Source organism: Molossus molossus, unplaced genomic scaffold (assembly GCF_014108415.1).
Source record: "Molossus molossus isolate mMolMol1 unplaced genomic scaffold, mMolMol1.p scaffold_m16_p_18, whole genome shotgun sequence".
Lineage (NCBI taxonomy): Eukaryota > Metazoa > Chordata > Mammalia > Chiroptera > Molossidae > Molossus > Molossus molossus.
In genome coordinates, this window is record NW_023425353.1 from 47,694,914 (window position 1) to 47,767,002 (window position 72,089).

Sequence of the window (72,089 nt, forward strand, 5' to 3'; positions counted from 1 at the left end):
ATGTAAAATTGTATAAATAACTATAGATAGTCTCATAATTTACCCTTTCACTTAATTATGCAGAATATCACCATTCTGTTATAGCATACTTTCTAGCGGTTGCAAATAATTTTAACATGTCGCTGGATCAACTTTGTTTAAGCAATTACTTGCTACTTTTGGACATCAGATTGTTTTTGATAATTTTTTTGGGGGGGTACTTTTGTATAAACACATTACTCTTTATAGTTTTTGAGGTATAATTTTTGTCTTAAAGTACATTCCTAAAAGTGCAAATGCTGGTAGAGACATGTTAAAAATTTTTGTTACTGCTGACTAATTATGGTATAGAAAATGCATAACATTCTATACACTTACTTGCAATATTTAAGAAAGCATATTTCACAATATCTTTCACAAGCCTGGTTATTGGAAAAAAGGTAGAAAACTTGTAGTTGGATAGACAAATAGTGAAGTTACTAATAAGGATGGATATTTGTTCACATATTTATTTGCCAAATGCAATTTTCTTGTCCTTTGCCAGTTTTTGTTGGGGCATTTTTTTCTGACTATGAACTCTTTATTGAGAACAGTAACCTGTCATAAATGTTACAAACGTGATTTCTGGTTTAATTTTATGACTGGCTCATCAATAGCTTTTAATTTGTCTGTTATGTCACATGTCAATTTTTTTCTTCATTGTTTCTTCTTTGTGTTTGGGAATGATTATTTTTATTTTACCTGAGACCCCAGGTAGTAAGCAGGGCAGCATTTTTGGGATACAAATGTAGGTGGGCAGAATAACTTGTGTTTACTTTTTTTTGGTGTCATACTCCGGCTCCAAATAGGTTATTATTTCATCCTCAGTCTTTTATGTAGTATTAAAAACATTCAGTATCCCATGATTTTTTAGTAAGCTATTTAAATGTTCTCTAATGTCTTTTCTAGGAATTTCATGTCCGGTCTCAAAGATGTGGAAAATCATGTGGTGGAGAGAACATACACTTCGGGGTCAGATAGACACCTGAACTGGAATTCTGATTTTTCTAATTACTAATTAGTGATCTTGAGTAAATTACATACTCTTTAGTCACAGTTTCTTTATCTAAAAAATGAGATTGATAATACTTGCCTCATGAGGTCCTCATGATATATTAGGATATATTTTTCCTTTCTCTTTTCCTGTCTTCTTTTCTCTTTTCTTTTCTTTTCTTTTCTTTTCTTTTCTTTTCTTTTCTTTTCTTTTCTTTTCTTTTCTTTTCTTTTCTTTTCTTTTCCTTTCTTCCTCCTCTCCCTTCCTTCTCACCCTTTCCCCTTCCTCTCTCTCTCATTCTATATTTCTGTTGCATTAGCAAATGGGTGATGATACCTGAGATTTATGTTATTCAATAGGTCATACGAGTATCTCAGGCCTTTATCTATTGGAAATTACCTCAATGCAGGCAAGATTATGTTCTTTCAATTTCTTAGAACCACTGAATTCAGATGCCTTGACTTTCCTACCTTTCCCTATACTCACTGACGTCTATCTGCTAGCATTTTATCCCTATCACTTTGGCTTAGGTGTACTTCACATATGAGGGTTTTTTTGAGCATTGCACTTCACATAATTTATAAAAGTTTTAAACACTGAAACTATCACATCATCTGGAGAGATGCTGCTTAGACATTGTCTTTTATCCAGGGCAACTACTGTTTTTCTCTAATCCACATAAATGAAGTAGTATCAGAGCCACTTTCTGGGGCATCTTCTCAACAACCAGATGTCTCCCTCACTGCCTCTTTACCCACAAAGATGGGCCCAGCACCATGACTGTGCTGCATGACCCCTGACCTTGGGCCAGTCACACCAGAGTTAACCAGCTAATGGACATGTCTCCTGGAGCTGAAGAATGGGAACTAATGGATTGTAGCTTTCTCCCATCTGGCCTTTCAGAGGGAAGGGAAGTAGACTGAGAGATGTAAAGTGGCCATCACACACAGTTGTGTGGCTTGAGAAACAACAGAATGGGGGGGGGGGGGAGAAATTGAAATTTAAAGAGAAGCTTCGAGGGCTTTTGAGGCTCTGGTCTGAGTCCCTTGTGGAGGCCAGCTTGCATTTCTGCACTTGGAGTGCGTGAGTTATCACTTCATCATTATGACACAGTCTCATTTGTCTTAATCTAGCTTTAATGAGCTTCCCTCACATGCAGCTGAAGAGACCTTTCTCTTTTCCCTTTTAGCTCAGACATGTTCTATTTGGTGAGCCTGTATTGAAGTCTTCTATTCACTCTCCATATTTTGATTCCAGAAAGTACTCCCAAATGGAATATATCTCCCATTCCCCACAAACTACTCTTTCTATTTACAACGATTCTCCAAAACCAGATAGAGCCACTTGTACACAAGAAAGAACCTGTCCAACTTGGCCTTGCCTCTCCTGCTATTGGCGTAAAGTGGAACAGAACTATTTCTAGACCTATTTTACAAAGAGACGAGGGAAGGAAGGCAACGGAGCTTGAGTTACACTTGGTTCCCTTTGTTTCCTAGGCCCTTGCTTTGCACACATGTGCTTTTCACAGTCGTAGAACTTGTATTTAGATACATTGTCTGATGCCTGCCGAGTCCATGTGCTGTTCTCCCAGAATCCTCAGGCCCTCCCAAAGCATCCTATGACTTTTCCCTCTGACCACAGCTTTTTAAACCAATGAACCCTTGACTCAGTCTGGAGCATTTGGATTTCCTCTCCTGGAGATTTAAATGCTAATCCAGGGATGGTAGTTCATAGTTGGAGTTGGGTGTTAAAGCTAAATGGTCACATTGCATAATATTTCTCAGGCTGAGAGACCAGAAGAGGCTGCCAATGATATCATTACAGTAAGAGTTTATTCAAGGGAACTTACGTATAAGGTGCCCCTTGGCAGCAGCAGGACGCCCTAGATATCCTTCATACCGTGTGGCAAGCACTAGGGTTACACAGGACAGGGCAGGGGATGGGGTACTGGGGCATTATGTGCCCCAGGTAAGGGAAAACCATCATCATGCTTGCCTGTCTACCATGCTTGTCTGGGGCAGGGCAACAGTCTGTTCTAGGGACCAGCACAAACCAGCCAGCTGTGGGGTATGAGGAGGGGCGGATCAGACTGGGTCTGGGGGCATTTTTGTGAGGCAATCTCCGTTCCGCCCCGGATCTAACTGGGTCTGACACTGGTCAAATCAGGGCCCACCCTTTCCTCCACAGACGTAGCGAGCTGGGGCTCTGCAGCGGGGACCACTGGGATCTACCGGGATCTACCAGCGTCTTGAAGCCAGGAATGTCTATGTGCAGAGAAGGAATATTTTATAAAACTGTTCAGAGCGAAGCAGAGATGAGCTATTGTACAATAAAGAATTTGTTTGGTCTTTGTTCCCGGTTCCTGGCACATTGCTTTAAAAACTCTTGGGGATTCTCAAGTAATTGTTGTATTTTTGTTCTTTAGGAGCACCTTAGGTCACCTCTAAATGTATGCTAATGAGATGACTCAAAGTCAACCTGTAAATAGCTCCAGGGTGGGGGCTGGCTACCAGCAAGACCAACTACAGGATTAGAAGGTTGGGAGTTTGAGACAGTCTGACCTCTAGGAAGAAAAGAAGGGCTGGAGATTGAGTTCAATTAATTACATGGCCGATTATTTAATCAGTCATGCTGCATCATGAAACCCCAGTAAACACTTGGGACATTGAAGTCAGTGCAGCTTCCTGATGGGTGAACACATCAGTGTGCCAGGAGGGTGGCATGCCTGATTCCATGGGAAACTCTCTGCTTGGGGGCCTGGCAGACCTTGGCCTTTGCGTCTCTTCCTTTGATTAGTCCTGATATGTATCCTTTACAACAAGCTATAATCATAAGTACAGTGCTCTCCTGAGCTCTGTGAGTCAATTAAAAAAATTGGGGGTTTATGGGGAACACTGAATGTATAGCCAGCCAATCTGAAGTGCAGGAGGCCTGGGGACCCCTGGTGTCTAACATTGAAGTGAGGGTTCTCTCATAAAGGATTGAGCCCTTAATTCATTGGGTCTGTGCTAATTCCAGAGAGTTAGTGCCTGAATTAAATTGCAGTATACAAGTTGGTACCAGAATAAGCTCTAATAAAGCCCGGAGGACCTAGAAGACTAACCTCAAGTCCTGATGTTCCAGTTTCAGCACCTTCTGAGGCTCGACTGTACATCCTGCCCTTGATCTACAGGTATTTACCTAATAGGTATCATGTTTTGCTTGAGGTGGTTAGTGTGAGCTACTATTTCAAACATCTCTTACCAAGAGTTAGCATAGAACTTTGAAGGAATGGGACATGATGTAAGAAACCACTATTCGTTAATTTGTGAACTTTCATTTGCATCTGTGAGAAATTAGTGTTGCTGGTGGGATTCAGGCTTTCCCATGGGATGGCAGGAAAGCATTCCAAGGACCCATGCCCGGGACACTGTGGTGTGGCAAAATTCATTCAGGTGGAAAGAGACCCCTGGGTTTCCAATGTTCCATCCTGTCTGTCCCACCAGAGGAAAAGTCCAACCATATCTTCATCAACTCAAAACAAAGGCCAGTGTCTTGAGTTTCTGTTTTCTATTAAAGCTTGGTCCTTTGGAGCCCCGTGGTCTGCCACAGGCCCTAGGTGGCCTAGACCCACATGGTCACGTTTTCCTGCAGCAAGAAGGCGCACCAACCAGGTAGGTGTGGGAGAGAGAACTCTTTGTTTCCCTGGGGTTTTAATCAGGAGCTTTTACAAAATAACCAACCAACTTCCCAAACTTCCAGGGGCTTCTGATGGGCCCACCCCCTAGCCAGTGATCCTTTTCCTGGGTTAGACTGACAGGCCTCTATGGTCAAGAACCTCCCCCTGTGCCATTTTGATTTCTATTATGCACGAGCTCATCTCGCCCTGCTACCCCCTCCCCACAATCCTGTCCCAGAAGAGGGAAGGGAGGGACGTTAATCCTTGGCAGGGCAATGCTGGGATCCCCTGGAGTGTGTCAGGTAGCTTCCCTTCCTTCGTTAATATCTAGCTAACAATGGTAATGTTAGTTTCTACAACCCCTCCCCAATGGAGATTATTAAGGAAAACGTGATTTTACTACTCTCTGAAATTATACAACTTCAATCTACCATGGCCAGTTAGACTTTACAGCTCTCTCTGTTTTCCCAACTTAGGATTTCACTTTGCAGTTTTAGTAGCTCCTTGTCTCAGTCCAAATTGTCATCAACTCTGAGAATGTGAATGCAGGAAAGGACTCATCTGGTTCACTCCTTTTATTGTCACCAACTAGGTGTCTAAAGAGCAGACGTCTGGCTCAAGACCAGGTTACTTAGTACTGGTAAAATCTGGGTATGAATAATTTCCTGTTTTCTGATTTAACAAAGGTAGTCCCACTTTTCAGTGACAAACCTAAGGATTTAGTAATTTTTCCAGTGGTAGAAATGAATTTGAATGTTGCCATAGTTTAAAATTTCTAAATTTTTCAAAAATGGATGTGCTATGAGTGGACACTGGATGTCACCAGGGAGGCACTTCCCACATGAGGCTGCCTCACTCATATCTGCTTCTGGGGCGTGGCGTTCAGATGAGTCTCAGCCGACTTAAAGAAATGAACCCTTCATCGGATTTGAGTCCTCTCCTCTTCTATGATTTTGCTGGTTTGGGTGAGCTTATTTCTTGATGAATCTTTGCACAAATGCCTTTTCTCTGAGTGTAAAGTCTATTTTATTCTCTCTTCTCTCTGTGGCTACCTTGAAAGAGGAGAGATTAATTGTTTTTTCTTTTTTTTAGGATCAGGTACTGAGGTTTAATTTATATACAGTAAAATTCACCCTTTTAGGTGCACAGTTTTGTAACCCCACGACAGTCAAGTTGTAGGGTATTTCCATCACACCAAAAGGCTCCCTCATGTCTTTTGTAGCCAGTAACCTCTTCTTGCCCCCATTTTCAAATAAACAAAGACAGAGAGTTTATTACCGACATTACTAAAGCAATGTCCGAGGACGGAGTGCAGAAATCAAGAAGTAGCTAAGACAGTCATAATTGTATTTTTAATTTCCTTAATAATTAACATAATTTCTTTGCTTGAAATTCCTGCCCATGGAGGAAGTGTAACATCATTCATGGTATTATCTATTGCTGCATAACAAACTACCCCAACACATATGGCTTAACACAATTTATTATTGTGTCTCACATATTGTTATCTCTTGACTCTATCCTTGCATGTAGGGCAAGCTTGGTTTTTTTTTTAAATTTCTCTCAGGAAACCTTCTTTTTTTCCACCCAGAAGACAAGTTTGCTCGACACTATGCCTTCCACGGGGATAGTCTTTCTCGTTTCTATTTCGTGGGCTAGGTGCCTGGGATGGGTTTCTCGTTCTCTGCCAGGGTCCTCGTTTTAGTATCAGTCTCCCCGTTCTGAACCCTATTCCGGCTAGTCATAGAGCCTATATTTGGGCTTAATACTGGTAATTGTAATAACCCAGTTATTAATAACTGGAAAGAAACAAAGGGAAGACCAAATTTTATAGGCATGCCAATATAGCCACACGCCCAGGAAAGTCTGCGTGAAATAGGGAAGGTATTGCCCGTCAGTCACATCTGGGAACAGATCATGGGCCAGAGTAGGCCCCTGGAAGTGTGGGAAGATTTGAGATACGTTCGTTCCTAAACAAAGTTCTTGCTCTTGTGCCCCTGGGACTCCTGGCTTACAGGGCTCTCACGCTCTTACGTTTGCCCTCATGGCTTACAGCTTATGGCCACGTGGACCCCACACACAATAGACTAATGGACGACCACTCGCCTGATGCTACTCTGGACCCAGCTCTCCTGAGGAACAGAAACTGTGGATACTGGCATTGCTTCTAGCTCTACTGAATCCTCAGCTGCAAATTGTCCAGGACTGGATGAGGGGCAATGGGATCTTGAAAACTGAGGGATATAATTCCACACAAATAAAAGTTACTCGTCCTCCAGTATGAATCTCAGAAAATTATTTTTCTTGAGATACCATAAGGATCCCTCCCCCAGCACCCAGTAGGGAAAGGGATCCCCCATTTCCACTGGTAAATACTCCACCTCCACCAATAACAATATCATTTCAGGCTGCTGGAGTTTCAGGTTGAGCTAACTATTGTCACCCACGTTTGGAACTTTTATGGTTTGTAATGTGAAGGTGGCCATGTCAACTCAGTCTCCCATGCATCTAGCTGGACATGTCCTTCATCATTTTCTTCAATGGATATTATTTTCCAAACGGCTCTTCCTAATTTTTCAAACATCTTACGTTTTTCATATTTATTAGATTGTCAATGTCAAATAATCTGGTATCTTTACTTGCTTTTTATTTGTCTCTGAGGATTGACATACAATTCTAGCCAATTAGTTATCAGTTCAAGATAGATTTAATTTTTTTTAATCTAAATTTCATTTAGAGGCAAAGAGGTTAGGTCTAATATTATGTCCCTTTACCTTACATTTTAGAAATTCTATTTGCTAGAGATTGTCTTTTGATCTTTGCTGTTATTTTTTTTCCTCCCCTCCTGCTTGCCTGTGCTGAGATTGATATCGCCCCAGTAAAATGTATTCCTCAAGGATGATGGCTGAAGTCAGTTTGTGCGTTGTCATTACTTACTCTTCGGCACAGTCTGATTTACAACACTGCATTCTATCGTTGTATCTTATGTGGTGCCTGCAAATGCTTTTAGGATTTCATTATACCAGGGATGGTAGGCTAATTTTTTTTATTTACCTCTTCATGTTCCCATAAGATTGTCATACTGTAGAATAAAACTCAATTCTTTGTTTCATGCCAGCTGTCAGTCGGCAGCCAGGCAAACGACATACTACTGAAAGGGAATGAGAACCATCTGCCGGGAGTCAAGGTCCCTTAGTTAATGGGTAACTCATCACCACAAAGATTTTTAATAGGTAGAAATTACACGTTGCAGTGCAGACAATTCATAGCTCCATTCTGTGTTGCATGTAAAATACGAAGTGAAATTGGCATCTATCTTGAAGAGCCATATTTGGCAAAGGCTGTATGGATGGCATGCGTACTTTAATCAGTGCTAAGACTGACTAAGAGTCAGTACTGTTATTCTAGGACCACTTTCCCCTTTTATACAGAGGGTGCCATGCTTCTCAAACAAAACCCAGGGCACTAACAGGTAGAAGTGTAGTTTTGAGAACAAGAAGAAAACATTGTCAAAAAATTCTAGGTCCTGTGGTCATGGTACCTTTTAAAATGACATGTGTTCTCCCCACTTCCCATCCTGGTTTGGTACATGCTGTTGCTACCAGCTGAGTTCACAGGTTATGTTTTATCTCTAAGGGTAGGTATTTAGCAGATAGATGAGGTTGTGAGTTAAACAAAATAGAAGCTAGGTTATTTCAGAAAAATATAACATCAGAAAGCTAAATTATAGAGAAACTGCTTTATATAAAAACAGAGATGGATTCTACATTTAAAAACCAATTCTAGCCCTGGCTGGTTTGGCTCAGTGGTTATAGCATTGGCCCGAGGACCAAAGGATCTCAGGTTCGATGATCAGTCAAGGGCATGTACCTGGGTTGCAGGTCCGATCCCCAGCTCTGGCTGGGGCCCTGTGGGATGCAACCAGTCAATGTGTCTTTCTCTCACATCCCTTCCATTATATCTAAAAATCAATGGAAAATATCCTGGGTGAGGATTAACATAAAAAACAATTCTAATAGAAACATATCATGATGAAAACAGAGGATTAATTCCAACCTGTTTGCTTCTAGAATCTATACTTCTAATTCTATTGTTAAGTAGCAAAATAGCGAAAGGGAGCAATGCTACGTTGACCTCTGAGCCTCAATTTCTTTTTCAGTAAAATAAAGATAAGAATACCTCATAGAGTTTCTGCAGGGATTAAGTTAGATAATGGATATCAAGCAAAGTACACACAAAAGACATCTATAAATGTTTTCTTTCTTCCTCCTATCATCTAGCCCAGACCTTCATGACAGGTGAATCTGATTCAATATTTAGATTTCAGAGAACTTAGTTGTGATGTTAGAAAAATTATAATTAAACAGACTGAATTTCCAGATATGCCTAAATGTCAATGAAGCCAACATGTAAGCAGAGGTCTATTGGATTGACTAATTCCATAAGCCTTGGATAATTAAGAATTGGCTATAAACTGAGAATTCCTTTGTTCTGCACTGTGTCCCCACATTATAGGGACTGAACAAGTAAAGGACTGGAGGCGAAGTAGCTTGGCACCTGTCAGATTTCAGGAGGAAATGCAACAGCATAACAAGCGTTTCCCCTGTGAGTGCCAATTATCACCAGAGTGTGGATTCTGAATCTAAGGTATTCAGTAATTGCTCAGTCATCTCTAGAGCTCCCTTTCCATCCTGGCTCCCCCCCATCCCCGGTTTTCTTTTTTTTCCCCCTTACTTGAGGATATGCTTAAATTTTTTATTTTTAGAGAGAGGAAGGGGGGCAGGGAGAGAACATCAATGTGAGAGAGAAACATCGGCTGCCTCCTATATGCGCCTCAATGGGGGATCGAACCTGCAACCCGGGTATGTTCTTTGACTGGGAATCAAACCTGCCACCTTTCGGAGTATGGGATGATGCTCCAGCCAACTGAGCCACACCAGCCAGGGCTCCATCCTGGCCTTCTAATGTAGACTGATTCGCATTTTAAATTGTTCCAAATTCTAGTTAAATCTCAGTTACAAGCAATAGGCATTATGTGGACACTGCAAATCAAATTCGGCAGCTATCCCAAATCTTTTTTTAACTTTGCAATTCTTCTTCCACCAAACTTTTAATTGAACATCAAAAGAAGTGGGGTGTGGGGACCTGAATGAATTTCTGAGTCTGCTAAAGGGGGTAATTGTAAATGGTGTGACCCCACTATTACTAGCTATAGATAGAAGTAATTTTCAAAATCACCCTTGCAACTCCAGGTACTGATTCTCCATTGCTACAGAATAAGCTACTTCAAAATATATGGCTTCACACAACAATTTATTATCTCCCATAGTTTAGTGGGTTGACTGGGCTCAGCTTGAGGTCTCTCACGCAGTTGAAGTCGACAGAGGCTGAGGCTGCATTTATGTGAAGGTTCAGTTGAGTTGGAATGTCACAGGGCTGGCAGTTGATGCTGACTGCTGAGAACCTTGCCAGGGGTGGCCTCCCGAGCACCACCCATGGCTTTTCCATGTGACTTAGAGCCCTCAGCAAAGCAGAAATTTGCAGAGGGAGCAGCCCAGGAGCGACCTGCTCAGAGGTCCAGGGAGAAGATGTAAGGCTTATGATTCTGTGCCAGAAGTCCCAGAGTGTCGCTCTGCCACCTTCTACAGGTCAAGCAAGCCACTCAGGTCAAGTCTAGGTAAGATAATGAGACTTTACTTCTTGATTGGAAATGGCAAGTTCACATTGCAGAACAGCGTACTCCGTGGGAGATACTGTGTTGACCCTTTTTGGAAAATACAATCTGCCAAACCCAGTTCATCTACTCCTCCTCCTGTTGCCAACAGAACTCACCTGTATCTGGAATGGTCCTGGCTCCAGCTAGTTTAATTGCTTCCTTCATTTACCTATGACCTCAGAATAATTCATGATAAGTAAAATGCAGAGAGGAAGTTGGAGAGTATCAGTTTCAGATATATGTCCTGTTTATTTCACACATCAGACTCTTGCATTCTTATTCTTGGTGCCAGTGTCTTGATGCATCTGACATCCAGAATTCTATATTTATATCTACCTTGGCCATTGAAATCCCATTGTCTTTCTACCTCTGCTTTGACACTTTGGTGTTTCAAATGCTTCACTTGCCCAGGATCTCTGATATCCAAGACTCTTATCACCTCTGTCTTCAAAGTTGGCTTCCAGACCTTTGGATTATATCTGACAACTAGTAGCTTAAGTTCTGTAGCTTCTGTCTTTACCTCCTGGTTTACAGATAATTCCCTCCAATGTGATAGAAACCTTAATATTCAGCTTTCCTTTCTCAGTCCCACTCCTTCCAAGTCCTCTTCAGACTTTAATTTTATTAACCTAGTCCCATCGGTGTGTACTACCAGGATGGAGATACATTTATGCCTACAAGCTAAAAATTTCCCTTCAACTGAAAACAAAGATTCCTTGCCATAAACCTTCAATGTCTGGGCCTTAAGCTTCCCAGTGTTTTCAGTTTTCAAAACATCCTATATTATTAGGCTAATTTTTTTCCCCTGGATGTTTGCTATTCCTGTACTTCAATGACCCAGGAGATATATTTGCTCTAGTCTCAGTCATTTAGTGTGTTTCGACAAGGATTCAGCGGAAGCTTTTGTTACTCATTTAACATATTGAAGAAAATATTTTTAGGAAGGGAGATAGGGGAAATCACAAGGGTTTGAGTAAGTATTTTAATGGATTGAAAGTAACTCTTGCAAATAGAACATAATTAGATAAATGGTCAGAATCTGTAACCAGTAGTAACTCCTCATGGGTATCCAACTTTCAGATGGGATGATGGTTAAAATCCACTGGTAATTGGAGACTAGATTGTTTCCTCCCTCACGAATTTTTCATTGGTGGTATCTTTTTAAATTTCTTTACCCGTACATTATTTAAAGCCTCTGTTTTGTTTAGATAAAAATTATTGTATACAATATAAAACATATTGTATAGAATGTTTCTTTTCCAGTTTGGAAAAACTGGAAACATTCTCATTTATTAGGTAATGGTTTTATTGACCTCCTTTCAACTCCTAAATTAAATTAGAACATTTTTGCTGATCATCTATCATGGTTTAGGCCACCATAGGTATCTGTGAATGTGTGAGTCAGGGACATCATTAAGATAAATAATCCTTGCCCTCAGTGATTTATAATTTGATAGAAGATACAACATGCTCACTCCAGTAGTCAGGATACAAGCACTGTGTGTGTTTGCTATTGAGAAGTATAATTTTTGTTAGGTACCATTTGAGATGAGCCCTGAGAATTGGGCTGTCATTTATAAGGGGTAAATGGGGAATGAAAAACACCTTTTAAGTGGAAAGAGCCTCTTGAATAAAGGTATAGAGGCAGGTCCACACAGGTGTTTTTAGAGAAATGGTAACTAGATGAATTTTGACAGTATAAATTACATTTAGAAAAATAATGAGCTGTAAGGTTAGAAAAGTAGGTTTGAGCCACTGGGAATGGCTTTGAATGACTTGAGAGTGTCTGTATCATTCCGTTGGCAATAATGGCTACTGGAAATTTTTGTGCCATTTTATGCCCATTGTCTAACGTAAGTTGGTTAGTGTGTTCACAGTACATTTGTGGTAGACGTGTGTTTCAGGAATTCCCAATTAGAGACAGAGAATAGTGACATAATTGGCTTGCTGGAATCTTGTAGTGTTATAATGTGTATGGTTTGACCTTGAAGGATGTTGGGAATCTGGGCTAGTGGGACAGAGTATAAAGTAGGAAAGGAGAAAGCCTAGGTCTAGGTGAACTAGTGTGGAAATAGAGTTGATCTTGAGAGAAGATCAACTGTGTGGCCCACAGCCTGACTTTCAGTGGCCAAAGGACGTGGCCAATGCATGTCTGGTTTGCATTTCTTGGTCCTAGAAAGTCTTAGTTCTAGAAAACTTCTGTCATCAGAAAAAAATGGGTCCTTGGGAAGCATCACCTTTTTTTCTGGAAGGTTTATCCAGTTTGAAATAGGACCCCAGCCAGAGACTGAACACACCGAGAAGTCTCTAACTAGGAGTGAAATTCTCAAAATCTTCTGCCTCCTTATGTATGCAGAGAACCATGGTCCTTCTGCTGTCCTGCTCATGACTAGATGTCTCCACTTGTTCCTTGGACTTGCTTATCTCAATTTTGACTGTGTCATATTTTAAATATTCTTTTAAAATATTTTATTTATCATTGTATGTATATGTTTGAAACACAAAGTCCTTCAAACATAAACATAAGAAGAGCAAACTCATTTAAGAACTAAAATTCTTCTAAACATAGTTTAAGGTAAGCTCACACTTATTTTGAATAGCAGATTTTCAGCCTTTCTTGTTTGTCTTTCTGTGGTAATGGTTGATTAGTCTTATAGCTACTCTTTATTTTTAACTTGGTGTTTGAACTTTGTTTGCCCACATAGTGGGATGTTGAATGGTTCCAGTGTTTAGGCTCAAAAATCATTTAAATGTAGTTCTTGTCTCAAGGAAATTGTTTGTTTTTTCAAGAGAAAAAATTGTGAGATGGTTTCTTTTGTAAATTTAAGGTAGTTTTCAGCTCACCCTTAGAGCCACATACTATTTGCATTAAGTTTTGGTTTTAGATTGCATAATGGGAAATTTGAATATTTGGTTTACAGCACATAAAACAACATATTCATGAGGATTAAATGAAGAAATATGCTAAAACACTTTGTAAATGTTAATGCCTTATGCAAGTGTGAGTTAATTATTATCAGTTACATGCAAATTATTCTGTTTTGATGTATATATAAAGACTGTTAATGGATTTTGTTCTGCAGTTAATTTATGCGTGAAGGTTGTTTCAATAGATTTTTTTCTGTAGAACAAAAGTTGTTTCTAAGACATAGAAAAGTATCTCAATTATCCTGGTCTGCATTTTAATACTATCATTAAAGCTTAATTGACGATTGTTAATGTCTTATTAACCAGCGAGGTATTCATAATTCTCAAATCAATAGTCTTTAGATGGGAGGAGCTGGATATTTCAGCAGTTTTTGCAATAAGAATTAAAATATGTTAGAAATGTGAGGGAACTTGGAGGGTGAGCAGTGATCACACAAACCAGTTTTGCTTTGGTCAGGCCAATCCAATCATTGCTTATTCCCATCAAAATTTAAGCTGCTGAACTAAATTGGGACCCAAGAAATCCAAAGAAAGTATGACCTTGGTCTAAGCACTGTGTTTTTTTAATTAATTGATTTCATTTTTATTTTATTATTTTATTTATAATGCATTAATTAATGTTTGTTACAGATGTTTCTCCTTTTTCCTCATTGACACCCTCCTCCCCACTCCTGCCCCGCCCTTCACAGTATTGTTTTCTGTGTCCATAAGCACTGCGGGGTTTTTTTTTTAAAAACCCAGCATAACTCAGGTAGAGCTTTCTAGAACCTTATTAGAACATTGCTGCTCTTAAAGTCAATGCAGGGGCTCCACCTTGAGTTTTGAACCTGACAGGTACGAGCTGCTTCTGGTACTTCTTTTGCTAAAGCTTTTTGGAAGGGTCTGCAGTAGACTAAATTAATGAAAACATATGCTCCCTAGAGCTCCCATTGCAGAAAGATTGTGGAGTGTGACTAAGGTTTACCTTTTTCTCCTGCTGGACTAGAAGATGGACATTGTTTCTATAAGATGCTGTTGTATTTATGAAGTGTTGGATGATATAAGCCATATAGTAGAGGTTTGTGCTGAGATATAAAGTAGGTTTCAAATTCCTATGTATATCCTTGGGGTCAGATTTGTAGACTTTCTTTGAATGGCTCAATAATGTCCTTTCCTACTTCTTAGGCTTATGGGATTTGGGATGTCTTTCACCAACAAAAAGAATAAAAGTTTTCTGTGACTTGTCCTGTTATTTAAATTCTCTGTTATCACACACTATAATGCCTGTGACAACATAATGCAATGACTATGATGACAATTTTGTATGCTATTTCACAACTCAGAAAGTCTGTTTAATTATATGTGTCCAATATCTCTCAGTTATTAGGACTAATTGGGAGTGGATGGGAAGCAGTGATCTAGAGAATAAACACTAATTAGTTTTTTTATTGTGGTAAAATACACATAACACAAAATCTACCATTTTAACCATTATTGTTTGATCACTTCAGTGCCATTAAATACTTTCATAATGTGCAACCAACTCCACCCTTTATTTCTAGAACTTTTTTATTATCCCCAATAGAAACTCTATATCCATTGAACAGTAACTCCCTATTCCCCTCTACCCTCGGCCCCTGGTAACCTCTATTCTACTTTATGTCTTGATGAATTTAACTATTCTAGGTACCACATTGCTATGGACTAAATGCATCCTCCCCAAATTCTTATGTTGAAGCCCTAATCACAATGTGATGGTAATTGGAGGTGGGGACTTTGGGAGGTAATTAGGTTATGAGGATGGAATCTTCATGAATGGAATTAGTGTTCTTATAAGAAGAGACATGAGAGAGATTATTTCTCTCTCTCTCCACCATGTGACAACAAAGCAAGAGATAAGAAGTCGGCAGTCTACAAACCAGAAAGAGGGTTTTCCCCAGAATCCATTCTGATCTCAGACTTCTCAACGTTTAGAATTAAAAGATAAAAATTTCTCTTGTGTAAGCCACTCAGTCCATGGTATTTTGTTGAAGTAGCCAAAACTGACTAAGACACACATATAAGTGGAATCACACAATATGTGTGATTCTTCTGTGTCTAGCTTACTTCACTTAGCATAATGTTCTCAAAGTGCATCCATATTGTAGCATGTATTGGAATTTCATTTCTTTTTAAAGCTGGGGAATATCCTGTTGTATGTCTATTCCATATTTTCTTTATTTATTCATCTTTTGACAAAGACATTTCCCCCCACCTTTCGGCTGTTGTGAATAATGCTGCAGTGAACATTGTTGTACATATCTCTCTGCTTTCAGTTCTTTTGTGCATACACCTAGAAGTGGGGTCCCTGACCGTATGGAAATTCTATGTTTGACTTTTGGAGAAACTGCCAAGTTGTTTTCCACAGCACCTGTATTGTTTTACATTTCCACCAGCAATGCACAAGGGTTGCATTTATCCACACTTGTTATTTTCCTTGTCCACACTTTGTATTTTCCTAATGGATGTGAAGTGGTATCTTATTGTGGTTTTAATTTATTTCCCTAATATCCAATGATGTTGAATATCTCTTCATGTGCTTATTGGCTGTTTGTATATCTTCTTTGGAGAAATATCTCTTCAAGTGCAAGGTGGACATTTATTTTTATTTTTATTTTTTTATTTTATTTATTTATTTTTTAATCCTCACCTGAGGACATTTTTCCATTTTTTGTTCAGATAGAGCGGGAGGGCGAGAGAGGAAGAGAGAGAGAGAGAGAAACATCGACGTGAAGGGACACATCGAGTGGCTGCCACCCGCACGACCAACCAGGGCCGGGGACAAACTACAACCGAGGTACGTGCCCTTAGCGGGAACCGAACCCGGGTCTCTCTGTACCGCAGGCCGACGCTCCAACCGCTGAGCCAAACCGGCCAGGGCTGTGGACATTTATTTTTAAATAAATTATGAACTTGATTTGGACTGTAAGTTGGTATTCATTTATAGAATTATCTTGCTGAACAAATGATACAATACATGTAGAAATAATATTGAATTAAATAAGTTTAATTTCTTATCAAAAATTGAAAAAAATTTTGTTCGTATTTTAGTTCTGATAGAAGTCTTGATTATCAGCTATGGTTCTGTCTTATTGATAATAGTTTTGAGACAATCAACTTAAATCAGATAGCATCACTACTTGGTACAACTGATTTATTCACTAACACATTTCCTTTCTAGAATCATATCTTTTTTTTCTTTTTTGTACGTGCCCCTTGTGGGAACTGAACCTGGGACTCTCTGGTCCGCAGGCCGACGCTCCAACCGCTGAGCCAAACCAGCCAGGGCGAGAATCATATCTTAAATATGGTAGAGAAAGTTGGCATTCAAAGAATTCTCTATGTAGACATAGCATTACCTACTAATTTTATCTGTTGTAAATTTAGAATTTTATACCTTAATTTTGCTATAAATGAGAGTTTATAGCAAGATTTCCATCTTCGATACAATAACAGCAAATATCAAGAGTCTTTAAAAATGGAATCACTATTTCAGGCACTAATGAGAGCTTCATAAAAGTATAAGGTTTGATTTCAAGTCTCATAAAATACTGATTTGTGGTAATCCTGTGATCAGAGACCATGAAAGAACTTCAGAAGATGATAACAGTGACAAAGCAATTGAAAGCCTATGTCGTAAGCCTTTAGGACATATTGATCCCCCCATGAGAGTCTCTTTGGAACCTGGGAAATGTTCCTTGCTGAGGTTATTGGTAAATACAGAGCCTGGTCTGAGAATAACAAAGATTGTTTAACTCTAAGTAGACAAAACACTGTTTGGTTTGCTGGCAGAATACCATCTCTTAATATCTTTGGCATATATACTGTTTAAAAGAAAATTTGAGCTGCCTCTAGTCAACAATACTGTATCATGCATACACTTAAAGATTTGTTAAGAGGGTAGATCTCATCTTAAGTGTTATTCCCAAATAACACAAAACAAAGCACAAAGAGACACAAGAAAACTTTTGGAAATGATGGAGTTGTCTATTATCTTGACTGTGGGGATGGGTGGGTTCTAGCTGGGCGGCCTGGGACAGGCTTGTTTCCTGTCAAGTAGCTGGATATTTTGCATTTATCTCTCCAGATGCATTTGTTCCTCTTCTCTACTCTGGGATGCTGACCTGTCTGGATTATATCATTGGGCTCCCATGCTTTCTTATTTCTGATTGGGTTTGTTGATGGGACACACCTGCAGGAGAATAAAGAGTAAAGCTAGGTATCTTTCTCCTTGCAGCTCCCTTCGTATGGGGTTGTTGCAAGCTGGTTGGATCCTTCCATCAAAGCTCACAGCTCTTGTCAAGCACCCTCTTCTGGAGTTTTGTCTCTGGTTTCCTATATCTTTTTCCTTCCCCAGCCCTTTAGGCCTAGGGATGGTAATAGCTCTAGAGTATTGTGCTACCCCTTAAATTTATCTGCGTCATGTGCAAGCTTTTGAAAAGTCTCTTTTAAACAATAATTATCTGTTCAAAATATCTGTTGGGATGTTGAAAAATAGGGTGAGTAAATTTAAAGGTGCAAAACTGCAAGTGCAGGCTAATTTTTGGCAAGAAGTAAGCATGACTAATTGCAGCACTGACTAGAGTAGGGGTGGGAGGGTGTTGAGGAAAGACACCATCTTCCCTTGCATCTAGAAGATCCACTGAAACCTGGAAGGGATTTCAAACAATGACACTGGCAATCATTAGAATGCAAGGTGAAGGCTTTCTCTGGATGTCCCAGTTATTATATTCAACAACATGTTTTACAGTATCTGTTGCTAAAGCAACCTATTTCTGATAACAGATGTCCTCTCCTCCAGTATCAAGATGGCACACCTGTAGTTCCAGTGTCTCCCAAAAGGTGGTGGAACATCTAAATTAACCCTTTAGTTATGAGTAAGCATTCTAGAGAGATTTGAGGATCATGATAGGATATGTGTCCTTAGAGAAGAGGCCATTTTCTTATAAACAGGTGAGATGAGGGTTTTAGCTATTTTACTGATATTGTTTGTAATTACTTTAACTATAATACTTCAGTATGGGTTGTGATTTATGTGTATATGTAGATTGACTTTATACCCTGAAGGAGGTTAATTCATATTTGAAGAAACCCTAATTGGAAATCCAGACTTCAGAAATAGTGATCACTTATTGAGTCTGCTCTACAGGGTTTACTGTTTAGCATGAGGGATGGTTGAAATACATTTTCATTGATTAAATGAATGGTTTTAAAGGTATGTGGTTGGCAAAAATGATTGTATAAGCACCCTGTCATTGCAAATATGAGTCAAAATCTGGTGAGTCTATCCACTTAAATTCAGAATAGTTCCCTAGATATAACATTTAGCTAATCTCCACTTCTGACTTCTCTCACATTGAATATGAAGGATTCAATTTTCTATAAGTTTAGAAGATTAGTTGATCCTATTGTGATAATATTATTGCATTTACCTCAGAGTGAAACATTCATTTAAAATACTCGTGGAAATGAAGAAAGGACCAAAAACAACAACAAAAACCCAACAACAGGGATTTCACTGAGCTTACAATGACAACTGTGTATCGGTCAGGATAGCTAAGTTATGCTGCAGTAACAAATAACACCTATAATCTCAGTACCTTACAACAACAAAGGTTTATTTTTTACTCATGCTATATGTTCACTTAAGGTCTTCTTTGTCTTCGTACCACTTGGAGACCCTGTCTGACAGAGCAGCCACTAACTGGAACACTGTTCAGTGTCTTAGAAGAAGGAAAGAGGGAGCTTCCTCTTGAGCAACGCATGTTGGCAAATACAGTGGTACCTTGTGACCAGAAGGCAGATAGTCAACGATACTTGAGTAACTTCAATATGTCTACCACATGTTGCATGGATTTGTTTGTTGCTGTTGTTCTTACTTGTTGACCAGTGTTTGTATGAGTGGAATCTAGCCTGAGACTTACTTTCATTGAAACCTACCACCTGGCAGAGAGGGTGAGGGAAAGGAAACAAGTAGTCTTTCACCTGTCTTTAAGAAATGGAAACTATTGGTATGTATATGCAAAGTATTGAACAATTATTGAACATATAAACTGGCTTAAGTCAAGCAGAATACTAAAAGAAGACATGACTCCTAGTGAGGAAGAGGAACATACTGGCCACAGTCTTTCAGATCATGTCATCTGTAGCTTACATGCTTGTCCATGATGATGAGACACAGGAGCACAAAGGCAATACTCTGAAGACAGTCTATAGATTCCTCAGAATATTCTAGACCTTCTTTCCTGCCTTCTTTTTAGCACACTGTTTATGTTTAGTAAATATTTCAACATCTTGATTATTCTATGAGATCCCATGACACCAAAGACAAACAGTGAAATTCAGACTTTCTCTCACTGGACTATATAAGCAGGTGGTCTCTTTTAAATAATCCCCTTGACTGTTAGGGATTCTGGGAGGCCTATTTGAAAGTTCCTTTCATCTGCAAAGTCATGGAACATTCAGAGAAACATCTAAAAGAGAGTTAATTTTCAGCAAATAATATTCCTGCATTCATAGCCAATTAACTCTAGCCTAGAGCTAAGCATATGATCAGGGGATGAAACATTTTTTTGCAACACAATACCAAAAAGCAATTATAGTTTTTTCTTTCTTTCTTACAACCAGTTATAAGATAGAGGGAAAAGAACTGTTAGTAATTGTAACACTCTGCCCAACTTTCTCCTTAAACCCTAAATCATTCAACAATTTAGCTATGTGGTAACCTAGATAAATCAACTTACATTTTGTTAGGTAAACCAACTATTTAAAATGATAAAGTTAAAATATACTCATCTAGAGAGAGCTTTTCTCAAAGTGTTTTAATTCCATATTGAGTTTTCTAAATGTAAAAGAATTATATTCAGAATTGAAAACATCCAGGCTTACCTGTGTCATGATTGAGTAAAAGACCTTGTTGAATTATAACAATTATTGGCAAAAAGAACTACAGATCTACGTGTTTACCTTGGTCTGAATTTAGAAAGAAAACTGCTTGAGAAATGGAAATGATATAATTTCTACAGTTTTCAAGTTCACACCAATTAATTTAATAATTTTTCTTCTTGAATCTCTAAAGTAAAAGTTTGCCAATTTAAAAACTGAGTGACATCCAAAATACTGCTAATACAAATGCAATATTTTCCATTGTAATTTAACAAACTAAAGGAACCACTTCCTAATCATACCATAAAAACAACTTATAAACTTACATTTAGGGTTAAGTTGACTCCATTAAGAATACATACAATTTTTTTAAATCTTAAAATAAATAGAAATCCTGAGTGAGGTATAAGAACAGAAACAGTAGCCATGAGAGTGCAGGGAGAGTAGTGATTATAGGTTGATTAGTCTGGTCTACCTGGGTATCCTGTTGGTTTTTTCAATCAGCACACCACCCAGTCAAGCCTCCCACAGCTAGGGAATCTTGTACATTTGGGCTTAAGTTTGTTTTTAACTTCCCTTCAACACTCTTCTGGGTTTCTTAGGAGCTTCATACTCCTGACATTTTAATATGCCCCGTCCTTCCTCCTTTTAATAAAACACATCTGTTCTACATTCCACAAGATGGCAATCATTTGAAGAGATTTTGTGTAAACTCTTATAAAACTGCTATATCACCTTTTATGATGGCATTATGCCACGAACAATAAAAATAAACTAAGCCCTCCAAAGGCCTCAACAAGTCAAATTCACTGACCCTCACTTTTATGAAACTATCAATGTTTAACCTTGTCTGGCATATTGGGGAACATTCAATACCGTTGATTAAAAAACAATTTAAAAGTAAATATACCTGGTAAGATAAATTATTCTAATTCTGTTTATGTAATACAGAGGTGGCTATCTAGACATAGAAAGTCATTTTATTTCCACCTGTAGATAGAATGTGTTTCTAGATAATAGTCATGATTAGGGCATTAGAAAAGTATTGAGAAACATCTTATTTACCAAAGATGCTTATTAAGAGTGCAAATTCCAGTATTCTCTCAAATCAATTGGATAAGACTCTCATGGCCCAAGAATCTGCATTATATCATGATTGTTATATATTCTAAAGTTTAAGACCTTCTGCTTAGTGACATGAGGCCTTTGCACCAATGGTTAAACTTAGTTTGGTTAATTAGGTTACCTTTAATAGAGAACACAATCAAATGAAAAAAATGTGGGGAATATGAACATTTTCAGGGATTATGGTATGACTTGCTAGTCTCTTTTTAATTAATACCACTTTTTTTCCAGAATCAAACTCTAATAATTACAGTTTAAATTCTGTTTAAAATACTTCCTGTTTTCAGAGACTTCTATAAGGAAGACGTAACGGCTTTAAAGAACAGGTGAAGGTTAATGAGGATTTGCACCTTTTTATCTTACCTTCATTTCCTTATCTCTTAAACACATCATTAAATCCAAAAATATGTCAATAAATGAGTATTTGTCCTAATGGATACATACATATAAATATGTAGGTGCTTAACAAACCATTCTAGTTTAGGTCTTAGCCATGCCATAAACTGAATGTGTAGACCTAGGCAGGCAGGCTATCATTCAAAATGGGGACTAACCTTGATCTCTATTTTGAAAGTATGGTCCCTTGAGTGAATGTCCCTTAATGGCTGCCAAACATGTGATGGAGAAATGTTATCCCAGGATATGGCACTTTGGAATATTGAACATTTTTAAACTGAGGAAGTTTGAGAAAAAGGCAGAAGCAGGAAGGTTTCTCCAACCTGCCCCCCACGCCCCCTCTTCCACTGAAACGGGAATCTCTCATGTGAGAGGTGCCCTCTCTACACCCAGTGGAAAGAAGCATTCTTATCTTGGAAGACAAAGTGATCCTGAGAAGAATCTTAACAGACAGGCTTCGTTCCCTTTGTTTACTACACTTACCTCAGAGACGTTGACCTATTGTATTTCTCCACGACCGACCTCCCTGATGAAGATGAAATTCTGCCAGTAGATTGTCTTCAAAGTCAAATTGCCATTCTGCCCGGGTCTCCAGCCTGACAGCCTTCCATGTGGATTTTGGACTTGCTAACCTCCACAATTACATGTACTAATTCCTTAAAATCTCTCTTTTTCTCTCTCCGATATCCTATTGGTTCTGTTTCTCTTTCAATATTATTTTGTATTGATTTTAGGTGTACAGCATAGTCGTTAGACAATTGTATACTTTACGAAATGCCAATCCCCTCAATTTTTCTAGTACCTACTGGCACCATACATAGTTATCTCAGTATTATTATTATTATTATTTTGATTTAAAAGAAATTATTAATTTGTTTTTGTTACAGATGTTTCTCATTTTCCCCCCATTGACACCCTCCTCCCCTTCCCCCCGCCTCATCCCCAGCTTTGTTGTCTATGTTCATTGGTCATGCATACATGCATGTAAGTTCTAAGTTCTGTGGTTTATCTCTTCCTGTCCAATGCCCCCTCCTCTGAGGCTTGTCAGTTTGTACCCCACCTCTATGTCTCTGGGTTAATTTTGTTCATCCGTTTGTTTAGTTCATTATATTCTACAAATAAGTGAGATCATGTGATATTTGTCTTTCTCTGCTTGGCTTATTTCGCTTAGCATACTACTCTCCAGGTCCTTCCATGCCATCTCAAAGGATAAGAGATCTTTCTTTCTTCCAGCTGCATAGTATTCTATTGTGTACATGTACCTACTGTATTTCTCCACTCATCTACTGATGGACACTTGGGTTGTTTCCAGATCTTAGCTATTGTAAATAGTGCTGCTATTAACATATGGGGTACATATATTCTTTCTGATTGGTGTTTCAGGTTTCTTGGGGTATATTCCTAGAAGTGGGATTACTGGGTCAAATGGCAGTTCAATTTTTAACTTTTTGATGCAACACCACAGTGTTTTCCACAGTGGCTGCACCAGTTTGCATTCCCACCATCAGTGTACTAGAGTCTCCTTTTTTCCACACCCTCGCCAACACTTGTTGTTTGATGATTTGTTCATGGTGGTCATTCTGACAGGTATTAGGTGATACCTCATAGGTGTTTTAATTTGCATCTTTCTGATGATTAGTGACATTGAGCATTTCTTCATATGTCTCTTGGCCATTTGTATGTCCTTTTTGGAGAGGTGTCTATTTAGGTCTTCAGCCAATTTTTTAATTGGGTTCTTTGTCTTCCTGTGTGAGCACTCTATATATATTGGAAATTAACCCCTTATCTGATGCATCATTGGCGATTATGTTCTCCTATATAGTGGGATCCCTTTCCGTTTCGATGGTTGTTTCTTTTGCTGTGCAGAAGCTTTTTAGTTTGATGTAATCCCATGTGTTCATTTTTTCCTTTGTTTCTGTTGCCTTAGGTGTTGTATCAGTGAACACTCTGCTGTGTAGGATGTCTGAGATTTTGTTGCTTGCATTTTCTTCTAGAATTTTTATGGGTTCACGAGTTACATTTAAGTCTTTTATCCATTTTGAGTTTTTTCTTGTGTATGGTGTAAGTTGGCGTTCTAGCTTCATTTTTTTTTGCAAGTATCTGTCCAATTTTTCCAACAACATTTATTAAAAAGACTGTCTTGACTCCACTGTATGCTCTTGCCACCTTTGTCAAATATTAATTGAGAATATGGTCTTGGGTCCATTTCTGGGTTCTCCATTCTGTTCCACTGGTCTATCTGCCTGTTCTTGTGCCAGTACCAGGCTGTTTTGATTATAGTGGCTTTGTAGTATAACCTGAAATCTGATAATGTGATCCCTCCTACTTTGTTCTTCTTTTTCAAGAATGCTGTGGCTATTCGGGCTCTTGTTTGGTTCCATATAAGCTTTTGGAGTGTTATTTCTAGTTCTGTGAAGTATGTCATTGGTATTTTGGTGGAGATTGCATTAAAACTATAGATTGCTTTGGGTAGTATGGACATATTAATGATGTTAATTCTTCTAATCCATGAACAAGGTATGTGCTTCCACTTTTTTATATCTTCCTCTATTTCTTTTTTTCAATGACCTGTAGTTTCCTGTGAAGAGGTCCTTTACTTCTTTGATTAAGTTTATTTCTAGGTATCTTAATTTTTTTGCCGTGATGGTAAATGGGATTGTTTTTTTAGTTTCTCTTTCTGTGATTTCATTATTGGTGTATAAGGATGCCATTGATTTCTTTCTTTTTTTTTTTCCTTTTTCTTTTTTTTTTATTTATTTTATTTTATTTTTATTTTTATTTAATTTTTTTTATTGATTAATTTTTGTTACAAATGATTCTCCTTTTTTCCCCCCACTGATTCCCCCCTGCCCCTTCCCCCCCTGCCCCTTCCCCAGATTGTTGTCCATGTCCACTGTTCATGCATACATGCATATAAATTCTGTTGTTCATCCCTCTCTCACCTCCCCACTCCTTAGGGGATTGTCCTCAAACTGCTTTGTTCATTATATTCCAGAAATCAGTGAGATCATATGAAATTTGTCTTTCTCTGTTTGGCTGGCTACAGAGTTCCCAGGGCCCATGCAGGGTGGCAAGGGAGACAGTAGGATTAGCTTCCCACTGAGTTCCCCAGTCCCACGGAGTTCCCTGGGGGCCACGAGTCTGTGCGGCTTCAGCGGAGAGTTTAGCTGGCTACAGAGTTTCCAGGGCCGTGCACGGTGGGAAGGGAGGCGGTAGAATTAACTTTCCGCCGCGTTCCCGGGTCCCGCCGAGTTCCCTGGGGGCCAGGAGTCTGTGCGGCTTCAGCAGCTACAGAGTTTCCAGGGCCGTGCACGGCGGGGAGGGAGGCGGTAGAATTAACTTTCCACTGCGTTCCCCGGTCCCTCCGAGTTGCCTGGGGTCTGCGAGTCTGTGCGGCTTCAGCGGCTACAGAGTTTCCAGGGCCGTGCACGGCAGGGAGGGAGGCGGTAGAATTAACTTTCCACCGCGTTCCCCGGTCCCGCCGAGTTCCCTGGAGGCCAGGAGTCTGTGCGGCTTCAGCGGCTACAGGGCCGTGCACTGCGGGAGGGGAGGCAGTAGAATTAACTTTCCGCCTAGTTCCCCGGTCCCGCCGAGTTCCCTGGTCCCACCCAGTTCCCTGGGGGCCAGGAGTCTGTGCGGCTTCAGCGGAGAGCCTAGCCTAGCCGGCTACAGAGTTTCCAGGGCCGTGCACGGTGGGAAGAAAGATGGTGGAATTAACTTCCCCTCTAGGGCCGCTGCGGACCCTGGGCTCTCGGTCCCCTCTCCCGTCCTCGCAAGCCTACCAGGACTGAGTGGGTGTTTCTGGTTAAGTGGTCCTCCAAGGTGTCCTTCGGCTGCCCTTTCCTGACGGTTTGCCTTTGTTTTCCTTGTAAAACCAGTTTGGTCTTGGGAGACGGTCTGGGTCCCTCCATTCACTTCGCCGCCATTTCTCCAAAAAATCGCCATTGATTTCTTAATGTTAATTTTGTATCCTGCTACTTTGCCAAATTCATTGATTAAGTGTAGTAGATTTTTGATGGAGTCTTTAGGGTTTTCTATGTACAATATCATGTCACCTGCAAATAATGACAGTTTCACTTTCTCCTTTCCAATTTGGATCCCCTTTATTTTTTCTTTATATCTAATTGCTGTGGCTAAGACTTCCAGTACTATGTTAAATAAGAGTGGCAAAAGTTCTTGTTCCCATTCTTAAGGGAAATGCTTTTAGTTTTTGCCCATTGAGTATGATGTTGGCTGTAGGTTTTTCATATATGGCCTTTATTATGTTGAGACATAATCCCTCTATTTCCACATTGCTGAGTGTTTTTATCAGAAATGGGTGCTGAATTTTGTCGAATGCTTTTTCAGCATCTATTGATATGATCATATGGTTTTTATTGTTTTTTATTGTTTTTGTGGTGTATCATATTTATTGATTTGTGAATATTGTACCATCCTTGCATGTCTGGAATGAAACCCACTTGGTCATGATGAATAAATTTTTATGTATTGCTGGATTCAATTTGCTAGTATTTTGTTCAGGGTTTTGGCATATGTTTTCATCAGGGATATTGGCCTGTAGTTTTCTTTTTCTTTTTTCTTTTTTTAGTGTCTTTATTCGGTTTTGGAATTAGGATTATGCTGGCCTCATAAAATGAGTTTGGAAGTATTCTGTCTCCTTAGATTTTTTGGAATAGTTTGAAGAGAATAGGTATTATATCTTCTTTGAATGTTTGATAAAACTCCCCCGTAAAGCCATCTGGGCCTGGGCTTTTGTTTACTGGGCGTTTCTTAATTACATCTTCAATTTCCCTTGTTGTTATTGGTCTGTTCAAGTTTTCTATCTCTTACTGGTTCAGTTTTGGGAAGATGTGTGTTTCTAGAAATCTGTCCATTTCTCCTAGATTGTCCAATTTGTTGGTGTATCATTGTTCATAGTATGTTTTGATGATCCTTTGTATTTCTGTGGTGTCAGTTGTTACTTCTCCTCTTTCATTTCTGATTTTGTTTATTTGGTTTCTCTCTTTTTGTTTCTTGATGAGTCTGGCTAAAGATTCATCGATCTTTTTTATCTTTTCAAAGAACCAGCTTTTTGTTTCATTGATCTTTTGAATTGTTTTTTTTTTTTTTTAGTCTCTATGTCATTTATTTCTGCTCTGACCTTTACTATTTCCTTATTTCTACTAGCTCTGGGTTTTTCCTCTTGTTTACTTTCTAGTTCTTTAAGCTGTAGGGTTAGAAAGTCAATTAGGAATTTTTCTTGTTTCTCGAGGTAGGCCTGTAGTGCTATGAACTTCCCTCTCAGAACTGCTTTCGCTACATCCCATAGATTTTGTATTGTTGTGTGTTCATTTTCATTGGTTTCCAGGAAGTTTTTAATTTCTTCTTTGACCTCATTAGTAACCCATTCACTGTTTAATAACATGCTATTTAGCCTCCAAGTGTTTGAATGTTTTTGTGTGTTTTTATTGTAATTGCGTTCCAGTTTCATGCCTCTGTGATCTGAGAAGATGCTTGATATGATTTCAATTTTCCTGAATTTGTAGAGACTTGCTTTGTGTCCTAACATGAGGTCTATCTTTGAGAATGACCCATGAGCACTTGAGAAGAATGTATATTCTGCAGCTTTGGGGTAAAATGTTCTATAAATATCAATGAAGTCCAACTGACGTAGTTTGTCTTGTAAGGACTCTATGTCCTTGTTAATTTTTTGTCTAGAAGATCTATCCAGTGGTGTCCGTGGTGTGTTACAGTCACCCACTATGATGGTGTTGCTATTGATCTCTCCCTGGAAGTCCTCCAGAAGTTTTAAAATATATTTTGGTGCTCCTGTATTTGGTATGTATATGTTTATTAGGGTTATATCCTCTTGTTGGATTGATCCTTTTAATATTATGTAGTGACCTTCTCTGTCTCTTATTATGGCCCTTGTTTTGAAGTCTGTCTTGTCAGATATGAGTATTGCTACACCAACTTTTTTTTTTCATTTCCATTTTCTTGGAAAAATTTTTTCCATCCCTTCACTTTCATCCTGTGTGAGTTTTTTGTTGTGAGGTGGGTATCTTGTAGGCAGCATATATATGGGTCATGTTTTCTTATCCAATTAGCTACCCTATGTCTTTTGATTGGAGCATTTAAGCCATTTACATTTAAGGTAATTATTGATAGATAGTTATTAGTTGCAATTTTAATTTTATGCCTGTGTTCCTTTCTCTGTCTCTGTCTCTTTGTCTCTTCTTCTTCTTGCAACAGTCTCTTCAGCATTTCTTGGAGTGCTGGTTTGGTGGTGGTAAATTCCTATAGTTTTTTTTTTTTTTTAAATCCATGAAGCTCTTTATTTCTCTTTCAATTTTGAATGATAGCCTTGCTAAATAGAGTAGTCTTGTATTCAGACCCTTGCCTTGCATTACTTTGTAAACTTCATGCCACTCCCTTCTGGCCTGCATCATTTCTATTGAGAAATCAGCTGATGGTCTAATGGGAGCTCCCTTGTAGGTAACTTTCTGTTTCTTTCTTGCTTCCTTTAAGATTCTTTCTTTGTCTTTAATGTTTGCCATTTTTATTATGATGTGTTTAGCTGTGGGTCTTCTGGGGTTCATTTTGCTTGGGACTCTCTGTGTTTCCTGGACTTGTGTGACTTTTTCCTTCACCAGTTTAGGGAAGTTTTCTGTCATTATTTCTTCAAACAGGTTCTCTATTCCTTTCTCTGGTTCTTCTCCTTCCAGTATCCCTATAATGTGAATGTTGTTACGTTTCATATTGTCCCACAGCTCCCTTAAACTTTCCTCCTGCTTTTAAAATTTTTTTCATTTGCTGCTCTGTTTGAGTGTTTTTCTCTACCTTGTCTTCTAAGTTGCTGATTCAGTCTTCATCTTCTTCTAATCTACTACTGAACCCTTCTAAGGTATTTTTCATAACTGCTATGTCATTGTTTATTTCCTCTTGATTTTTATGCTTAGCTTCTACCTCTTTTTTTAAGCTGAAGTAGTTCCCAGTGAGCTCTTCATAATTCTTATTAAGTTGCCTGTAGTTCTCACCAAATTGTTTGAACACCCTTAAAATCATTGCTTTGAATTCTTTATCTGACAAGTTACTGTCTTCCATTTCCTGTAGTTCCTTTTCTGGAGATTTCTTTTTTTCTTTCCTTTGGGTGTTCTTTCTTTGTCTCCCCATTTTATCTGTCTGGTAGCTCTAGATCCACTGAGGGATGTTTGGATGTATATGCAGCTCACTGTATATCAAATAAGGCTACTGTGCCTCCCAGACTGTTTTGTTGCGTGTCGCCTCTTGCCTGCTGTGGATCCTGGAGGACTGACTACTGGGGGCTGGTAGTGGTATGTCCTGGTAGGTGCTGCTGCTGGATCATGTGGGCCCTTCTGGAGCTGTGTTCCCAGCTGGTTGCTGGTGCCACATGTAGCTGTATAGCTCAGGCCCTGTTGGAGCCATGCTCCCTGCCCATACCACAGGCAGCTGGATCACTCAGTCCCTTTGGAGACCAGGCTCCACGCCTATCTTGTGGGTATCTGGGTCGCACAGGCCTCTCTGGTGCCCCAGAACCCCGCAAGTCCCATGGGAAGCTGGATTACGCAGTCCCTTTGGAGACCAGGCTCCATGCCTATCTTGTGGGCAGCTGGGTCACAGGCCTCTCTGGTGCCTCAGCACCCTGCAGGTCCCTTTTGGGCTCTGTCTTCCCACTGCTCTTGTGGGCCGCTGGGTAGCACAGACCTCTGTGGAGCCCCAGGTCCTGCCGCTGGTGGCTGGGGAGAGCTGCTGCCCCGTGGGGCTCAACTGCTGCTTAGCCTTCACCGTAGTTTTTGGGGATGGATCTCAGCTGCTGGTCTGTGCCTCTGTTGCCTGGGGATGGATGTCTACTCCCCAGCCTCTGTTGCTGGGGGTATATCTCGACTCTGATTGGGCTGCTACTGTGGGGGATGGTGCTGGGCTCCTGGCCTTTGGCAGCTTCCACAACCGGTACCTTGGCAGCTTCACTACTGTGCACTGGTCTGTGTTGACACAGGGTGTCTATTTGTCTGATGGTACCAGGTGCACTGGTGGGCTCAGGTTGCTGGGCCCTAGCTGCTCCCACTGCCTCCTCCCGGGGAAGACCTGGATTTTTCCAAATGGCAAGACCTCCCCTTGGCTCAGGGAGAAGCGCCCGAAGGGCTGCTTACCGTGGTAGCCGGCTGCTCCTTCCACAGCACAGGAACCTCTGCTCCGCGGCTCTGCACTGCACGAGTTTGGTTGTCCATCTTCACGTCCACTCACACTCTGTCACACACTAGTTCACTCTCTCACACACTCACCCTCCTTCCGGTCCTGCTTGCCACTATCTTTTCATTATTATTGACTATATTCCCTATGCTGTACTTTACATCCCCATGACTATTTCATAACTGCCAGTTTGTAATCCTTAATCCCTTCACCTCTTTCTCTCTGTTCCCTCCCCGCCTCCCCCCTGGCAACCACCAGTTAAAGGAGGTCCATTTACTGCCTTCTCAGGGGATGTCAACATATATGTAGCCGCCTGCGATATCTCTTGGATCAGTCCTTTCAAAGCCAAAAGATGGGAACTACACTTGGGGACAACAACCTCATAAACAGAGGATGTCCCTATGGGGACACTCTTGCTTGGTGGTAAGCGGTTCTCAGTGGTTTCATATTCGAAGAGATCTAGCCAGTGCAAGCAACTCCTACAGAGTCATCGAATTTTCCTGGAAAGAGACCATGGAGGAGAAACAAAAGAAATAAGTTAAGGCAGGAAAAATGGACTAGGCTATTTCTGTGCTTTAAACCTGTTTGATGTTATAGAAATTTCAAGTTTAAAGGAGGAAAAAAGCAAGAGGAGAGTGATAGTCAACAAGGGAGTGGTGCCTGGTGGAGGAGGTGAGAGATGGGGTTTGTTTCTGAGGACACATGAGGCTGCTCTTGGGGACTGTGAGTGTATGCAGACTGGACAGTGCTCTGGGTCCTGCATCGTGCAGGTGGGAGCAGCAAGCCAATGCAATCTGACTCGTTTCTGTTATAATCCAGTTATGTACATTTGCTGTGAGGATAAAACAAATTTGATGGTGTATGTAACAGTGCCAGATGAGCCAAAGAAAACGATGCAAATGCAATTTAATAAGAGGTACGTGGGTGTGTAGGAGAAAAACATTGAAAGCAAAGTTGGCACATCATGTCTCCATTCCACCAGCGTGCTCCTCTGCCCAGAACTAAAAAGAACTAAAAAGTAAAACTATGGAGAAGGAAAGAAGGAATAGAAAAACTTATCAGCTCTCGCTTACTATGGCAACAGTCCCTCCCTCTGGAGTAATCCTTACAAAGCAAATCTGCTCATATTCCTTTCCACCCATGGTAGACACAGAGATACGCCACCTAGATCCTCCAAGGAACTTGATTCACTGCAGAATGGTCAGCTCTTAGCACCTCAGGATCTGCCTCAGCTATAGGAAGTTGCACCTCCCTCCACCTCCTTCCATTCACCCAGCTCACACCCTTCCCCAGGAGGCCTACACCTAGTGCTGAGTGAAGTGGAGAAAGATGTCACAATTTCTGCTCGAAGCAGGACAACTCTGAAGGGTTACTTTTGCACTGGAGCTCCATACCCACTTGGCCTAGTCTTTCTTGGGCTTGCATCTTAGCTTAATTTCTCCCTCTATCCATTTGTACTTTCTCTCTCTCCCTTCCCCTCACAGGTATTGATCCTTTATAAATATCTCACACCCCAAACTGTCTCAGTACCTGCTTTCAGAAAACTCAACCTGTAATGCCATCTATAATGCTTTAAATGTTTGCTTTTCAGTAGGGACACTTGACTCTACTAATGGAGCTCTATATGTTTTTATTGCCAGAAAGTTTTATTTCTTAGAAAGTACTATAAATATGATTGTACAAAATATAATTTCCAACTGGAAGAGGTAGTTTCAAGAAGAATATCATATGATCACATGTATAGGATGCTGTACTTTCTGGAGGGCAATTTTAATCCTTGTTTTTGCAAAGGTTGGGAAATAACTTCTGTTTTATACTTGCACTGTGAAAAACAATAGTTTCTTAGCAACAATCTTGGAAGACTTTTTTTAAATTTATTTTTTTATCCTCACCCAAGGACTTTTTTTTTTTTATTTTTTTGTTCAGATAGAGTGGGAGGGAGAGAGAGAAAGAGAGAGAGAGAGAAACATCGACGTGAAAGGGACACATCGAGTGGCTGCCACCCACATGACCCAACCAGGGCCAGGGACAAACTGCAACCGAGGTACTTAGCGGGAACCAAACCCGGGTCTCTCTGGACTACAGGCCGATGCTTTAACCGCTGAGCCAAACCAGCCAGGGCAATCTTGGAAGATTCTTTATCTGAGAAAGATTTGAGGTAGACCAGAAGATCCAAATCTGCCTTTTTTTTTTTTTCAAGTGATACTTGGAAGTTTTCATTCATATTTTGGGAAAACAACTTCCTCATTAGATGGGTCTAAAATAAAAACCAATTAGTCTTTTGAACATTTTAATGAGTTATTTTCTTGATTGCTTGGTGGAATATTTCTTGGCAGTTGAGCAAATATATCAGCAGCAAGTACAAATCTGTCAAATTTGGTGTGTTGACTTTACTTAGAACTTGGTTATGAATAATTTCTTAATAAACAGTGCTTTAATCCTCCTGGTTGTGTAGACTGAACCTTTCCAATATCAAAGGATGAAGAGAGAGACACTAAACCCCTTTATAAACACTGAGAGGAAGTTGGTAGGAGGCTCTTTGGCCCTGATGTGGTTTACGAAATACATCAAAGGGGAGCAGTAGGAAGTAATAATTATTATAAGCAAGAAATTGAAAATTGTGGCATGGATGTATTTCTCCTTTGGTGGGAATCTTATGCCATCATACAAGCTGATAGCAAAGGTTGGGAATAGTAATAAATAGATTTTAGTATTAAGTTCTAGGAATAATTAAAAAAAACCTTTTATATCAAGTAGGCAGGCCTAGAGACTGTATCTGTCTTCTTTTTTTCGCCAGCAATTTTATTGAAATTTCTCTGTTCTTTGTTAAAAAAATCACATTCTATAGGTTAATTAATTCATCTGCTCTGTTTGCAATGACTAAATGTGTCACGGTGTCACGGAGTAACACCACGAGGTGTGTGTCTATCGTCAGTAGGCAAAGCAAATGAAATTATGGTTGTTTGTATTACCAAATGCAAAATTTGCTGAGTAAGACTTGGCTGCAGATAGGATAAGAGATAAAAAAATATCACTTGAAATATTTTTTTAATGCACATTGACATTTCATAAAAAATAGAGTGAACTGCCTACTTTTTGCAAAAGCAAAGATCAAAAGAGTGAAATGGGGGAGTGATTCTATTAATGTTTCTGCTAGAGTTTATTCTTAAGATCTCAAGACTTTTTCAGATACATACATGAATAATTGTATGAAGAGGGCAGAGAAAACAGCAATTTATTATGATGACTGGATTAAGCATTCTGGCATATAGCAGAGAAAAACAAGCATCTCCACAGATGGGAGTGTGGCCACATAATGTTTGCAGCAACAGATTTCTATGGAGGATTTTTGGCATGAGCAATAAACATTCATATTGCTGAAATTGCCATATGACTTATATTAGGGGCTATTTTAAGATAAACTGTAACTTGTTCATTATTTCTTGGACTCTGTAGTTCTGGTTTATGTATTGGAGGATGAAAAAAAGATAAATTATTAGGCCTGGCATTTGTGGTTCTGAAATAATTTGAAAATTAAAAATTCTGTTTATTCCAACTCAGAAGGTATAGGGTATATTGATTATTCAAATGAAGATGTTCTGATTAAGTCAATTCTAATTGGAAGAAGTGGACTAGAACTCTCAGTAAGATGGGATAGTCTTACCACTGTCAACTTCTTTTATCAGAACTCCATGAGGGCAATGTTATAACCATAACAACGCCATCTCAGAGTATGGCTACTATGAGAACTAAGTGAAACAATGTATGTGAAGATGTGTGTGTGTAAATTACAAGGTACCTAATAGTATCTATAATTATTTCTGCTTCAAAGCAGTAACATTGCTTCTAGGAAACACTTATGATGCACTGCCTTGCATCCCGTTAGCCCACCTGGTTTTAGTGCAGCTGAGGTGGACAGTTTCATGTGAGTTACCAGCATCCCTCATCAAGCGTAGGAAGTGGCATCTCTCTATTTTGCTGCTTCAGAAGACCTTTTCTGAAGCCACAGAAGGTTGATCATACACACACAGACATGACCTGGACACGTGGGGACATTACCACCCTATGGGAGCAGTCCTGCCCCCAAGGATGATGGGATTTAGTACACAGATGCCCTCAGCTTCCTGTCCTCTGGTGAGACAAGCCTGGTCCCCCTGGTTCTGGAGAGGCTCCTCAGCAGCAGTGAGCTCCAGTTGGAGTACTCAGCACACGAGCTTGCACTTTTACTGTCTTTTCTCACTCTCCAGTCTTGCTTTCCCCACTCTCTCATTTCTGCTTTCTGGGACCACCTCCCATAAAACTATCTGTACCTCAGCCCTTGTCTCAAGCTCTGCTTTCTGGAGATACTACCCTAGCCTAACTTCCCATAGACATTTTAGCATAGTGCTAAAGAAAAACAGATACCAAACTACTGCAGAGGGAGATATTTTTGTAAGCACCCTGTGGAGAAAATTCCTGGCAGTGAGCGTTACTACCATACTGGAGGGATTCGGGGACTGCTGTGATGATAGTCAATGTACTCAGGATTTCTGAAGCTTCAGAGCGTTTGCCTTCAGGGTTTTCAATACTTTAATTATAGAAGAAAGTCCCAGATGTGGGAAGCAGAAGCTCAATCGGTTCTTTCTGGGTCAGTAAGTAGTACTGGACAAAGCACTGCAGATAAAGCTCTGTGAATGGGTGACTAGAAGAAGGGAGAGCAAACCATCAAAGGAATGAGAGAGAAGGAAAAAGTAAGAATAATATGGATAATTGAACCCCAAACTTTCCTTTGCCTTATGTTTCAGGCTTCCTCCCAGTCCAGTGTTTACCTTGTGAATACTCCGTTGTAATTTCCGCCAGGGCTGGGAACTCTGTGTATTATTCATGTGGTGTTTCCTGCATCCAACCCGGAACACAGCAGGTGCTCGATAAGCAATATGGGAATGAATACATCAATGAGTCAATTGAAGTTTTCCCATGAGAACTGTAATATGAGCAAGAGTCCTAGACCAAAGAGTGGCAGAATTGTTTTAAGTCTAGGATCTGTTATTAACCCAGGACTTGAGTTAATTTTGACAACTCAAGTGATCACGCTGGTCTGGGGTGTCCAACACTCAAACAAAGACCTTTAATTGGTAGCAGAGTTCTCAGGAATCATGTTAAGAAACTGGCCTTTGAAGTCAGGCAGAAGGGTGTGAATTCAGCACATCGAAGATGTGAGTGAGACCTTGTGAAATTTCGTTTACTGTTCTAGTCCTAAAGTTTTGAATTTTTCAAAGGGATATAATAATACCTTTCTATTTGGGTGGTTAGGATGCTAACATTTAATATTTATAAAGTTTCTGTTATACAGTAGTCAATCATTTTTATCATCCCCTATCATCTTCCATTAGGACCTGAAAAAGCACCCTAGGCTGAAGGAATACAGAGGAAAAAACCAAGAGGACTGGGTAATCCACAGCCCAGAAACAAACCCTTTAAAGATCAAGGATCCATTTGTGTTTGTTGCTGTATATCCATGTATTATAGACATGCCATCCGGGAGACTGGCATCCAGGCTAGTAATTCATTTTCCAGATAGACTAGTATTTTTTTGTTTGTTTGTTTTTTTAATCCTCACCCGAGGACATTTTTGCATTTTTTTGTTCAGAAAGAGTGGGAGGGAGAGAGAGGAAGAGAGAGAGAGAGAAACATCGATGTGAAGGGACACATCGAGTGGTTGCCACCCACACGACCAACCAGGGCCGGGGACAAACTGCAACCGAGGTACATGCCCTTAGCGGGAACCGAACCCGGGTCTCTCCGGACCTCAGGCCGACACTCTAACCGCTGAGCCAAACCGGCCAGGGCTAGACTAGTATTTTTGAGCTCTGTTAAAACTCAGGGCATTTTATTTGGGGTCTTCCAGATTTCTATTGCCTCTTAGCTTTCTGTTTTGTTTTCCCCATTTCTCTATGTTTGGTTTTTACTGGTATTCCGCTGACTTCTGCCAGAAGCCTTCCGTCTCCTCCTCCTTTGGCCCCGGGGGCTCTGGTGAGCCCTCTGTGCTGTGGGTGGTACCTTGGGAAACATTCTCGGGTGCCTTTGTTATTGTACTGACCTTTTCTGCCAGTTCCTCTGCTCTCCAGCCCCCTCCATTAGAAGGAGCCAAGCATTCATTTGTCCATCAGGCGTTTTATTTTTGTAGCTCTTGAATCTTCCAGTTCAGTGGATGCATTCCAGGCCAGAGGCTGCCGAAATTACTTTTCAACAAACACTGTCCTCCAAACTCTCCTTCCTGGGTGTGAGCTGAAGGACTGTTTGATGGGAGTGGGAGTGTCTGGCAGCCGCACTCGGAGGGAAAAACTAGTGATTTGGGTAAACTGGAAGCCTAGCTGTATCTAGTTAATGCGTTTAGATGTGTAAAGACCCTTTGGTAGTGGAAAGAATTCTTTTTCTCATTCCAAATAATTCCACACAGAGAGACATTTTTGCTCGGAAGGACTGCTTATGTCTGGCAGACAGCAAATATAGTTACCGTTTGTCACCTCTCCCTCTATGCCTTCCCTTTGCCATGGGAGACTGCAGCTTCAGCCATAAAGAGGCAAAGTCTGTTTCTCCAAATTAAACCTGGGCTGGGCTGGGCTGGGATTGTGACTTTCCTTGGCAAATAGAATACAACAAAGCGACTGTGTGTGAGTTAAGAGCCTGACCTTAAGAGACCCTATGTGCTTTTACTCTTTCCCTTGGAACATTGCCAGCCACCATGGAACAAACCTGGACAGTCAGATGTAAGGTGAGATCCTAGGCGGGTCATGGCCATTGAAGTTTCCCAGGCTAGGCATCAGATCTGTGACAGAGAGTAGCCAAGACCAGTCAAGCCTGGCCCAGATCAGTAGGACCATCTAGATGACTGTGGACTAGTGAGTCATAATACAAGGGGGTTTTATACCACTATATTTTCTGATGGTTTGTTAGGCAGCAAAATCTAACACATTTTAGGTTTTATAAACCCACCAGTGCATATTATGTTAAAATGATTGTTTAGAGTCTAGGGAGACAATGATGAGCATGGATAATAATGATTAGCAGAGCAGAGAAGAGAATAGAAGGCAGAATTTCAGTATGGATTAAAAACATTTTTTTTTCTTTATTCATTTTTAGAGAGAGAATGAGAGAGAGAGAGAACGTTGATTGGCTGCCTTCTGCATGTCCCCCACTGGGGATCAGACCCACAACCTGGGCATGTGCCCTGACTGGGAATCAAACCGTCAACCTCCTTGGTGCATAGGATGATGCTCAACCACTGAGCCACAGTGGCTGGGTAGTATGGATTTTTTTCAATGTTGTTTTTACTTAAACCCACTGGCAGGTAAATCTGAGGATTCACATTTTTTTTTTCTTTTTTTTTTTTCTACTCACCCGAGGATATTTTTCCATTTTTTGTACAGATAGAGTGGGAGGGAGAGAGAGGAAGGGAGAGAGAGAGAGAAACATCGATGTGAAGGGACACATCGAGTGGCTGCCACCCGCACGACCAACCAGGGCCGGGGACAAACTGCAACCGAAGTACGTGCCCTTAGCGGGAACCGAACCCGGGTCTCTCTGGACCACAGGTCAACGCTTTAACCGCTGAGCCAAACTGGCCAGGGCAGGATTCACATTTTTTACTGGCTTTCATAGTAAAAAGCTCATAAAATGTCATCAACTACTATTCCAGCAGAGGAGATGTCAAGCTCTAGGCTTCTGCTCCCCTTTTCTAGGACTTCTGTGTGGCCTGGGGTATCGTGAAAGATGGGCACCCAGGACTAATTAGAGGAGGACTGACTTTGTCTTAAGGCATTGCTGTTGGATGGCCAAGGTCTATATTTATTGGAAACATTCTATGTTATAGCTTACATTTCACATTAAATTGTATGGCTTTAATAAATTATTTAGAAAAATATATTTTTTTTTGCTTCCAAACAACCGAAAGACATAAGTAAAAGATAAAAATGCATAATTCAGCTCTTGGTCACTCAGCATTTTATCTTGTGCTCATTGGTGCGTACATGCCACCCAAAGATCTTTAACTCTGAGTGTAAGAACAATTCACACATTTGATGTAATAACTCCTTTTCTGAAATTTCTTTTCTCAGCAAAATCCACAGAAAGTGAATGCTATGACTAAGACTCCATCCTGTTTAAAAAGTTTGACAAAAGCTATTTCCTTCATTGGGTGACAACATCCAGATTCTATTGGCTTTATTGGAGAGAAGCAATTTCTCATCAGTAGCCAAACTTAAAATACTCAGAGTAAAATTTGGTAAACTCAAGCAGGAGCGGGGCTCAGATATTGAAGACATTTCTGCATTTATGTTTTTCCATCAGGAAATTTTAGGATGAATGTGAATGAAATAGATATATTTTTTATCTAAGGTGAACAGCTTTTCTATTTTTTAATAGGGCTGCAAAATATTCCTTATTTTGAAAAGATACTTGAGATTTGAGAGAATGAAAACTGGATAAGAAGAAGCACTGTTGTGAATCACATGCTCTCTAAAAGGAAAATGTTCAGATTATCACCAAATTGCATACTCTGGCTGGTCAGCTGTGCCAAGATGAGTTTGGAAGTTTGCCCAACAGATTCCTTGGTTTCACTGAGCAGAGTCTTGCTTGTACCAAAGTTAGAATAAAATTTTTGCTATTTATTTAAGACATAAATCAACATAGAAGTGCACATTTCGGGCCCAGAGAACCAGAGAAAAAACTAGTCCTGACAAATTGGTAACATTAAAACTACTTAGAAGTACACATTAAGTATTCCTTCCAAATAGAGCTTCATAGAGACATTGCCCAGTGATTATTGTATGTCATGAGTTTGGTGCTCATATTGGGTACAACCAAGAGCCCCTCTCCCCTACCTCCTTGCTAAATGCCATCTTATGTTGGCTTGTTTCTGCCTAGTTATGCTATGTATTATATTTATAATGTAGTTGGAGAGAGTCAAGTAATGTAAGGTTTGCCTTTGGAAACTATATTTGTATCTAAAGACAGATAACAGGCCCTCATGGAAGATCTGCTGCTTCCAGACCCTGAGCAAGTAGCACTTGTATGTAGTTCATCTCAAATGGCCAAAGGGCCCCCTTTAAAATTTTATTTATTTATTTATTTATTTATTTATTTATTTATTTATTTATTTATATTGTTGAAAGTATTACAGGTGCCTTCCCCCCTTTCCCTCCATTGACTCCCCTCCTCCCCGCATCCACCTCCTTCCTGTTTTCTCCAACCTGATGTCTGTGTCCACTGGTTGTGCTATGTATATAAGTTCTCTGGTTTATGTCTTCCCACCCCTTCCACCTCCCATCCCTCTGAGGTTTGTCACTCTCTTCCCTTCTTCTGTGACTCTGTATCTATTTTGATTGACAGCTCATTTTGTTCATGATGTTCCATAAATAAGTGAGATCATGTGGTACTTGTCTTTCTCTGACTGGCTTATTTCACTCAGCATAAGACTCTCTAGGTGCCTCCATGTCATCTCAAAGGGTAAGAGAACTTTTTTTTCTTACAGCTGCATAGTATCCCATTGTGTACATGTACCACAGCTTTTTTATCCACTCATCTACTGATGGGCACTTGGGTTGTTTCCAGATCTTAGATATTATAAATAGTGCTGCTATGAACATAGGGGTGCATATATTCTTTCTGACTGATGTTTCAGGCTTCTTGGGATATATTTCTAGTAGTGGAATCACTGGGTCAAATGGGAATTCCATTTTTAATTTTTTGAGGAAGCACCATATTGTTTTCCATAGTAGCTGCACCAGTCTGCATTCTCACTAGCAGTGCACTAGAGTCCCCTTTTCTTCATATCCTTGTCAGCACTTGTTTGATGATTTGTTGATGGCCGTCATTCTGGCAGGTATGAAGTGATATCCCATAGTCGTTTTAATTTGTATCTCTCTGATGGGTAGAGATGTTGCACATTTTTTCATATGTTCCCTGGCCACTTGTATGTCCTGTTTAGAGAAGTGTCCATTTAGGTCCTCTGCCCATTTTTTAAATTGGATTGTTTGTCTTCCTTTTGTTGAGTTGTATGAGTACTCTATATATTTTGGATGTTAACCCCTTATCCAATGTATCATTGGCAAATATGTTCTCCCAGAGAGTTTGTTCCAAAGGTCCCTTTCTTTACAGAGGATTGTTATCCTCCATTCCCAAGCCGGCCATTTCTGATTCTACTGTCAGTCTCCAATCACAGTTGACTTTAATAAATCACCTTCTAAATCAGCCTTGAAATTGTTGGTTCTTAATTTGGACATCTAAGGAGTGATTTGGAGGGTCTGTAAAACTCATGGAAGTATACTCAGAACTCAGTGTGAGTGCATTTTTCAAATGTCAAATTCCAAATCTCTCATTACATTCTCACAGGGATGCATCTTGCTCCCTCAAAGTTAGAGCACCATCACTTAAAATGGACATTGTAGTGAAAGATACTCACTCATTGTAACTCATGGCTCCTTCCCAAAGGAATTGGCATAAAGTTACACACTCTCTAACAGCTTATAATTACCACCCATACACAATTACCAAAAATGTTCTAAGCAGATGGTACTGACCTTAATATAATTGAAGGGTGGACATAAAGAGTCATGTAGTCCGTGGCAGAACTTTTAGGAGGATGTCAGACTTCGAATCTTTAATAATAATCCTAGTTAATAGATAGGAAATTCTTGATTGTTGTTAAAATAATAGATTATAAACAAATTCTATATAGTGTTTAACTAAAATTTTTAAAATATCAGTTAGGAATATATTTTTTTTTGTCTGCGTCTACCAACCACCTATTTAATAGTGGCTTACGTAACAAATGTACTCTATTATCTTATATGACGTAAAGAATGGAAGGGGATGTTTCCAGAATCCTGTCGGTGGCTTAGTAGTGCCAGGAATTGTTATGGACTGAATGTTTGTGTCTCCCCCAAATTCATATGATGAAGCCCTACCCCCCAACATGATGGTATTTGTTGATGGGACCTTTCAGAGTAATTGGAGTTGGATGAGGTCATGAGGTTGGGGCTCCTATAATAGATTAGAGCCTTTATGAGAAGAGACACCAGAGAGCTCACTCCCTCTCTCTCTGGATGCATAAAGAAGAGGCCATGTGAGCAGACAGCAAGATGATGGTCACCTTTAAGCCAAGAGAAGAGGCCTCAGAATGAAACCCATCTTGCTGGCACATTGATCTTGGACTTCCTAGCCTCCAGAACTGTGAGAAATAAATTTCTGTTAAGCTACCCCATCTATAGAATTTGTTATGGAAGTTGGAGCAGACAAATACAGAGTTCTAGGTTGGCATCTCCATGATTTTCTTGTCCTTTTCCTCATGGTTGTAAAATGGCTGCCACACCTCTTGGCATCATATACGTGACTGTAACTAAGGGCAAAAAGCTAGATGATAGCCAGAACAGTAAATATGATTTCTCTTCACATTCCCCTCTTGTTTTATCAGGGAAGGCAAAAAAATCTTTCCAGAAAACTTTTCTTTATATCTCAAAATCCAGAACTGAAGCAGTGAGTCTGGGAAAGTGAGTACCTTATTTTTTTAGCCTTTGCAAAGGGAAATGCGTGATGGTTAAGTGTGTCTGGAATGGTTATTGGGCAGCAACAATAAGGTCTCTGATGCAAAAAAAAATTTTTTTGAGAGATTTTATATAAACCTCTGCATTGCATCATCCTTTGAAGAATGAGAAAACCTGGAATTGCTGAATATGCATAGAAACCATCAACCAGCTCTCAGAAGCAGCTGTTCCAGCCGGATGGGGCAAAATGGATTTTGCCACAGACCTCATTGTTTCCCATGTTCCCCATCACTGGGGCCCTGTAATATGCCATTTTCCATTGTTTGCATTATTGCTTTTACAATGGGAAGAATCCTTTATTTGCTCATGGTGCCTCATTTATTTTTGTAGGCATATCAGTTGAATTGTCTCAACTAGCAAGACTAAGGAAAAAACAGCATCCCAGAGGGATTTGTTTATTTGGGCTCCAGGCTATAGGAAAAGTTTTGCTTGTAAAGAAGAAAAATCTAATTTTTTTGAACAGGTTATTTAGAGTCTTACATGTTGTAGATCATGTGAAAGTAATGGAGATGTCAACGGGAGACGTCTGGAGATGTCAGCTTGTCACGTCCAGCAGGAAAAGTTAAAGAGGACAGAAAAATCAATTTGCATCTACCTAGAAGATGATCAGATTTGGAGTAAAAGTCACACAGCTTTTGAAACAAAATAAAATCCAATCAGATTTCCTTTCAAAAAGTTAGCAACCTTGTTCATATGGGAACAGTAAGGGGAAAGTGTGACATATCATGCTTTCAGGAGAACTGTAATGGATTCTCACATGGAAATCTCATTTAAAAACTTAGAAAACAGAATCACAAAGTTGGGGATTTTACTTACATCATTCTTGGGATGTCTCCAATGGATTTTTATTTATGTATTGACTTCAGGAACCCGAAGTGTCAAAATTGTACCATTCAATACAGAATGACACAGTACTTCCTAACTCTTGAAAGTCAAAATTGTACCATTCAATACAGAATGACACAGTACTTCCTAACTCTTGAAAGTCAAAATTGTACCATTCAATACAGAATGATACAGTGCTTCCTAACTCTTGAAAGTGAAGAATATGCACAGGATCATAAGGCTTTGTGGCCCCCTAATTTTAAATACATTAATTTTTAATACTATTTCATCAGATTTTATTTAATTCATTTGATTTTAAAGTGCTTTTTGAAACATAATTATTCAGGGACTGTCTGAACAATATATTTTAAAAACTACAATACAAAATGAAAAACCAGATTCCAATGAAATATAAAATTATACATCTTGGGGTGCCAACTAATTGAAAGAAGGTCATTGAAAATTTCAGGCTTTGGATGGGTGATTTTAAGTGTACAAGGGATTAACTAATAAATGTGATATCCAAGATACCTTTCAGGATTCTAAGAGTCTGTTCTTCTTTAATATTTCTAGAGGAAAGGTAAACATATTTCCCAAAGTTGTTTAAAATATCTACTAACATAGAAATAACCTGCTTTTACTAGGGAAAGAAGAACAGTGCTGAACTATTTGTGTCGCCCAGTAACTGAAAAACAGCAGTTTCTGATGCTCTGCCACCAGAGAATGTGCTGCGTTCACTTAATATCAATGCTTTACATCACAGTTTATCTCAATTTTGAATTACAGAATTCTCCCCTGAGGTATGTTGTTGCATGGAACATTTCACTTACAAATTTGTATGCATTAAATCTTATCTCATCTACCCAGCTCCCAAGGTCTGACTCCAGCTAGCCACCCTCACATGCTCCTTCATTAGTGTCTTATTGATTCCTTTCACTCTAGAAAGATTAATTTCTTTGCTGTTTCAGGCTATATTTTTTCCTGTTCTATCTTACTCTGTTTCTTTCCTTTGTCTGGGAAGCCAGATGTTTCACATTCAACTCCTATCCAAATCAAAACAAATTTTCAAGATCCACCTGGAGACTGCTCCTCCCCCAGGAAGCTTACCTCATCTTTGGCATCATTAATATCCCTTTTCATTGAGTTGCAACACTCTCTACAGCCTTGCAGAGAATATTGTTGTGCTATGGATGGGAATGATATGCTCATCAAGGACAAGGACAGAACATATTACTGCTTTTGTAGCCTTCATACTGCCCATCATAGCACTGAGTACAGACAGGAAACTCATTAAGTGCTGGTGAATATACTTCCCTGACATCGTCAAAGAGAGTTAGTTCAGTGATCTCTCTTTTTTTTCCTTGTCTTATGAAGACTTGTTCAAAGCTCTATTATTACAGTTGGCTATAAATACATGTTTATAACTTATCTCCCATCCTAGACAGTAAATTCTTGGTAATCTGTAAATATATCCTCAAAAATCTCCAGTTTCTTTCTCATAGTAGGTATTGATACATATTAGTTGACTAAATGTGTGCACTGTATTTTTTTCAGATTAGAATAACAGAGATCGTGGAAGACAATTTAGTTAATAAAGTTACATTTCCAGTGCTCGATGCTCGAAATGTAGAAATGTATGAGACTGGCAGTTCTGATCAGGAGAAGTTTGCTGTATTGAAAGAGAATGTTAGGCTCTGGGATTCCAGAGAGAATTTCAGGAGGACTTTGGACTTCCATGGGTGATGGTATAAGGACTTATTGCCATATTACCTAAATCTTAAGGGACTGGGAGTCCTCAGGAGATAAGTGCATTGAATTTGTATCCCCCTTTCAGTACTATACATAATTCTCACTCATATTTATATCTCTAGCAGCTAGCCCAGAATGAAGCAAACAGTAAGAGGACTGTATATTTGTTGAGTAGTTATTTTTATCTTTTACTTTCTAGTTGTGTTCTTAGTACTCTTAAACTATGTTTCATAGAACTGGAGCATCCCAGAAGTTGCTTCATACTGTTTTTTGAAGCACCCTAATGACTCCCAAATCCATAGCTTCATCCTGGATCCAATTGCCTAGTGGTTATTACCAATGGGATGTCCCACAGTCCCTCAAATTCATCCCACACAGAAGCTCAGAGTTCATAGGGCCACTTTAAAGATATCAAAAAAGAAGAGAGATTCTCTTGTTCCCAGAAGCTGTAGCAACCTTGAAAGAAGAAACAGTTCCAAACTGTCTTTGGATCAATTCTGTGTCTAGGAAGGTGGAGTAATCTAATTGGCTCACTTGAGTCATGTGAACTTCTCTGGGGCTTGCGAGGCAAAGCAAATCCTCTTGATTGACAGCTCCATTAGAGGCTGACATGGATTAGGGGAGATGCAGTTCCCCAAGGGAAGTACTTAAAGTGGGGTAGATTAAATGACAGAGGTACCTATGCTGGAAACTCAATAAATGCTTGTTAAATTGAGTTGTGGAGAATCTTCACAACCAAAACTTGTTCTGAACTTTACAAAGATTATTCTTGACCTAACTTTCAATATGAACTTATTTTTTTTTGTTGAGCCAGCTTCTTCATCCTTGAGAAAACTCTTGGTCTAGAAGCTGTCACGCCAAGTTTTAGCTCAGGCTATCTTAGGTAGATTTATAACCTCCTGAGATTCTAGCATTATAATGAAAATGCTGACAGCCCTGGAGTTTTGCTGACAAGAATGGCACAGCTGTGATAAAACTAGAAGATTAATGGAAATACAGCGCCTCATCCTGTGGAGTTGTCTGAGTTTAGGTCAAAGTGAAACAAGTCCTTAATGAGTTCAGGGCAGGAAGAAAGACCCTCCAACAAGTGAGTCCAAAGTTGGTTTGAATTAAATTGTCTAGATATTTTTCCAGATCATTTCGAAACAAGCCCCAAAGAATTCAGAGATTATTATTTATTATAATATAAACTATATTTTGTCTGATTATTATATATTTTATTATTATTTTATAAAAATCATTTTCCTTTTGGCTTTATCATTTAAATCAGAGGTCAGCAAATTAGAACTGTGGACCAAATGTGGGCTAAATCAGAGGTCAGCAAACTAGAACTGTGCACCAAATGGGGGCTACCACAAGTTTTTGTAATAAAGGTTTATTAGAACACAGTTATGTCCATTTATTTATATATGTCTATGGCAGAGTTAAGTAGTTGCAACAGGTGGTATGGTCCATGGAGCCTAAAAAAATGTACTATCTTATCCTTTACATAACAGTTTGGTGAATCCTAATTTCAATAAATGATCTCCAAGACTTTTCATTGTTTCTTTGTTTTATGATATCATATATTACATCCTCATCTTACATATATATATTTTTCTAATTATACTTAGAATATGTAGTTATGTATTAAAAAGTAAAGTGCCATAGACTTGCTTAGAAATTCCGTTATAGTCTTTGAGATCATTGGAGACACCTAGGGTCTCCAACTTTGAGACGGCAACTTAAATTTACTAACTCAGAGTTTTGGATAAATTTCAGTAAAGGTGGAAGAACAAAAAAGAAGTAGTTCTTTACAGTTATTATCTTCTAAGACACATGAGACCAGGAACAAAAGTGGAATGAATTACAACTAGAAAGGTTCTTTCTGACTACTTAATTTTCTTTGTTCATTTCATATGGGAGTAAAATGACACATAGAAATTCCATCAATTGTATGTTGTATGTTGGACACTGTGGTGTCCTTATTGTATGTTGGACACATTGGTGGGTAATTTTACTTGATTGTGTGCCATTTGATTTGAGCTCCTGTAACTACTGCTAGAATTAACTATGTCTAGTTGAAGGAGCAGATGAAATGAAATAATTTTCCTAAGGCTACCTTGCTAGCAAGAGGTAGTGACATAATTCAAATCCAGATTTTCTGATTCTATCTTGCATTTCTAAAAATCTAGGCTTAATTTTATATTGTGAAATTTAAATTGTGGGTGTGATAAACAGCACACGGAATCTTTCTGGTCACTAGGTGTTGACTTTTTTCTCACTAGTAGAGAGGCAGCCCAATAGGGTACAGTGGATCCTCTCCCAGGATATGTGAGATTAAAACTGTTTTCCTAACAATACCAGGACATTCTTTGACTTTTTCATTCTAATTCTCTCACATGTATACAGTGGTTTTTTTTCTGGAAGCTACGTGGTGTGTGATAACATAATCATTTTGAGGACTAATAAAATGTGTGGTTATGTGCACTTAGATTAAATTTTTTTCTGCCTTAATTTTAATATTGTAAATATTGATAAAAATACATAAACAAAAATTCTCTAAAGTCTCCAGTGATTTTTAAGAGTGTAAAGAAGTTCTAACCAAAGGATTTGAGAACCATTGATGAAGTAATTAAATTGTCTCCCTCTCAACATCCCAAACCCGACCTCCTGGATTTAAAATCCTACTTGACCGCTCATTGTCTTGAATAAGTTGCTTTACCTTTCCCATCCTTGGTTTTTCATCACTGACATAGGGCAACACTAGAACCTACTTTACAGGGTTGTCTAAATACATTGACATTTAATATTGATAACACTTTGTTAAATAAAAGAATTCAGACTTCAGTTTTAGGAGCTTTGAGACAATGTTTCATCTATCAACATAGGTAACTTAGTCTCTTTGACCTTTGGACTATAAGTAAGTTAGCTTTTTATAATTCACAATTATGAAATGAATTTGTCTTAAACTTTAGTTTACTTAAAAAAACCCCACACCTTTTCATTGTAGAATAATATGCATAGAATAAAGTATATGAAGTATTTATGACAATATGAGTCCAATGAAAAGAACTATCCCCTTAACTCTCTTGAGGTCATATTTCCACCTTATTACCCTAGGACATGCACTGTCCTGACTTGTTACATTGTAGACTAGTTTTGCGTGTTTTCGAACTTTATATAACTGAAATCACACACTATGTATGAGTTTTGTCTAGCTTCTTTCACTCATTATTCTGTTTGTAAGATTTACTTATGTTGTTATATGTAAGTCTTTATTGTTATAATAATATTCCATTATATGAATATACATAATATATTCATCTCTCTTACTCTGGATGGATATTTGGGTCACTTCTAGATTTTTGCTATTATGATTAGTGTGGCTAGGAGCATTCTTGTTCAGGTCTGGACCCAAATTTCCATTGGAGAAATTCTTAGGAGTGAAATTGTTGGGTTCGGGGGTGGAGAACATCTGACCCATGGGCTGTAAAGCCCACAAAATCAGTACCAGCTGACATCACACACCTCACCCAATTAGCCTGACCAAATATAGCAGGCTGATTTTTAAGTTGATAATTTCGTGTGGCCTAAGAATGATGTTATAAATACCCAAATGGCCCTTGGCAGAGAAAAGGCTCCCCACCCCTGGTAGAGGGATTGCATATTGCTGTGTCACAGGAGCACCTATTGCTGGGTTATGGAGGGTATGCACGTTCAGTTTTCTAGCAGTTTTGCAAAGTGGTCCTATCAGTTCGCACCCCCACTAGCAGTGCATGAGAGTAAATTGCCAACATTTGTGTGTTTAATTCTAATTATTCTTGTTGATGTGTGTAGGTACCTCACTGTGTTTTAAAGTTTCATTTCACTGCTGGTTAGTGAAGTGGAGAATCTCTTCATATGTTATTTGGATCCATTTCTGTGAAGTATCTATTTCAAATCACTTGCACATTTTTTTCCATGAGTTTTCTCTTTTTTCTTATTGCTTTAAAGAAATTACTTATATATCCTACATGTATGTTCTTTAATAACTTTAAGACATTTTTAGGGGTCCGCTATTTATTTATTTATTTATTTATTTATTTATTTATTTATTTATTTATTTATTTATTTATTATTATCCTCACCCGAGGACATTTTTGCATTTGTCTTATGATAGAGCAGGAGAGAGGGAGAGAGGAAGAGAGAGAAACATCGATGTGAGAGAGACACATTGAGTGATTGCCACCCATACTACCCCAACTGGGGCCAGAGTCAAACTGCAACAGAGGTACATGCCCTTAGCCGGAACCGAACCTGGGACTTTCTGGTCCACAGGCCAATGCTCTAACCGCTGAGCCAAACCAGCCAGGGCTTAAGGGGTCCTTTAGAGAGTTTTTCTAGCATTCTGCAAACACAGTTGTTTAAAATTTAAAACAGCAAAAGAGCTTTATTAGTACAGTGTCTAATCTCCAATAGATCATCATAAGCTTTGCTACTATTGTGGACATGCAAGTGTAAGTGTTGAGAAGAGGAAAACAAAAGGAATTTTGCTTCTGTAAATTAGCATTTACATTTCAGTTGCTCTGTTTACACACTGATGAATGCACACTCCAGCATGTGGAAGAACAAGAGAGATAATATCATAGCACTTAGAACTTGTCCGGAAGCCATGCTCCATGGCTCATTACCAATGACCAGCAATCAGCTCTCTGCTGGTGAACTCAAAGAGAAAGCAGACTACTCTGCTTTATAGATATGAACCCACCATCCAAATACCTGAGAAATAGCCTGTAGAGAAATGTTCTAACTAACTTCCTAATCCAACACTATAATTTTGATTATAGAAGGCAATGGTACAGTTCATTCCCAAAGGAACTTCTCATTCACTGACCAGACATGTAAACAAACAGAAGAATAATCAAATAGTCCTTTGGATTTGAATGATTTCCCCTAAATTTCTTGTCACCAGTTCTAAACCATGGCTTCACATTAAAATCACCTGAGGAATTTCTAAACAATTTTGGTGTCAAAGTGTGGTCCTGGGAATCACGTATTTTTGTTTGTTTGCTTATTTTTAAAAACTACCTAGATAATTCAAACAGCTGCCAGAGTTGAGAACCAGGGCTCTACAAGCATTCAATGTGGCAGATTGTGTTTTGGGAATGAATTCTGAAAAAGAATCTAAAACCTATTTGCTTCACTCTCTGGCTCCTCTAAAGGGTGGGTGCAGGGGTCTGAGTTTCCGAATTTTAGGGTACCCTGATGTTCACCTTTTCTTTCTTTCTTTTTGAAAAAATTTAAATTATTATTTAAATTTAATTTCTTTATTTTTGTTACAGATGTTTTTCTTTTCCCCCCACTGATTCCCACCTCCCCCTCCCTCCCGCCCTGTCCCAGCTTTGTTGTCCATTCCATTGCTCATGCACACATGCATATAAATTCTGTGCTTTATCTCTTCCCCACCACCCCCACTTCTGGGGATTGTCAGTCTGTACCCCACTTCCACGTCTCTGGGACTACCCCATTCCTCAGACTGTTATGTTCATTATATTCCATAAATAAGTGAGATCATATGATACTTGTCTTTCTCTGTTTGGCTTGTTTTGCTTAGGATAATACGTTCCAGGTCCCTCCATGTCATCTCAAAGGATAAGAGATCTTTCTTTCTTACAGCTGCATAGTACTCCATTGTGTATATGTTTCACAGCTTTTTTATCCATTTGTCTTCTGATGGACACTTGGTCTGTTTCCAGATCTTAGCTATTGTAAATAGTGCTGCAATGAACATGGGGGTACATATATTCTTTCTGATGGGTGTGTCAGGCTTCTTAGGGTATATTCCTAGAAGTGGGACCTCTGGGTCAAATGGCAGTTCAGTTTTTAATTTTTTGAGGTAACACCATATGTTTTCCATAGTGGCTGCACCAGTTTGCATTCCCACCAGCAGCGTACTAGAGTCCCCTTTTCTCCACACCCTCGCCAACACTTGTTGTTTGATGATTTGTTGATGGCGGCCATTCTGACAGGTGTGAGGTGATACCTCATTGTTGTTTTAATTTGCATCTCTCTGATGATTAGTGATGTTGAGCATTTCTTCATATGTCTCTTGGCCATTTGTATGTCCTATTTGGAGAGGTGTCTATTTAGTTCCTCTGCCCATTTTTTAATTGGGTTCTTTGTCTTCCTTTTGTTGAGTTGTATGAGCACTCTATATGTGTTGGAAATTAACCCCTTATCTGATATATCATTGGCAATTATGCTCTCCCATACAGTGGGTTGCCTTTCCATTTTGATGATTGTATCTTTTGCTGTGCAGAAGTTTTGAGTTTGATGTAGTTTCATGTGTTTCTTTTCTCCTTTGTTTCTGTTGCCTTAGGTGATGTGTCAGTGAAAATTCTGCTGTGTTGATGTCTGAAATTTTGTTGCCTACATTTTCATCTAGGATTTTTATGGATTTATGAGTCACATTTAAGTCTTTTACCTATTTTGAGTTTATTCTGGTGTATGGTGTAAGTTGATGGTCTAGTTTCATTTTTTTTGCTTGTAGCTGTCCAATTTTCTCAACACCATTTATTAAAGAGGCTGTCTTTACTCCACTATATGCTCTTGCCACCTTAGTCAAATATTAATTGAGCATATTGCTTTGGGTCCATTTCTGGCGTCTCCATTCTGTTCCACTGGTCTGTCTGCCTGTTCTTGTACCAGTACCAGGCTGTTTTGATTATAGTGGCTTTGTAGTATAACCAGAAATCTGTTAATGTGATCCTTCCAACTTTGTTCTTCTATATCAAGATTTCTGTGGCTATTTGAGGTCTTTTTGATTCCATATGAACTTTTGAAGTATTTGTTCTAGTTCTGTCAAGTATGTCATTGGTATTTTGATGGGGATTGCATTGAATCTATAGATTGCTTTGGGTAGTATGGACATTTTAATGATGTTAATTCTTCCAATCCATGAACAAGGTATTTGCTTCCACTTTTTTATATCTTCCTCTATTTCTTTTTTCAATGACCTATAGTTTTCTGTGAATAGGTCCTTTATTTCTTTGGTTAAGTTTATTCCTAGGTATCTTATTTTTTTGCCACAATGGTAAATGGGATTGTTTTCTTAGTTTCTCTTTCTGTGAGTTCATCATTGGTGTATAAGAATGCCATTGATTTCTTGATGTTAATGTTGTATCCTGCTACTTTGCCAAATTTATTGATTAAGTCTAGTAAATTTTTGATGGAGTCTTTTGGGTTTTCTACGTATAGTATCATGTCATCTGCGAATAATGAAATGCTTTTAATTTTTACCCATGATGTTGGCTGTAGGTCTTTCATATATGGCCTTCATTATGTCGAGATATGATCCCCTCTATTCCCAGATTGTGAGCGTTTTTATCGGAAATGGGTGCTGGATTTTGTCGAATGCTTTTTCAGCATCTATTGATATGATCATATGATTTTTATCTTTCATTTTGTTTAGGTGGTGTATCACGTTTATTGATATGCAATTATTGTACCAGCCTTGCATCCCTGGAATGAATCCCACTTGGTCATGGTGAATAATTTTTTTGATGTATTGCTGGATTTGATTTGCTAGTATTTTGTTCAGGATTTTGGCATCTATGTTCATCAGGGATATTGGTCTGTAGTTTTCTTTCTTTGTAGTGGCTTTTTCTGGTTTTGGAATTAGAATTTTGTTGTCCTCATAAAACGCATTTGGAAGTCTTCCTTCTTCTTGAATTTTTTGAAATAGTTTCTGGAGAATGAGCATTAGTTCTTTGACTGTTTGGTAAAATTCCTCCGGGAAGCTATCCAGGCCTGGGCTTTTGTTTACATTTTGTTTTGATTACATCGTCAATTTCTTCTGTTGTTATTGGTCTGTTCAAGTTTTCGCTTTCTTCCTGGTTCAGTTTTGGGAGACTACATGTTTCTAGAAATTTGTTCATTTCACTTAGATTGTCGAATTTCTTGCCATATAATTGTTCATAATATTTGTTATCAATTCTTTTTATTTTTGTGGTGCAAGTTATTATTTTTTCTCTTTTATTTCTGATTTTGTGTATTTGCGTTCCCTCTCTTTGTTTCCTGGTGAGTCTAGATAATGGTCCATCAATCTTGTTTATTTTTTCAAAGGACCAGGTCTTTGTTTCATTGATCTTTTGAATTGTTTTTTTTTTTTTTTTTTTTGTCTCCTTTTCATTTATTTCTGCTCTGATCTTTACTATTTCCTTCCTTTTACTTGCTCTGGGGTTTTGTTTGTTTGTTTGTTTGCTTTCTAGTTCTTTAAGTTGTGAGGTTAGATAGTCTATTAGAAATTTTTTTTGCTTCTTGAAGTAGGCCTGTAGTGCTATGAATTTACCTCTCAGAATTGCTTTCGCTGCATCCCATAGATTTTGTGTTGTGTGTTCATTTTCATTGGTTTCCAGGAAGTTTTTCATTTCTTCCTTAATCTTTATGGTAACTCATTCATTGTTCAATAACATGCTATTTAGCCTCCATGTGTTCAAATGTCATTGCATGTTCTTGTTGCAATTGATTTCTAGTTTTATGCCATTGTGATCTGAGAAGATGCTTGATATGATTTCAATCTTCTTGAACTTGTAGAGACTTAGTTTGTGTCCTAACATGGGGTCTATCTTTGAAAATGTCCCATGTGCACTTCAGAAGAATGTGAATTCCGCAGTTTTGGGTGTAATTCTCTGTAGATATCTATGAAATCCATTTGATCTAGTGCTTCATTTAGAGTCTGTGTTTCCTTGTTAATTTTTTGTCTAGAAGATATATCCACTGATGTCAGCAGGGTATTGAAGTCCCCTGCTATGATTGTATTGGTGTTGATTTCTCCTTTGAAATCTTCCAAAAGATTTTTAATATATGTTGGTACTCCTATATTGAGTACATATATGTTTACCAAGGTTACATCTTCCTGTTGGATAGATCCTTTCCAATATATGTAATGGCCTTCTTTGTCTCTAGTTATAGTCTTCATTTTGCAATCTACTTTATCAGATATGAGTATTGCTATCCCAGCTTTTTGTTCCTTTTTGTTTGCTTGAAAGATTTTTTTCCATTCATTCACTTTCATCCTATGTGAGTCTTTTGTTTTGAGGTGGGTCTCTTATAAACAACATATATGTGAGTCATGATTTCTTATCCAGTTAGCTATTCTGTGTCTTTCTATTTTTCTTCCTATTTCTTCTACTAATTACAGCAGTCCTTTTAGCCTATCTTGCAGTGCTGGTTTGGTGTTAATATATTCCATTAGCCTTTTTTTTTTGTCTGTAAAGCTCTTTATTTGACCTTCTATTTTGAATGATTGCTGGATAGAGTAATCTTGGATTCAGATCCTTGTTTTTCATGACCTTGATTACTTCATGCCACTTCCTTCTAGCCTGTAGTGTTTCTATTGAGAACTCAGCTGAGAGCCTTATGGGGTATCCTTTGCACGTAACCTGTTGCTTATCTCTTGCTGCCTTTAGGATTCTTACTTTGTCTTTAATTTTTGACATTTGAATTACTATGTGTCTTGGTGTGGGCCTGTTTGGGTTCTTCTTACTTGGGCCTCTCTGTGCTTCTTGAACTTGAATGCCTTCTTCCTTCACCAAGTGAGGAAAGTTTTCTGCACTATTTCTTCAAATATATTCTCTAACCCTTGCCCATTTTCTTCTTCTTCGGGGACTCCTATGATGTGAATGTTATTACGTTTCCAGTTGTCCCACAGTTCTCTTAAGCTATCTTCCTGTTTTTTAATTGTTTTTTCCTTTTGGTTTTCTGATTGGTTGATTTTTTCTACCCTGTCTTCTCATTTACTGATATGGTCCTCAGCTTCCTCTACTCTGCTGGTTAGTCCTTCCTATGTGTTCTTAATTTCTGCTATGTCATTCTTCATTTCCACTTGTTTGGTTTTCAATGTTTCTATATCTTTACTCATGGTGCTGATGTCTTTACTTATGCTCTTGAACTTCCTCAAGATCATGGCTCTGAACTCGACCTCTGATAAACTGCTTAATTGCATTTCATTGATCTCATCTTCAATAGAGTTCTCTTGTTCTTTCATTTGGGATTTGTTTCTTTGTTTCACCATTTTGGCTATCTCAGTGGGCATTGGAGCCTGCCAAATTTTTCCTGTGGGTGTTTGTGTTCTGCTGTTTGTGGCTCCCTCTACTGGGTATGGATGAGCCTGGGTGGGCCCACGTTAAACACCACTGTCAAGTTTTACTTTCCTGGGTAGATCAGCAAGCCCAGGAAAGGTTCAGTTATCCTCTAGCTTTTTCCTGGTGGCTAGTAGTCTCAGTCAGTCAGTACCTTGGAATGTAGCCCTGGTGTTCTGAGTAAGAAGATTTCCAGAGGGTGGGATAGATGCTGGTTGTTAATGAGCCTCAATTTGCATTTCTTTGCCTCACCTGGGAAAGGCTGAATCTCCGAGGGTGGGGCTGCTGCTTTTCCCACAGCTCTGGGAAGGAGCACACTGGCCATTGTCCTTTGTGGCCATGACTCAGCAAAAACTCTGAGTGCCCTCCAAATCCCAGGTGTCCCCACAGAGTTTCAGCCCAGTCTGCCCTCCCTCTGCCTTAGCCCCCAGGTGATTGGCTGTGCCTATTTTAGTGCTCTGTCCTGGCTCTCTGCACTGTGGAGCGGGCTTGGTCTTTATTCCCCAAGGGTGCTGCTCACAGCTAAAACTGCTGCTGTCCTTGGGCTCCCTGCCCACCACCCTCTCGCACCTCTGCAGATTCTACCAATGTCCCTGGTTATATGGTCCTGTCCTGGTGCTTTTCTGTTGCTTTTTTCCCAAGGATTTGTCTTTATTTTAGTTGTAATTCTCGTTTGGTCCTGGGAGATCTTCTGCCTAGCTTTTATTCACATCCGCTAAGCCTATCTTGTGAGCAGGTGGGTTGCACAGGCATTTCTAGTGCTCCGCAGCCTGCTGGTCCCGCGGGTAACTGGATAGCACAAGTCCCTTAGAAGACCCAGCTCTATCCCTATGTTATGGGCTTCTGGGTCACACAGGCCTCTCTGGTGCTTCAGCACCCCGCAGGTCCTGAGGGTAACTGGCTGGCACAGTTCCTGCTGGGTCCCGCCGGCCTCTCTGGTGCTTCAGCACACTGTAGGTCCCATGGTATTTGGATGGCACAGTCCCTGCTGGGTCACACAGACCTCTCTGGTGCTTTAGCACCCTGCAGGTCCCATGGGTAACTGGATGGCACAGTTCCTGCTGGGTTGCACAGGCCTCTCCGGTGCCCCTCCACCCTGCAGGTTCCATGGGCGGGCAGCTGGATTGCACCAGTCTCTCTGGGGCTCTGGCTTCCCACCGCTCTTGTGAGCTACTGGACTGCACAGGTCTCTGTGGAGCCCCAGGTCCCAAAGCTGGTGGCTGGGGAGTGCTGCTGCCCCATGGGGCTCAACTCCTGCTCAGCTTTTGCTGTGGTTTTTGGGGATGGGTCTCAGCTGCTGGTCAGTGCTTCTGTTGCCTGGGGATGGATATCTGCTCCCCAGCCTCTGTGGCTGGGAGTATATCTCGACTCTGATCAGGCTGCTACTATGGGGGATGGTGCTGGGCTCCTGGCTGTACGCAGCTTCCGCAACTGGCACCTTGGCAGCTCCACTACTGTGCACCGGTCTGTGTTGACACAGAGTGTCCACTGGTCTGATGGTGCCAGGGGCGCTGGTGGGCTCAGGTAGCTGCTCCCACTGCCTCCTCCCAGGGAAGACCCAGGATCTTCCAAAATGGTGGGACCTCCCGCTGCACAGGGAGAAGCGCCCTGAAGGGCTGCTTTCCATGGTAGCTGGATGCTCCGTCCACAGCGTGAGGACTTTCTGCTCTGCGTCTCTGCACTGCTCGGGTTTGCTCGTCCACCTTCACGTCCACTCACACTCTCTCACACACTCACCCTCCCTTGGGTCCTGCCCGCCACCATCTTAGGTGATAACGCTGATGTCTACCTTTTCAAAGTCAACTAAGAATCCTGTCATTTCTGAGTTATCTTTAGGTTCTTCTCCCTTTCTCCCAGCCCTTGGCTTTTATAATCTCTTTACTTTCTTTTTCTCTTCCCTACTTCTCTATCTATCCCAGGAACCTACCTTTTCTTTCTGGTGTTATTTTCTTTATTACATTTTATTTTATCATGGTAAGGACACTTAACAGGAGATCTACCCTCAATAAAATTAAGTGTTCACTCCATTATTGTTGACTACAGGACACTGCTGCAGAGCAGATCTCTAGAGCTTATTTGTCTTGCTTAACTGAGACTTTATGCCCATTGATTAGTCACTCCTAATTTCCTCTGTCCTCCAGCCCCTGGCAAGTGCCATTCCACTCGGAGTCTATGAACTTGACCTATAGGCGATGCTGATGCAGCTGAAACTCCAAAGCTGTTGTTCTCCTGCCTGGGTGCTGATTTTTGAGGCAGTCATATTGCTCTTTCTCTTCCCCCTGCCTTTATCAGCTTTATTTTGAAAGGTCAGGAAAAGCCACTCTGAGAAACTAATGGGAAAGAAGTTCAGGGTATCTAGTAATGGGCGGTGGCGTGCTGGGAGGTATGGTCTCCAGAAGAAAGTGCTAAAGAGGGCAGAAAGGCATAAGGACTTGGCAGTGCACTCTATACATGGTAACTTGCCCTCATTGATTGAGAGAACCAGAGGACCAGGAAGCTATAAAAGGGAACATGACCTCAGTAGAACAGAGAGTGCCACTCCAGGTAAGTAGCAGCAAGAAACTTGCAATTGGACTGGAATTTGACAACCACTTCTGTCGTTGAAGAGTTTGGTGAAGGGGAAGCAGTATTTCCTGACCAAGGATGAAGAAAGAGTGGAATCAAACTCATAACCAATGTGGAGCTAATGGGAAAAGGGCATAGAATAAGAGATGTGAATAGACTTGTGAAGTCTTTGAGGAAAACCACACCTTTAAAAATGATCTATTGTGAGATGTAGAATAAACTATGAAGATACAGACAGTCTCAATAGGATGGGGAGGCATGGCCCCTATGGAATAGCAGCCAAAAATTATAAAGGGGAAAAGGCCCTCATGAAAAGACAGGATGAATTGAAAAGGGAGAGGGCTGCTATTAAAAAGAATTGCAAGTATGTTGAAAATTAAATAGTGGAATTAAAATTGACTTTGGAGGCAAACAATGATGATTTAGCATTAATAGAAAATCAAATCAATGAAGAAATAGAAAATCAAATCAATGAAGAGACACTCTCCCAGAATGTAGAAATAAAAAGTAAGTTTGATAAAAAATGATGAGAAAGCAGATAATAAAATGGATGACAGGGAATAAAGATTCAACAAATAGATAATTTGTGTTCATGGGTGGAATACAAAAGAAATGTGATGTTACAGGTGATGTTAGAGGACTAGTTTAGGCATATTGGAAGATTTCATTATGATCCTGGATAAAGAATTAAAAGGGATCTATAGTCAAACTTATCCAGACAAAAATGCTGAACAAAATGTCAAGGAAAGACAATGTTAAAAGCATCTGGCCAGGGAGGAAAGAAAGCCACAGTGTATAAAAATCAGATGGCTCTGGAGCTGGAGTTGCAATACGATTGCTCAAAGATGCAGCTTAGAGCCTAAGATGAAGACGTTATGTAAAGGATGACTGTTGTGTAGCTGAAACTAGCTTAATGAGACACATAGAAACAATTGTTGTGCCCTGGCCAGTTTGGCTCAATGGTTGGAGCATTGACCTGCAGTCCAGAGAGACCTGGGTTCGGTTCCCGCTAAGGGTGAGTACCTTGGTTGCAGTTTGTCCCCGGCCCTGGTTGGTCGTGTGGGTGTCAGCCACTTGATGTGTCCCTTTCACGTCGATGTTTCTCTCTCTCTCTCTTCTTCTCTCCCTCCCACTCTATCTGAACAAAAAATGGAAAAATGTCCTCGGGTGAGGATAAAAGAAAAAAAAGAAACAATTGTTGTAAATCTTCTTCATAACCAAATACTTGTTTTAAATTAGTTTTTCTAAAAGATGTCTAGTGCAAAACAATTTATTTAAATAAACTTAATATTTTAAGTATTTATTAATAAATAATGCATTTAAGCACAAATTAATAGATAATAGTGTAATGACAATATAGATTAGAGTGTATTATTAGATTATTATCATAAAGATTGAGACATGGGCACTGAAGTAGCAGCAGGTGGTTGGCAGGGGTTAAAGAGTATTCCCAGAAAAGAGGGGATTAGAAGATACCCTCTTACTCTTGATTCTGAGAAGCTGAAAATGTAGCTTTTTTTTTGCAAAAAAATAAAAAATAAAAAGTAAAGTAACTATTAACAAAATTTTAAAAAGGAATGTACCTTTTATATACCACAGTATGGAAAAGCAAAGAAAACATAAATAAAAAGGAAACAAGAAAGCTTAAAAAAATCAAGCAAAAAATGTATGAACAAAATAAATTAAATATATCAGCTAAGCCAACAAATAAAATATATTAAGATCTCGGTGAAATAGTTAAAAAACATGGGTGTTGCGTCATGAACATGTTTTAAAATATCAGGGTAGATTATGGAAATCTAAGCATGTAACAGTGGTAAGGGATCGCATAAATACATTTCTTCCTATGATCAATTACTCTATAGCCACTGCATGATGTGAAACAATGCATATGGAAAGATGTTATAATATATATCCAAAATATTTACATTCAACTATTAAAAGCCATCAACCCGTTGGAAATATAAAGTATTGTTCTTTATGTTTTTCTGATAATTTTTAAACATCTATAAGAAACATATATTACTTTAAAACAAATAAAAACATGCACTTTAATAGGTATGTTTCTAAAAATGTTTGATTACACTGGGGCAAAAAATCTTAATATCAAGAGAAAACAGATGCAAAGTTTTATATGCAAAATTTAACAATCCATGTAAAAAGGTACTTCGAAAAATATTAACAATACTGTTAGCATTGTTATTTCTGGGCAATAGTAATATTATTTAATTTTTCTTATTCATACTTTGTCTATTTTTCCAACTTTTCTGCAGTACTCTGAACATACTAATGGAATTGGAAAGAGAAAAGTAAAGTAATAAGACAAAAATAAGTCCTTTGTAAGTAAGCTATTAGCTCGGCTGTTGTGACAGCGGTGTTCTTGGTCCCATCATTTTACTGGTGAGGAATTGAGAGCAAGAAACATTTAGTGGTTTGCTGAGTGAGGTCACAGAAGTGAGCGAGTGAAATAAAGAGGTGGAGGATCCCTATCTGTTTGTTTAATTTTTCTACTAAATCATGTGTCCCCTCAATTAGTGCAAACTTCACGCAAAATTTACATAGTTGAATGGAAACATCTAATTTCAAACAAGGCATAGGAGATTCCTAATTTGTCCCTAGCTTTAGGAAATGTTGAATTACGACGTGGAAAAGTCTTTCATCAGAGTAACAATTGATGGAGAACAGTGGCAAACAGTAATCTCCCTTTTGAGAAAGTTGCCACAAATATCCATGCAGATCGGTTTAAAGTTGTGTTCCCCTCTTCCGCACAGATTTCCATTTTCCCCATGTTCTCCTGGTCATCTTGACCCAAGTGGGTGCCTGGATGTCAGCAAAGCAGGTCCTGATAGCTTTTAGGTTTTCAACAGCACATCCTACTGAGTTCTAGGCAATATAAAGTATTTTCTTCATGTTTTTCTGATAACAGGACTTTGCTGCTGTTTGGACCACGAACAGGCTTGCTGGCTTTCTGCAGTGGCTCCCAAGCGCAAATCCTCAGAAGTTCAGTGCTGAGCTCAAATTTTCCCCATCTGATTAACATTTCCCCATGTGAGGCAAAGTAATCACAGTAAGGATGTGCAGCAAGTTACTTATAAAACTGATTTTATCCACTCTTTTGGGGTTAAAATGCTCTTGCATAAAATGATGTTGAAAGTCTCTCTGTGTGTGTTTAATGTCTTTACTTAGAAAAATGTAAAGTTGGCAATGTTATGTTGACCTCTGAAATATCTTTGAAATTTTACTGGTCTATGGAATTTCAAAATCTAGGATCTACCTACTTAGTATTACACATGAGAGTTTGGAATTATAAGTATCAGAATTCAAATCCTGGTGCTGCCATATACTTTGAGAAATTTCTTAATTTTTTTTAATCCTCACCTGAGGATATTTTACTATTGATTTTAGGTAGAGTGGGAAGGAGGAAGGGGGAGAGAGAAAGAGAGAGAGAGAGAGAAATGTTGATGTGAGAGAGAAACATCGACTGGTTGCCTCCTGCACGACTCCGACACATGCCCTTGACTGGGCATCGAACCCGAGATCCTTTGGTTCACAGGCTGATGCTCTAACCGCTGAGTCAAACTGGCCAGGGCAGAGAAATTTCTTAATTTTCATGAGTTTTCCTTTCTTCAGCTGTAATCTAAGGAAGGTAATATTTATCTCGGGAAGATTAAATATTCTTATAAAACCTCCAGAAAAAAAATGGCTGGCATACTTGCCAACAGACTTGCTACAAATATGCCTACAACGTAAGGACGTGATAGAAGACAGTAATGATTTGGCCCTTGGTTGTGTGAGATCGCTTACAAGTCAATAGATGTTGGTCCCATTTCCCTTCGTTATTCGTTATAATCATTAAAAATTCCATTAGATAAAGCTATGTTGAGGACAATGACGCTTTTATCATGTCTATAATTTTTTTCCCACCGGAATCACATCTTTTAAAATTTTGGTCTAAAAGCTTTCAGTGTAGGCTTCTAGTCCCTATTTTCTAATAACTCTTCGTGGAATGAAAACTTCAGGTTTACTTCAAGGGCTTGCAGCCTGAGGTCCCTGTACTCGGTGGAAGCCACGTCGCACCCTGTGCTGTGGGTTGGCTTTGTGGCCAGTGTTTCAGCGCGGACCAAGGGAGACGCGTGTCCTGGCAGAGGAGCACAGAGCCATGCTGGTGGCGTGTCCGCATGGCTGTGGGATGAGAGAATGCTAGAGGCCGCCTCACTGACTTTTCCATTGTGGAGACAGTGCTCATGGTGCTCTAGCTGCCTTCTGCCTGCACGGACTCCATGCTCTCTCCTCATGGCTCCTTCTAGCCCTCGTTCTGTTGTTCAGTAGCTCAGCTTGACCCTCTGCCAGCCTCTCATCCTCTGGGCCTTGGAAATACCATTTAAAGTCTTTGCCAAACTTTGACTTCTGACAAAAAAACTCCAAAACCTCATTTATTTATTTTTTATTTATTTTTATCCTCATCCGAAGACATTCTTCCATTTTTTGTTCAGATAGAGTGGGAGGGAGAGAAGAAGAAGGAGAAGGAGAAGGAGGAGGAGGAGGAGGAGGAGGAGGAGGAGGAGGAGGAGGAGGAGGAGGAGGAGGAGGAGGAGGAGAAGGAGAAGGAGAAGGAGAAGGAGAAGGAGAAGGAGAAGGAGAAGGAGAAGGAGAAGGAGAAGGAGAAGGAGAAGGAGAAGGAGAAGGAGAAGGAGAAGGAGAAGGAGAAGGAGAAGGAGAAGGAGAAGGAGAAGGAGAAGGAGAAGGAGAAGGAGAAGGAGAAGGAGAAGGAGAAGAAGAAGAAGAAGAAGAAGAAGAAGAAGAAGAAGAAGAAGGAGGAAAGAGAAACATCCACGTGAAAGGGACACACTGAGTGGCTGCCACCCGCACGACCAACTAGGGCTGGGGACAAACTGCAACTGAGGTACGTGCCCTTAGCGGACACCGAACCCGGGTCTCTTCAGGCCGATGCTCTAGCCGCTGAGCCAAACCGGCCAGGGCCACAACCTCATTTATTCAAGAAGTTATCCCTAAACAGACTACTTGTTAGGTTAGAGTTTTTTTTCTTTTTCTTTCTTTCTTATTGTAAAAAATTCATACACAAATCCTTCAACTAGGAGTAAATATTTATTTTACTATACAGTCCAGAAATATCCACATTTTGAGAAGTTGTTGGTGTTGGGGGTATTATTTTCAATATGATTTCATCTCTTATTCTTCCTTATTTATTTTTCCCCTTGAGAAGAATCTGTGGGAATCACCATGTGCTTATTTGATAAATCAATGTAGCACAAAGAAACAATTAACAACTCCCTTCTTTGATTTTGAGAGTGGATTGTCTCTTTAATGAAATCAGGATTTGTTTAACTAGTGTTTATAAGCATCTATTATATGCAGGACACTATGGTAGAAAGAGTTGAATTCAGCATCTTATAATGCCAACCAATGATAGGGATAGATACTGTCTTTAAAAAAAAATCATAGGTAATAATGAAGGTGGGTTTTAATTTTATTTATTAGGACACAAATCCCACTTGGTTAGTGATACTAGTCAACAGATTGTCTGAGTATTAGTCAGTTGACATAGAACAAAAGTTCCCAGGTGGAGGAAGAGCCAACTCTTAACATGCTCTGGGTATATGTGTAGTGGCTAAGGTCATGAGGTCAGAGACCGCTGACCAATTGGAGTCAGGTGTCTTTGGGAGAATATCTGAGGGCAGATTTAGAAAATAGTGAGCAAGAAGAGGTTGAGGAATCGACTTATTAATCACCGACTATGTGTGAGTCATTCTGTTGCCTCTCGAGTATGTAAGATAAATAAAACAAGCTCCATCTCTTGGACAGGTTGGTGTTTAGAGGTAAAAAGACACGTGTAAGCAAATAGTCGAAGAACTATGAGAGCATCTATATTAGATGTCTTTACTCACACGACAGTCTTATCTAAAAGCTGGATGCCATTTTCTGGGAAGGTTTGGTTGAAAAAAATCTTTCCTGATACCTGTTTGGTTTCTTTTTGTTAGATTTTTTAAAGCTGATACTTTGAGCTTATTTTTTATTTTATTGTTCGTTTTTTTTTTTTTTTTTTTACAAGCCTGATAAATCAGGTCTTTTCCACTGACATAAGCCTAAAACTATGTCCCCAGGTACAGCATAAAATGTAGCAGTTCCTGGGGTCCAGCGGCATGCTCTGATGGAGCCAGTGGACCAAGCCCAGAATGCCAGCAGGTACCACACAGAACTTCACTCTCCGCCAGGTGGTTTAGCGTTTGCACACGGTAGGTGTCACTGATTCCAGATGCCCAAATGGAAGGAGCTGGACTGTATTCTTTGGTTCAAAGTGGGTGGGCAATTTGTTCAATCCCAGGGGCCTTTGGACTTTGAGGTGTAGGCTGAGAGAGCCAGCTATCTGGAATGAAGGTGGCTGGCACAGGCAGGCTGAGCGGCCCAGCAGGGAGGGAGCGAAGGAGCAGAAAGCCTTCCAAGAAGAAGCTGAAAATTGACCTAGTTATTCTGATGACATGCTCTGTTGCTTTTTGCCTTTAGGCCAAGTTCAGACTCCCACATATGAAATTGAAGCAGTCACTGCTAAGGACTTAAAGTTTGGGAATATTTCAAGTCTCTTTTTTTCTTTCTTTCTCCTTCCTTCCTTCCTTCCTTCCTTCCTTCCTTCCTTCCTTCCTTCCTTCCTTCCTTCCTTCCTTCCTTCCTTCCTCCCTCCCTCCCTCCCTCCCTCCCTTCCTCCCTCCCTCCCTCCCTCCCTCCCTTGCTTCTGTGCTAAGAATGACCTATCAATGAAAGAATATCAGTCCTCAAGCTGTAAATAGCAATGGTAATTAGGATTGTTTGTGTTGAGTCAAAAAGTCCAGTGAGGAGTGGACAAAGCAGAAGGTGAGAGCCAAGGCCATCTGGCTTCTATGCACCACTCCCTTCAGGACCTGGAGGGCCTCTGGGGACAGATGGGAAAGTGTGGGGGCTGAAGATACGGAGGCAGGTGCAGTCGTGCCCTTTTATTCCCGTGGGCTCTCTGCCAATAGCGCACTCGCCCTCTACTTTAGTGATAAAAAAATTTTTTTTTTCCTAATTCAGAATCTCCATATTTCTTTTGGGCTGTTTCTCGGGCTTGTAAGTCAAACTATAGTTGAAGATTTTTCAACAGTGGCACTATTGCCATTTGGGGCTCTCAGTTCTTTGTTGGGGTGTGGTGGGGGGGGGGCTGTCCTGCGAACTTTATGATTTTCATTAGCATCTCTGATCTCTACCCTCCACATGAGTAGGCCCTGCTCCTCTCTCCACCCCCTTTTGTGACAACCAAAAATGTCTCCACATGTTAACATGTCTTAGAGGGGGAACATCCACACTCTTTTCAGGACCACTGCTAAGGAGGCAACCCCTCCTCCTTAAATACCCTGGACATGGGCCTTTTCCTTGCTTAATCTGGAGCAGAAAACTCTCCACATTCTTTCTTCAGACTCTATATGTCATGCATATGCAGAAATGCTCAGAATATAGAAATATTCTAAAGACTCTTCATTGTTTAATATTTGTTACTAAGATCCCAATAAGAAATATAGTTGATCCTTGAGCAATGCAGTAAAAAAAATCCATGTATAGCTTTAGAATCCTCAAAAATGTTACTAGAGTCATCCTTCAGCATCTGTAGGGGATTGGTTTCAGGACTCCCATGAATCCCCAAATCAGTGGCTGCTCCAGTTCTTTATGTCCAATGGTATGGAACAGTGCATTCACTTGGCCCTCTACATTCTCGAATTCCCAAACATGGATTGAAAATATGTACGTTGTAAGACCCATGGTTAGTTGAATCCACAGATGCAAAACTTGTGGAGGGATGACTGTATATACTCTTTCTTAACTTGGAGGTGACATTCTGAATAACCTATTAATTCTGAATAACTTACCAGCTATTTACTTGATTCATCTATAGAATGTATGAAAAGAAGTGAAGGGAAATAAGACTGGAAAGTCGCACTGGTGCTGGACTCTCAAGGGTCTTGAGTATTTGGCTCATGTTAGGACAATGGGCGATACATTGAAGGAAGGATTCCTGAAGTCCTCCTTTTGTTACCATTACTCTGCACACATTTTCACTCTGGCCAAATGGATCCATTCAAGGATATTTGACTAAGTTGTGTTTATGTCTACTGTGTAGAGGTTTAATAACCTATTCGGTGTACTACCCAAATCTCCTGATCCTTTTGCCACAATTGTTGTTTCAAAGCCCTATTCAGATATAACAAAGAAATTTAATCGAAAAGGATGGCTCGTTAGAGGGTAAAGCTGAGATCCATGGAGAACAATGAATAAGTGAGCTACTCAGAGGTTACAAAATCAGAACCAAATGAAGGAATATTCCCTCTCCCAGGGTCTTGGCCCCTCACATGCTCTCACCTGGATTTTAGGATTGCAATGGACTGAGACTCCTGTGTGTGTCCATCCTTCCTCTTTCCAAATGAAGGAGTTTCTTTGTGAATGAAATGTTTATTGTAGTTGTTTTGCTCTTGTATTGCTGTGTGTTGGGTGTGTGGGAGGGCAGATAACTTGTCCTTTTAGTACCTGAGTCTCTCGATCAGGAGGTGCCACATCTGGATGTCAGCAGAGGCTCCGTGCGTCAGCCAGAGACTCTGGACGTGGTGCTTGCTACCTTTCACTCTTCCCTTCCTCCTTCCCTCTCTTTCTATGTCTCTGCTCCTGGCTTCCATTCCCTTCCATACTCCTCTACTTCTCTCCTCCTTCTTTCTCATTCTTTCTATTGTCTCATTTCTTCTTTCCTCTTACTTTAACTTTTTTTTTTGTCTCTAGTCTATTAATATGATTCTAATGGTGATTTGTGTGGCTTCAATGGCGTGGGTGCAACCCTGACCAGAATTTCTCTTTACTCAGATATAGTATTAATAAATTCGTCTGGACCAATTTTTAAACCACGCATCCACTTACTTGCTTTTCTTGAACTATATTCCCAGAGTTTGTTATTGAGTCTCAACTACTTTTTTATGGGGTAAGATTCTGGGCTTTGAGAAATGAGAAGAACCGTTTATAGAAAAACTAGGTTCTGGTCTCCTGGTTATTTCGTTAAAAATCCACACTAACACTTGGGGATGCCTATTTAGATTATTTTCCAAATTCTGGTCAGGGTCGTACCCACTCAACTGAAGCCATACAATTCACCATTAGAATCATATTAATAGATAGAATATTTTTTGGGGTGGGGCTGGGTCCTATTGTTTGTAGTTTAATTTGTTGGTGTTACAGATGAGTGTGCCTCTGTAATTTAGCTTTATTTCATCTTTACTGAGAAGTTCAAAGCCATTTCTCCTTTCGAATATTTTGTATATTAACCCCTTCTTGGCCATATGGTCTGCAAATGTTTTTTCCCTTTCCACAGATGGCCTTTCCTTTTGCTAATGTTCCCATTGCCGTGCAGAAGCTTTATAGTTTGATGTAGTCCCACCTGACTTTTTTTGCTTCTGTGGCCTTTGATTTGGGTGTCAAATTAAAAAAAAAAATTGCCAAGTCTAATGTCAGAGAGCTTTATTCTTACATTTTCTCTAGGAACTTTACAGATTCGAATCTATGTTCAGGTGTTAAATCCACTTTGAGCTGGTTTTTGGGTCTGGTGTAAGATAGGGGGCCCAGTTTCACGCTTCAGCATGGATATCCAGTCTCCCCAACATCTGGTTCGGGCCTCCCAGCCTGTTCCAGTTCCCAGAGGTTCTGGTTTACTGGAGAGTGTCCAGGGTATTTAAGTTTTGAATTCTCCCTAGGCGAGTCTCATTTGCAGCAAAATTTGAGAACCATTAGTATGCAATACCATTACAGACGGTCCCCGTTTTACAATGGTTCAACTTATAACAACTTTTGGACTTTATGGTGGTATAAAAGTGATGTGCGTTCAGTAGAAGTGTACTTCAAATGATACATTTTGATCTTATCTGGGCTAGTGATATGCAGTATGCTACTCACATGAGGCTGGGCAGTGGCAGCGACCTGCAGCTCCCGTCAGCCACATGGTCACGAAGGCAAACAGCCGATACTCTACAGTGTACTGTGTTGCCAGCACCCCCCCCCCCCTTATTGTGTCTTATGTTTTTACATCCCATCATGTTGTATAAAACACCCATCTTTGAGCTGGAATCCACTAAATCAAGTGCTGCTCTCTCCCTAAACACATTTCTTATGAGTACTACCAGCACAAAATTATAATAGTAAATGTAATCAACAAAGCTCTCAGTGTTCAGCATTCAGTCAGTGGCCGGAATATAAAGATGGTGAATCCTCCTCCATCCTGCTACCACCAGGTTGCTGCTTTCTGATTATATTTCTTTTACCTAGGACGGCTGAAAAAATGGGAGGTTCTCCCACCAAGCCTTTCTGACCTGCTTTGTTAACAGTCACGTGACACTTGCCCCACTTTCTTGGAGTCCACGGGGGCATTTCCAACTTGACGGCTGATTTAGGCTCCTGGAGGCAGGCCGGCTGCACAGACTGGCAGACCTCGTGCCCAGCTCCCTTGTGGCATCAGGGCAGTAGGGTGGGAGTCTTCGTTTCTCTTCGAGGTGTCACATTCTTTTCCTTTTCCCTCTAGAACATTCTTTCCCTGGCTAGAGGACATTTCTAGTTGTTCTCCCTCCTTCTCCCTCTTCTCCCAGCTGCTGTCCTCCAGAGTCTAGTTACGTAAATGCAGGACTCGTATTTCATTCTGTTTGGCAGCAGCGGTTTGCGACCCAGGTGCACATCAGGGTTACCTATGGATCTTAAAAACACAGGTGCTTGGAATCTACCCCAGGAGGTTCTAAATAATAATAATAAAAAAATCTGGATATTTGTCTCAGGCATCTGTGTTTTTAAAACAAAAATCATAGATGATTCTTATATACAAACCCTTTTGGAGGCCACTGTCTGAGACACCTTGAAATGTATTCTTGTATTAAGCTTTATATGTCTTGTACTTGGTAGGATTTTGACTTAAAGGCCAGTGTTATTCATTCCTTTGCTATATAATAAAGCTTTTAAATGTTAGCCTTTCCTCAAGTTTTTACTTTCTAGCACGTTAATTTTATTTAGGATTTCCCTCTAACATCCCAAGTTATCTGCTCTTTTTTTTTTTGAACCAAGAGCTGTTCATTTTCCAGTGAGAGATTCATCAGATGTGATGTACAAGGAGGGGATTAATATCTGCAAATACAAAGATCCTAGGATAAAAGTAATACCTTTCTTCTCAAACCACAAACTACATGGAGAAGGCCATTTCCTGAGATCCTTGTTGTCAGCCTCTCCCATTTCCTTCTCAGCATGTTCACACTCATGCCCCTTTCTTTGCATGTTCCTGGTATCTCTGTTCTTCTCCACCAACTCACAGTACATTGTCCACCAATCGTACTATGTTCTCTTTAAGAACGTTTGAAATGCCATCTCTCACAAAGCCTTTACTAACTGGCAGTATCAGCCCTGCCTATATCCATCCCCCTGGCATTCACCTTTCCAGTTCCTGATGATGGCATCCTGCTGCACACCTCTGCCCAAGGGCTTCTTCTCGCCCTGTACAAGGTAGGCTGGAAGTGTGTGTGTGTGTGTGGGGGGGGGGGGTTGGGGTAGGGAATTAACACCTTCCACTCCCTTAGCCAAAGATGGATGGGCGTTCAGTGAGATTATGCTGTTTGTTTGTTTTTTGATGTTTCCCAGATTTCCCAAGCAGGAAGGAGCATGTCAGTTGCCCACAATGGTAAGCTTGGATAATACCTTCCCGTTCCTCTTACTTCCTTATTTACCTACTGTGTTATTTACCTAGGATTATAGTAAATTACTTGCACTCAAAACTTTATCGATAGTTACACTCTTCAAGGAAACACTTAAGACACTGATCAATTTTCCCTCTACCATTCAGTTGAATAACTTGATTTTCTGTGGTTTTCCTTACATGCATCTTATCTTCCCAACCAGAGCATGATGAGTTCTAGAGCTGGCGCTGAACCTGATAATTCCTTAGGGTCAATCTGTACGTAGAGTCTTGCACATTACGGAGCCCACAGACTTACCTCTAAGAGTACAGTCCGTGTGACAGAGGGCCAGATGCACAGAAAGGGCACACATCATTATTAAGCTCTTGATAAATGGATCCTGAAAAAAAAAAAAAAAGGATAGAAAATAAAATTCTGTTAGGTTGTTTTAAAAAAGGCGGAGTGAAGACTTTGAGGAGAAAGAATGGTCTGGCAGGTCTTATGTCATTCCTCAGGAGCAGGGTGTGGGGTGAAGGAAGTAAGAGGAGGGCGTAGGGGCAAAGGCGGGGGCATCCTTCAACATGCGTTTTAGAGTAAATGTGCTTCATTTCATGAAGAAAGAGCTTATCTGAATTTATATAAAAAAAAGGAGATGTTCTTATTATTCTGAAGCAGGAGTATGTGAGAAATTGCTCTGGGGTTTTAAAAGAAAGGAAATGCACGTGTATCCTCGTCTTCAGGGCAAGCCCCCAAATTACTTGGAAATCTGGCTAGTTTTCAGCAGGGTACTGCATCAGGTATATTAGGTGATATCAGCTAATGTGACTTTTTCAGTAGGTCACATCCAGGAAAGCACAAAGCTATTCTAATTTGCTTTGTTCTATTGGTAAGAAGCAAAACAGGCCATGTTTAAAACAGGCTGACAGTTATTGTACCTGGTCCTTCCAAGGACTTTGTGGGGAAGACAGGCGACGTAGCTTCCATGCCAATATCAGCATATTAAGCAGAGTTTTAGCAGTGTTTCTTCATTATATTGAAGATATGCTCCTGGCCATTTAAATTAGCAATGGTCAAGAGAATGCTGAGGGACCCCAGGGAATTCCCTGGGTTTTAAACATAGTCCTCTTTGCCCCCATTATTAGTGCACCCCACTTTCACCTTAGAAATTGGAATCAATCCCTTTAGTCTACAGAGTGGCCCCTTCTCTGCAGGTTGATTTGGGGGTATACAGCTTTTCAGTACTGATGATATTAATACAATGACCCCTCAGAACATGGATAGAGTGGTAATGTACCACTGGTGGCTTTCTGGACATTTTCCCTTAATGAAGGGGTTCAGAGAAGAAGGGTATAGGAAGATGAGTGGTAAGCCTCTGTGTGATACCTCCTGGAAACCACCAGACACTCTTACAGGGAGTTCTGCAAAGACATGCCACACCACCTTATACAGATGGGAAAAAGACTTAATGAAATTAATTTTATTATTACTGTGACTACATTTGCACCAACAGTGTGGTGAGATCTTGACACTCTCAGGGTTAGTAATTCAGGATATAGGTAATCATTCCCTCTTATCTTCTAAATTACAAATTAAGAGAGAATTAGGTAGGAGTGGCAATGAGTTTGTAAACATGTTGTTGGAAATTATTAATGGAATTCATGCTATACAAAATCAAGCATTCGGTCTAGCCGCTGTGGCTCAGTGGACTGAGTGTCGTCCCATGGACTGAGAGGTCTTGGTTTGATTTCCAGTCGGGGCACATGCCCAGGTTGCAGGCTCCATCCCCAGTAGGGGGCATGCAGAAGGCAGCCAATCAATGTGTTTCTTTTACACATATGTTTTCATCGCTTTCTCCCTTCTTTTCCCTCTAGAAAATCAATAAAAACTTAAAAAAACAAAACAAAACAAAACAAAGGCGAGCATTCAATTAGGAGTGAGCGGCCCACGTATGATCCTGAAGGCTCACCAAGACAAGTGTTGAAAAGGAAGCTCTGATGGATTTTTTTTTGCCTTCAGATTTGACTGTCCTTGACCCAACTCATCATATCTTGCAACTGTAGGAGTAAAATCAGGGTATACCATTCCACCACAGCATTACCTAAGGGCACGACTTTTAAAAATGCAATGACCTATGCCATTGCTTGGGAGAAAATTGACTAAAGCAGCATTATTAGTCCTCAGCTCTTCCTACTTTAGCATTGGTGGAATGGATTGTTGGCTGCTTATTATGAGAGTAACAGCATGTATTAAATAAATTAACTGCATGCCTATCTCTTAATTTTTATTTATTTATTTATTTATTTATTTATTTAATCCTCACCCGAGGATATTTTTTTCCATTTTTTGTACAGATAGAGTGGGAGGGAGAGAGAGGAAGGGAGAGAGAGTGAGAAACGTCGACGTGAAGGGACACATCGAGTGGCCGCCACCCGCACGACCAACCAGGGCCGGGGACAAACTGCAACCGAAGTACGTGCCCTTAGCAGGAACCGGACCCGGGTCTCTCCGGACCGCAGGCCGACGCTCTAACCGCTGAGCCAAACTGGCCAGGGCTTAATTTTTATTTTTAAAGTAAGATTAAAGTTCTGGTCTTGGTTACTATATATCCTAAGCCTGTTGGGATAAACTTTGAGCAGTGATACAACCTCTCAGTTAGCACTTGCCTGGTCTTCATGCAGCATGAATGCTGCCCATGGCAGCTAAATTCTGCGAATTTGTCCGGCTTTGCCTTTTACTTAGCAGGCAGATTATTTTCTGTAGCTGAATACTCACTGTGTGCTATTTAGTAGGTAGATTGGACTATGATCACAGTGATCACTGTCCATTTAAATGATAGTTACTTGAATGTAGCTGAGGAAGCCTTGAATATATATATTATAGATATATATGTATATTTTATCCTCACCTGAGGACATTTTTGCATTTATCTTCAGATAGAGCTGGAGAAAGAGAGAGAGAGAGAGAGAAACATCGATGTGAGAGAGACACATCGACTGGTTGCCACTCACCCAACCCCAATAGGGGCCGGGGATGAAATGCAACCGAGGTACGTACCCTTAGCAGGAACCGAACCCGGGGCTCTCTGGTCCGCGGGCCAATGCTCTAACCGCTGAGCAAAACCGGCCAGGGCAAGCCTTGAGTAATTTCAACAAGGCTGTATGCCTACCTCAAATAGTTTCACATTTCTTCGAGAAGAACAGATTTCTTGTTTTCCATTGGATCCCTGTGTTATTGGTCATGCTTCTTCGTCCATACTGTCATCCTGAATTCATTCTGAAGATGGTTAGCACTTGAATGAGGTTGAAGTAATTGTAGATTAATGTTCCTGAAATAATATATAATTTCCTTCTTATAAATTATTCATATTAATACCTATTTCTGTAGCACTCACTGGTGCTGTATAAAATATTACACAGTGTGTATTTAAGTGTCTAGCATATTTTATTTCTATGTACTGTTTAGAAGTTATTTGGCAAAAATGAAAATCTCATCCTGAAACAAAAAAACCTTTTTACTTTACTATGTAGATTTTTTCAAAAACATATTAGTCCCTTGAACAATAGCACATCTATTTTTCATGCTTCTCTCAATACTTTTATCATTTTAAGTCATTATTAAATGCATTA